Raw genomic sequence first — 64,905 nt, 5'->3', positions numbered from 1 at the left:
TGAACTGGGCCTTGAGGAATGAGTAAGAGTTTGCCAAGTGAAGACCAAAAACCATGTGCAAAGACATGCAAGAGCAGGATGTGTGTGCAGAATTGTGAGTAGGGAGGCAAGAAGGCAACCTGATGAGATTGGAGGCTTAGGTTTGGCCAAACATAAAATGTAGAGATGGCCTGAGCAGGAGTCTGGACCTTTTCTTGTGGGCAATGGGGAGCTACTGAAGGTTAAAGTGGGAGAGTGACCTGCGCTGCTTTGTGTTTTAGAAAGATAATTTTGGTAAGTGTAGAGGAGAGATGGTAGGCAGGGGGTCCAATTATAATGAAAGTCTGGAACATGCCCAGGCTGAGATATCCTGAAGCACCGGCAGGCTGGGACCAGGCCAGGGAGCTTGGAGCAGGCAGGTTTGATTTCGAGCCGCAGTAAGTCTGGATATAAAGAAACTCTAAGTACGAGGCTGTCGACATTCTTCTCATCACCCTCCCGCTGTCCAGTGTGAGTGCAGAGCTGGGCAGAACACCTGGTACTTCGATCCATCCACACTTCCGAAGGGGTGTGACTCCTGGGTCCCCCACGGAGTTGAGGGGTGGGAGGAGTTAGAGCCAGGCCTGGCTGGGAGTTCGGACGTCTAGGTACCGAGGGGCTTCAGCAGGAGGGGCGTGACCAGGAGAACCTGAATAAACAGAAACCCGCCCATTTGAGCGGCCACAGTAGAGGGTCTGTGCGGCAGTGTCCCCTTTGGCCAGCAGAGGGCGCACAGGAGGCGGCCGCACCCGGAGGGGGCTATCTCGCTGGGCCGGCATTGGCCCGGGCGCCCTCTGCTGGGCACCTGTCGGGCAGCCCCGACTCCGGGCTCCCACGGTCGGGTCTCCACAGTCCTGAGTTTCTAGGCTCGGGCCCAGACCCGCTGGGCTGCACCCAGAGTCCCTCAGGGAACGGATCCCGCCCAGGAGAATCGGATTCTGGGTCTAGGACAGCTAGCTCTGGGGACCACCCGTTGCATTCTTGAGACCCCTCTCTAGCATCTCTGACAGTTGGCTCTCCAGCTTTTGCTTGGTCGCCTCAAGGGACGCGGACCCAGCCCCTGCGAGAGACTCAACATGTGTGAATGTGGGTGTGGCTACCCCTGTACACTCAGGTGTCTGCGTGGCTCGGACTCCCATGGCTTACATCTGCATAAAACTGAATGCTTTCCTTTCCATTACTTCAACACCCTGAGAAGTGAACAAGACAGGATACAGCCCCATTTCACAGACGAGGAAGGGGAGGCTTCACACCGAGGTCACACGGTTAGTTACGTGCAAGACTTAAACCCAGGCCTCCACCCCAGCCTCCACCCCAAAGCTATATTTGCTGTCCCTACCTGCGAATCAAGGCGTGGTCGCTGCTCACCCGGTCACCCAGGGAAACGAACCAGAGGAGTGATAGGATTACTCGGCTGGGCTGGCAAGAGCAGGGGGAGCTTCCCGAAGGAGCCTTCCCTAGGGTTTGGGGAGGACATTTCAGGAGCGGACCTGAGCTGGCCGAAGCTAGGGGGCGGGACCGGGGAGGGGCCGCTGGAGCCCCTTTGAGGGTCTATGAGGAGGTCTGCGCCACCCGATTGCTGCCCGAGGCTCCGGGACTCACCCAAACATAATTCACCCCATCTGGTTGGGCAGGGGCACCCTGCAAGCCATGGGCGGGAGCCGGTTGCGGGGCCACCCAGGTGTCCGTCCTGGTGGGCTGTCAAGAGGGAGCTCAGGTCTGACACCTGGTCTGACACCACCCAGCCCTTGGGCCCCGCAGCCGCTTCCTTGGGGGAAGGGCAGCCGACTCCATCTGAACTTCCGACCACTGACCACTGTGTCTAACCCCCAACTCTATCTCCTGCCGCAACCATCCCTAAAGGATTTCCATTGTAAGAGTGTTTCAGGTAACTCGCCTCCAGCTCCCGGGAATGACGTCATCCCCCTCACCCCATGCCTCCAGGTCTGACTCCAATTGGGGAAGTCCTTCCTGGTGTCTGACCACTATTCCTACTGCTGCAGCTTCAGCTAAACCTGACAAGGTCTGCCCTCACAGGAGAAAGTAGTTGCCTTAACTTTCTCTGAGCTAAACAATCTAAATCTCCAGCCCCCTTTCCAGGCTCATACCCATTTCCCCATCCTGACAAGTCTTCCCTTTACGGTCCCGATCTTTCGTTTCTCCAGCCTTGAGACGTCAGGGTAATCCAAGGCTGCTTTCTGATTGGCTAACCCCTGCCTTCTAATTTCCCCTGTCACTTCAGTGCCTCCCCCGCTGTTTCAATATCCAAGTCTCATAGCTGAACCCATACAAGGCCTCAGTTTCTCGGGTTGGGAGTTGCCTCTATGGCACCCTCTTGCTTTGGGGAGGTCCTGCTCCACCCCATCCAAGTCATCTCGTCCCTCTGCCTGCTTCGGAACAGGACATTGCCACATACTTTCATTCGTCTCAAAAGCCTTTATTGAGCACCTACTATATGTGCAGACCAGGTTCCTCGCCTCAGCCCCCAGCCCTCCTGTTGCCCCCTAGGCTTAGAGGAGGGAGCAGGAGATTTAGGAGTGCCAATCTCCCGTCTAGAGCGTGGGGTGAGAGAGCTCAAGGTCGTCCGCGGCTGAGCGAAGCCACCAAGGAGGAGCGGGGGTGGTCGGAGGCCGGCAGGTCTGGGCGCTCTGCGACCGCAGAGAGGAAACCTGGCCAGGTGCCCCCCCCACTCCCTGCACACAAACCTAACGCAGGATTTCCCATTCTTGGCGCAAGGAAGACCCCTTGTGGCCATTGCAGGAAGAGCCGGCAGGGAAGAGGCCAGAGCCAGGAGACGACAAACTCCAGCTTAGACTCCCTTCGAAGTTCTTGCTCGGGGTGGGGAATTATTCCCCGAGGGCCTTGGTGGCTAGCTGTGGCCGGCAACCCTTCATTCATTCCACTCCTGCACCATCAGAACCCAACAATTGGGACTTCGGGAATAGAGTCTTCTCACTAAACCCCAAGGGAAACTAAAACAGTAACTGTAGCAAGTGCGACTGTGGTTAGACTCCAGGAGGGACTTCTCAAGAAGAGGGAGGGAGGCAGGAGGACGAATCGCTATGAAGGAAAGAAAGCAGTCAGGAGTCAGGTCTTCCAAACCACTCATTCCCTGACCGTGGGGAGAGGGAATTCTCTGAGACTGGGGCGAGTGTGGGATCATCACACCCCACCCGGCGGCTCCTTCCCGCTCGCAGTGAAGGAAGGAAGCTGTGACCAAGGCGGGGGCTCAGGGCGTCCGGGTGTCAGGGGCCTTCCGTCTGCTCGCACCTGACGCAGGGTGGGGGCTGAGGGCGTGGGAGCACAAGGTCATTCGGGACATGGAGGGAACCCACGTTGGCCCGATAGACTGTCTCTGTCCTAAAGCGGGACCGCCAGGACAGAGAAAATGTATCCCCCACCCCCACCCGTCTGAACTCCTTCGGGGAGCGGAAGAACAGTGACAATGCTGCGCCCCTTCCCCCACCCTTTGCTCGCGACGTACCGGGGCAGTGTAAATTTGCATATATTTGCATACCCAGCTGCGCACAGCTGCATCCGGCTTCGGGCCATAAAGTCGTGGCGGGCGGCTCCAGGCGAGCGGGCCCCACGCGGGGCGGGCGCTCTCCGCGGGCCTCCGCCGCGGCTGGTCACGGCCCGGGTGCTGGCGGGTTCTCACGCCTCCCCGAGCAGCCGCGGGCGCAGTGCTGCCTCGACCGCCGCCCCCGGCTCGCGCCACCTTCTGGGCATCTGTCTGCCTCGCACAGGCGCGAGCCAAGCCTGAAACCGCAGATCCCGGTTCTTCCTTCTCTCCTGGACTCACTTGGTCAAGGTCTCCCGAATGTGTTCCTCTTTCCCTGACGCCTTGGGCCAGGGGCTTCCGGTCGGGTTTTCCTGCCAGGACTGGTGCATAGCCACCTAGGTGGCAGGCCAGGCTCCCGGGTTACCTTACTAAAAAAACAGATCTGATCGAGGTCAACAGCTTAAAACTCAGGAGTCCCAGGCTTGAGAAATTGGTATCGTTCGCTCTGCCAAGAAAGGCCCTCACATTCTGTCAGCATACCCCTTCCCCCGCCTTATACCCCGCATCGTGGCCAGTCAGCACTTAGTCCCGAAACTTCTCATGACCTCTGTCATTCTGCCTGGCTTTTGCCTGCACCTTGCATCCACCTGGAAAGCCTCTCCGCCCTCTCCTCTGCTTGGCTAACACGTTTTTTGAAAGTCAGCGCTCAGATGTTCTTTCCTTTGGAAAGACCTCCCTACTTCCTCTCACCCCTGGTAATTGATGATGACAGCTATTAGCACTCTCTGAATACACATTTGGTCAGTTGCACTCACCAGACTGTGAGCCCCCTCACTTAAGACCAGGACCATGTCTGTTCTTTGCTGTGCCCCACTTTTGGGCAGAGTCTGAAGTCCAGGAGATGCTCAGAAATACTGAATGAGCTGTGACACACACAGAGATACTCAAGGGTCTGCTGGTCCCAAGCAGCCTTCACATGACACCTGTGAGCCCACAGGAGAGCCCCCACCCCTGGGTCTTCACATAGCTCTCCAACCACCTCCAAGATCCTGAGGGATTATGAGTGGTGAGCTGATGCAGTGAAAAAGCAGAGTCCAGAGGCCTAGGTTCAAATTCTGGCTCTGTGTGACCTTGGGAAAGTAACTTCCTCCCTTCAGAGGCTGTTTCCTCAACTGTAAAATGGGAATAATAATGACTACTTAATAAGAACTTCGTACTGATCGAATGAAATCGTATACATGAAATGCTTACTACATATTTAAAAGTGCTGGATTCTTTGAGATTCCAGGTAGATGACATGAGGTTCCACCTCACTCCCTTGCTCCTGGGAAGGAGAGCACCTCCACTAACAATCCAGGCTAAGAAGCTTAAGGAACTTCACCAGTATGCATTCTGCAAGAACATAGCATATGGGACAGCAAGAATCCATCCCAGAGGATGGGGGTCATACCTGTTTGTGTGAGGAGTAAGGTCCTTCATCCTCGATGCTGTTCCCACAATGGCTACCAGGGGGCAGCACAAACCCCCAAATCACCTGAGGCTGCCTAACTGGGCTAGAGGCAAGGACCCTTCTGGGCTTTCCTCCGGGTATTGAGTCCTGATCTGCACATCCCTCCCCTTTGACCACCATCCTCTCCCTCCCAGGCAGGTCTTGGTGTGCAACACCCCCTCCCCCAGTGCCTCCTCGTGGCTTTGAGCTCCCTTGGCCAACTTATGGCAAATGTCCAGGCCTCCTAATTGTCCAGCCTGCCCTTAATAGTGGTCAATTATGTCCTCAGTGGACATCCCAGGATTGGGAGGGACACAGCTGAAGCTTCTGAGAACAGAACACAGCGAGAAGTTTTGGGGAACAAAGACCTGGGTTCCAGGCCTGGTGCTGCCATTAATCGACTGACACCTTGGGCAGGTCAAAGCCTTCTCCTGGGTTCCTCTCAGAGTTGTAAGATACACATGCATTCATTGTATGGAAAGCTCCACTTTGCTCTGTGCTTGTTTGGTCAAATATTGCTCCCTCTGACTCCACCCAGGCTTCATCCTACCCTTGCTCAGACCAGAACCTCCCTCATACTGGCCCTATTTGTGGTCTGGTCTCAACTTGTATTAGTGACCAAGATCTATCTATCATGCTTAACCCTGACTCCGCTTTGTATACACATACTGAGCCCTCTCTCCATCCCAAATGCTTTCCCCTAGAACCACCACTGACAGTTCTCCATCACCTCCCTCCAGTTACCCCTCTGTCCTCCATGCTTCCCCTCCCAGGCCTGAGGTACCAGAAGGGCCCAAGTGACTTATAAGCCACTTTTTGGAGATCCAAAACTCATAAACCAATACCTTCTAGTGCTTCAAGGGGTATAACATGCAACCTGACTGCTGGGATCAGCCTCACTGCTAAGGGTATCGAGAGGAAGCCAGTCCCATGCAGAAAGCAGAAAGGCAGCAGGGAAGACTGTGGAGCTGAGACTGAGAGGTGGGCAGACAGTCCAAGCAGTGAAGGTCTCACTACCCATTATCGGTGTTCTTGGTGAGTTTCACACTTGTTGGTAATCACCGAGACAGTTCCAACCTCCCTCAATATCATATCATGTCATTTTTTAAATTAGTTTTACTTTCTTGTTCACTGTCCATCTTTTAGAAAGTCTATAATGATGATCCCCCAGCACCACCTATGTCTTGAACTATGAGCTCTGGAAGGCAGGAGTGGCATGTAACTCTGTCAGTAAAGCTCTTTGCATACTATCCCCTGGGAACAGATATTTAACAAAGATTGCTGTCATTGATGAGATGCTATGGCAATGGAGTTAATAATGGTGGCCATGAAGGGAATGTGACCATGGCCAAGTCAACAATGGTGACAGTGAGAATGCTGACCAGTGGTGATAAAGACAGCGCTGATAAAAATGAAAGAAGTGGGGACTATGATGCTGACCATTAATTCATCCCACAAATATTTAATAAGCACCTGCCATGTGCTATACACTGAGCCAGGAATTGAAGATTCACAGGTGAACTAGAAATGGACTCTACCCACAGAAACTCAGTTTATTTTACAATATAGGTGAAGTACAAGAGGCTATGAAGGCACCGAAGAGGTAGTGAGTAATTCTACTTGGAGGAATCCATGAAGGTGTGAGGGAGGAAGAAAGCACTGAGAATGTGCAGGGTGTACTGGGGGGAGGGGCACTGTAATCCAAGGGACCGGGTCCTTGGAGCTTGGAGCATAGTTCTGTGAAATGCAGGGAGGGAAGGGAGCGAAGGGAAGTGGGAGAGAAGGCAGTAAAGGGAGGTCTGGGTCAGACTGTGAAGGGTCTGCCTTTGAGGAGTCTCCAGGATTCTCAGGAGGTGGCAGCAAAGGGCAAGTAGATACAGAGGGAATAGAGAACAGCTGAGGCCCAGAGATACAGGTTTGGGGGACATGAGCCCATAAGCAGTGGTTGAAATAATGAAGTATATAAGCTATTTCAGGAGGAAACAAAGTGGGATAAGAACAAGAGCTGAGAATGAAACACTGAAACCACCACTATTTCAAAGGTATGAGACTGAGATGAAGTGGCCCCAGAAGTAGAAAAGGGCCCTCCAGACCACGGTTCTTGGTAGAATCCATACATAGTACATTGATAAAAAAAATTTTTTTTTTTTTTGAGACAGAGTGTCGCTTTGTTGCCCTGGCTAGAGTGAGTGCCATGGCGTCAGCCTAGCTCACAGCAATCTCAAACTCTTGGGCTTAAGCAATCCTACTGCTTCAGCCTCCCGAGTAGCTGGGACTACAGGCATGCGCCACCATGCCCGGCTAATTTTTTTCTATATATATTTTAGTTGGCCAGATAATTTCTTTCTATTTTTAGTAGAGACAGGGTCTCGCTCTTGCTCAGGCTGGTCTCGAACTCCTGACCTCGAGCGATCCACCCGCCTCGGGCTCCCAGAGTGCTAGGATTATAGGCGTGAGCCACCGCGCCCAGCCTGATAATAATTTTAAGCAATAATTGTTAAGAATATATAGTGCGTAACATAGATGGGCATAGATGCAAAAATTCTCATTAAAATACAGTCAGCCCTCAGTATTAGAGGGTTCCACATCTGTGGATTCAACCAACCATGGATCAAAAACATGCAGAAAAATAAATAAAAAATAAATAAAAAATAACTATACAATAACAAAAAATAATACAAATAAAAAACCAACAGTATAACAACTACATAGCATTTACATTGTATTAGGTATTATAAGTAATCTAGAGATGATTTAAAGTATATGGGAGGATGTACACTTAGGTTCTATGCAAACACTACACCATTTTATTTAAGGGACTTGAGCATCTGAAGATTTTGGTATCCACAGGGGTCCTAGAACCAATTCTCTATGGGTACTGAAGGACAACTGTACTAGCAAACTGAATTCAACAGTACATTAGAAAAATCAATCACCATGATCAAGTGGGACTTATCCCAGAGATGCAAGGGTGGTTCAACATATACAAATCTATAAATGTGATATACCACATTAACAGAATGAAGGACAAAAACCATATGATCATCTCATTAGATGCAGAAAAAGCATTTGATAAAATTCAACACATTTTCATGACAAAAGCTCTCAACAAATTAGGTATACGAGGAATGTATTTCAACATAATAAAGGCCATATATCACAATCCCACAGCTACCATTATATTCAATGGTGAAAATATAAAAGCTTTTCCTGTAAGATCAGGAACAAGACAAGGATGCCCACTCTTGCCACTTGTATTCAGCATAGTACTGGAAATCGGTGCCAGAGCCATTGGGCAAAAGAAAGAAATAAATGATACCCAAATAGGAAAGGAAGTAGTGAAATTGTCACTGTTTACTGACATGATCTTATATACAGAAAACTCTAAAGATGCCACCAAAAAAACTGTCACAAGTAATAAACAAATACAGTAGAGTTGCAGGATACAAAATTGACATGTAAAACATCAGTAGCATTCCTATACACTAACAACAAACTATCCAAAAAAGAAATCAAGAACACAATCCCATCTACACTAACTACCAAAAAAAAAAAAAAAAAGCTTAGGAATAAACTTGAACAGGAGGTGAAAAATTATAAAACATTGATGAAAGAAATTGAGGAAGACACAAATAAATGGACAGATATTCCATGCTCATGGATCGCCAGAATTAATATTGTCAAAACGTCCATACTATTCAAAGCAATCTGTCGATATAATCCCTATCAAAATTCCAATGTCATATTTGAAAAACAATCCAAATATGGAAAATAGAAACAGAAAAACAATCTTAAAATTCATGTGAAACAAACAAACAAAAAAAAACCACCCAAATTGCCAAGGCAATCTTGAGCAAAAAGAACAAAGCTGAACAGAGAAGACCACATGAAGACAGAGGCAGACATTGGAGTTCTGTTACAAGCCAACAGCTAACAGTGGCTGGAAAAGGCAAGGAAGGATCCACCCCTAGAGCCTTCAGAGGGAGGATGGCCCTGCTGACACCTTGATTTTTGACTTCTGACCTCCAGAATCATGAGGGAATAATTTTCTGTCGTTTTAAGCCAAAAACAACAACAAAGTCGGAAGCATCATAGTACCTGACTTCAAACTATATTTCAAAGCTATAGTAATTAAAACAGCATGGTTCAGGCATAAAAATAGACACATCAACCAATGGAACAAAATAGAGAGCCCAAAAATGAACCTACACATTTACAGTCAATTGATTTTCAACAAAGATGTTAAGAACACACAATGGGAGAAGGATAGACTCTTCAAAAAGGGATATTGGGAAAACTGAATAGCCACATGCAGAATGAAATTTGACCTTATATCACACCGTGTACAAAAATCAAGTCAAAATGGATTACAGACTTAAATGTGATACTTGAAACTATAAAAATACTAGAAGAAAACATAGGGGAAAAACTATATGACACTGGTCTGGGCAGTGCTTTTTTGGATTTGACCCCAAAAGCTCAGGTAACAAAAGCAAAAATAGACAAATGGGATTATATCAAACTAAAAAGCTTTTGCACAGAAAGGAGATGACAGAGCAAAGAGACAGCCTATAGAATGGGAGAAAATATTTGCAAACCATACATTTGACAAAGGATTAATATCCAAAATATACAAGGAACTCAACTCAATAGCAAGAAAATAAATAACCTGACTTTTGAAATGAGCAAAGAGCTGGGCAAAGTGACACAATCCTATAGTCCCCTCAGGAGGCTGAGGCAGGAGGATCACTTAAGCCCAGGAGTTCCAGTCCAGCCTGGGCAACATAGTGAGACTCCATCTCTAAAATACAAAAAAATTAATAAATGGGCAAAGACCTGAATAGACATTTCATGAAAATAGACATGCTAATGGCTAAAAGATGTATGAAAAAATGCTCAGTATCACTAATCATTAGGGAAATGCAAATTAGAACTACAATGAGATATCACCCTACAACTGTCAGAATAGCTATTATGAAAAAGATGAGACCAGGCAAGGTAGTTCATGCCTGTAATCCCAGCACTTTGGGAGGCTAAGGCGGGAGGATTGCTTAAGGCCAGGAGTTCAAGACCAGCCCGGGAAACCTAGCAAAACCCCTATCTCTACAAAAAAAATTAAAAATTAGCTGGGCATGGTGGCATGTGCCTGTAGTCCCAGATACTCAGGAGGCTGAGGCAGGAGGATCACTTGAGCCCAGGAGTTCAAGGCTACAGTGAACCATGATTTGTCAGTGCACTCTAGCCTCAGTGACAGAGAGAAACCCTGTCTCTAAAATAGAAAAGAAAAAAAAGAAAAAAATGAAAGACAACAAGTGTTGATGAGGATATGGAGAAAATGGAGCCCTTGTACACTGCTGGTGGAAAAGTAACTTAGTACAGCCATTATGGAAAACAGTATGGAAGTTCCTCAGAAACCTAAAAATAGAACTACCATATGATCCAGGAATCCCATTTCTGGGTATGTAGCCTAAGGATTTGCAATCAGTATGTTGAAGAGATATCTGCACTCCCATGTTCATTGCAGCACTATTCACAATAGCTAAGTCATGGAATTAACTTTAGTGTCCATCAGCAGATGAATGGATAAAGAAAATGTGGTATACATACACAATGGAATAGTATTCAGCCTTTAAAAAGGAAAGTCATCATTTTGACAACATGAATGAATCTGGAGGGCATTTTGCCAAGTGAAATAAGCCAGGCCCAGAAAAACAAATACCACGTGTTCTCACTTATATGTGGAATCTAAAACAATCAAACTTATAGAAGCAGAGAGTAGAATGGTGGATACCAAAATCGAGGGAGGGGGGAATGGGGAGATGTTGGTCAATGGATATGAAGTTTAAGTTAGAATGGATAAATAATAAGTACTTGAAGTGATGGATATGATAATTTGCTTGATTCAGTCATTCCACACTGTATATATCATAACATCATTTTGTACCCCATAAATATATAATTTGTCAATAAAAATTTTTTAAAGAATACTCAATGCTATAGAGCTATTTTTGATGTCACGTGAAAAATATATAAAATGATACACATGCTACGTAAAAACAGAAATTTGTTTTATATGGACAAAATCTGGTCAAGCACACAAATGTAGAAATATGTATTACATTAACATGATAGGATCATAGTTTTTTCAGTTTTTACTTTTACCAAGTTTTTATTACGATTACAAAAAAAGATAAAATATTCTATAAAAAATAATGAAATCATCATTCAACATTTAAGCTGAGTTCCCTCAGGAAACTGATATCCAGAGAAGGGAATTAATTTAGCCACAGCCTGTGGATGACAAAGTCACTTAAATTCTTACCTAATGATTTTGCCCAGTGCCTGGGCTGTTCTGGGCCTGTACACTGGTTAATTCTGGAGCAAGGTCAGCTGTGAGCTTATGTTGCTTCCTAGCGTCTGTCAGGCTACACTTTATCCCGCCACTCTCTCTGTGCTCTTGCGCTTCCAACATGCTGGCTGCTCTTCCAACAGCATGCTGCCCCTGGGGCTCTCTCTGGTCTCCTGCCTTTCCACCTAAGGAGACACATTGCCTGCAAGTTTCTACTTCTGATCTGCGTGGTCGTCCTGGTGCAGATCTAAGAGCAGTTATTCCTTTGCCTCCATTAATGACTTTTTCCTCTCGGCCCAGAGAAGCCCACAAGGCACCATCCAAAACTCCTTCTAAAGCAACTTTCAATCACACTCATAAATGATTTGAGGATTCACCGTCTTGAATTGTCTAGGCCATCGTTCCCTCTCCATTAAAGTGACTCAGTGGAACTTAATATATTCAAATGAACACACATATTAATATATTCAGAGTTATATTCAAATTGATACATTCTTCCAACTCATACAGACAGACCTGCCATTTCCTTGGGGGGAGAAGGGGACTGTTTGTCCCATCTGTTTTTTGGAGACAGTAACAGTTATTCAGTTTTTTGTTTTGTTTTTGTTTTGCAGCAACTATGGCCTAAGAATTTTGTTTGTTTGTTTCTTTCTTTTGGCTAGTTCTGAGATCTCTGGTGGAGACTGGGGTATCCTTACCGGCAGCCACCTATACTGTGAAGCCTTCAACCTCCCTCCCTCTACACACCCTCTTCTCGTTCCCTGGGACCACCTGAAGCAGGATGGGAGATTGAGGGAAGAAAACCTCAGGATTCCAGGTCCTCCAACTCCCCACACTAGAGTGAAAATTGAAGTCATTCAGGACACAGACAAGGCCTTCTGAAATAATCCAAATATTTTTCAGATATTCAGGCAGGTCATCCAGGCCAGGGCGAAGACTAACCCAGAACACATGAGAGTGGATGCTAAATTGACTCACTGCTTGCCTGGAGCTCTCAGAAGTGCAGTTCCAGCCGCTGTGTTTGTCTGGGTGAAGAAGATGCTGTGCCTGGAAGCAGAGGATGCCCAGCCTCAGAGGGCCTTGGCTGCACCATCCATGAGCTTCCCCGTTCCTGGCATCTGTGTTTTGGCACACACATGTCCCCTGTACATCATCTATTTTTTCCAAGTCCCTCATCTTCCATTCTTCCTCATTTTATTCTAGTCTCCTAGTTTTTCACAGGGACAACCTTGCACCTCTCTCTCTTCCACCTCCTCTATCCAAGCTTGTACTTTGGTCTCCAACCACTCCTCTTCTCTGCTTTGAGTGACACAATCATGGGGAGAAGCAAAGTATGGGGATAAGAGATCCAATCTGGGGGAGTGGCGAGAATCAGGAAAATGGTTTCTATCTGCCTTAGGCTAACAACTGGGGCAATGGGAGAGCCCCAGAGAAGAAAGTTTTTACTCCCATGATAAAAGACAGCAACAATTTCAGACAGAAATAAGGATCCAACTGGTTTCGTGGGACACTAAAGATCAGTGATTTCCAGTCTTGTTGCAACACCCCATATGACTCTAATCACATCAAGGAGGGTTATAAAATTCTCAAAAGTGATTATCTTAAATTTTTAACAGAAATATACCACACAGAGAACTGCCTTTGTTTTCACAGGCATGGCAAGGGTCTCTCTCACAAACATGTAATTACAAAGGACCCTGTATGAATTGAAACTATTTTTCAAGGTTAAGAATCCATTTTAGAGCCAGTGCGGTGGGTGGCTCATGCCTGTAATCCTAGCACTTTTGTGATGCCAAGGTGGGAGGACCGCTCAAGTCCAGGAGTTCGAGACCAGCCTGAGTGATAGTGAGACCCTGTCTGTACCAAAAAATAGAAAAATTAGCCGGATGTGGTGGCACACACCTGTAGTCCCAGCTACCTGGGAGGCTGAGGCAGGAGGATCACTTAGCCCAGGAGTTGGAGGCTGCAGTGAGCTATGATGATGCCACTGCACTCTAACCCGGGCAATCTCAAAAAAAAAAAAAAAAAAAAAAATCCCTCTTTTGGGCATCATTGCTGAGAGAAACAGGAGGGCTACGGATGGAGAGATGCACCAATCTTCAAGAAGAGAAAGGTGGCAATTTCCCCCTTCCCCACAGCTCCGAATGAGAAGAGGAAAAACAATCTATACTTTTCTTTCCCTTTCAACCTCTTCCCTCAATCCCCCTTATTAGCTGTGTACTCCTGGAAATATAAAAATAGAAAACAGGGAGAAGAAAAAGAGGAAAGAAGAACTGAAAAAATGAGAAGAGGAAAGGACTGAGAAGATAGAAAGGAAAAAATGGTAACCGAGGAAGAATAATGAACAAGACAAAAGGTCAAGGAGAGAGAAATAAAGAGGGCAGAGAAAACATGGAGAGGAAGCATCCTGAGGCCTGGTCCGGAAGCAAGAGATGTGTGAGCAGCAGGGAGCCCCAGCCCTGCTGGCCCTGGGAGCATCATGGCAGCTCCATGCCCTCTCTCTCCCAGCCCCTAGCACAAACAGGACTAGAACGACAGTAAGGCAGGAACTAGAGCAACAGTGTGTGTGATAGAGGACAAAGGAGCAGTCAGGCCCAGGTCTCTAGGAGCTGAGCTCTCCTGGCTGCTGCCAGGAAAAGCTGAAACATAAACAAGCAGAGGATTATAGTGGGGGAGGGGGGCAGGAGGGAGGGAGCAAGGGGGAGATGGGAGAGCTGCAAAGGGAGAGCTGCGCAGTATTGGAAACAGGAGGAAGGAATGGTCCATCCCATTCCTACGCGGCAAAGGCAAGGGCTCCAGTTCATCACCCTCCTCCCCCTTTCTGCAGATTTCACCCCCCACCCTTGCAGCAGATGTAGAAGCAGAATTTCATAAGCTGCAGCAGCTATGGCCAATACCCCAACTCCCCACCAGCTTTCTTCTCCAGAAGACAGAAGCAGCAGCAAAAAGGGAAAGAAAAAAAAAGGTTGCAATAATAACCCTAAACCTTTTCATCTCAGCAGCCCCTAAATATACCCGCAAGCTCAATTCTTAGCATCTCTTCCTCCCTCCCTGGCTCATAACCAAATGATCAAACAAGGCTTTGCTGAGAGGAGGCACGAGGCTACCGAGCCAACATCACTCTCCCAGTCCGGGAGGGGTATCACATTATACTCAGAAAGAGATGCACCTGTTTCCAAAGGTGGCATGGGGTAGAAAGAGCTCATGGAGAGTCCCAGATTGCTGTAAGAAAGATAACAGTTTGATGGGGCTAAAATTAAATGTCCGAATTGAGGTTGCTTATGGAATTTAAAGGGGATGGAGAGAACATGGGGTGGAGAGGCCAGAAACAAGAAGAGAAAAAGACAAAGAAAAATACACACAATATAGTAGACAAAGGGGAGAAACCATAAAAAATTGCAGCGACACAAATCAAGGCAGAAGCTGAGAGAGGAGGGAGCCGGCACCTGGAAAGCAAGATGTTACAGCTGCAGAGGGGGTGGGGAAAGCTGAGAGCAACAGAGAGGAGAAAGGAAGGCCACGGAGTCAGAAAGGCAAGAATCAGACCTTTCCCTTCATCTGTCTTCTGCTTGTCTGTGACTTTAAACAGGTGAGTTCATGGGCTTTGCTCACACTCAGTCATTACTCTCCCGTCTCTGCCTGAACAACAGTGCCCCACAGTGTCTGTGTGGCATGCCTGCACACGCCAGTTGGCCCCCAGCTGTCACCTTGTCGCCCCCAGCCCCCAACACACACAAGTCTCTCTCAAAAGGCTTGGGTAGCGCCTTGGAGTGTTCACAGGCTGTAATGGGCTCTCCTCTGCACACACTCAAGTTCAACAGCCCTCAAGACTGAGGCTGTCACCCCCGGCTCACGTGTCCTTCCAAAGGGCAGAGGCTGCGTGAGGGCTGCAGCCTCTAGCAGGACAGTTTAGAGATGTGCGCTCAGTGATCCAAGGATCCAAGGGGAGACTCCCACACAGTGATCCTCCATTTTCCCAGGCTGTTAGCACTGCATCGATTTCACTAGCTCTGCAGCCCATTAGTAAAGACAAAAGGAGAGGCAAAATCACCCCGTTCTGGACATCCCCAGCAGACTGAGAGGCAAGGTTCCTGGGAGAAGAGTTACGAGCAATGAGCTCATCTGAATGAGTGTCATGCAGGCATACTCCTCACTGGAGGGAAACAAAAACCAAGACTCAGTTGTTTAGGAGTAGGAGTGCAGGTGTCAAAACCCTGGAGTTGTGCTTTCCAATGGGCCTGAGGCAGAGACAAAGTGGCACAATTTCTAGAGAACTAGAAAGATCGAAAGGGAAGAGGGCAAGCAGTCCCAGTCTTCAGAGGCAGGAAATAAATAATGTCCAGAAGGGTCTGGCTCTGAGTGGACCAAATGGCTCTCCTGTCCCATGTTTATGAGGTCATGGAACATTAAGCCAGCCACCCTACAGATGTCTTCATAAGACTTTACGAGATTAGACTGGGAAGACCCTATAACTCAGCAGCAAGAAAGGAGAACAAGAGGGAATTGCAGATAAGAGACGGTAGAAAAAAGTACATAGCTTCAGAGGAGTCACAGCTCAGTGGGAGGACGTCTGGGTTTGGGGAATCTCTCCATCTTCTTTACTTCTTACTCTCCTGATAGTTTCTGCCTATCTCCATTAGATTCAGGACTGCGTCAGCTTCTTTTACCCAATAAATTCTTGATTATCCACACACTTTCCCCCTCCTAATCCAACTCCAATTCACCCCACACCACGTTCCTGACCCACAAGTATTCAGTCCTCAGAGAAAACACTTTCTTTGGTATTTGTGAAGCAAATCAGAAAGGCAAAATACAAAGTTACATTTACAAACACATATTTTCAAACCTGATTTAGATTGTTTGCTTGATGTGGTGTTCCATAAATTCTAATAACCATGAGTGACTCTTCAAGGGGGCCCTTGGATCCTGAAGGCTAATTCCAAGTTTATTCTTGGAACCATCAGGAGCAGAGCAGAGCATGGAAACCAGGAAGGCTACAAACTGAACCAGCTAAGGAAACAGAGTAGGAGACAGGACACATGTTCTCTTATCCCCTCAGATTTGAGCCACCCTGTGGCTGTTTGTAGAAAGTCAGAGACCAACTATCCTTAGAAAAGAGCCTTTGTTCTCCAAGTTGTTCTTTCAGAAACTGGGATGTGTCACTACTGGCAGACACTCCAGGGCCCAAATTAAAGAAGGGGTGTTAAGACCCAGATCTTTAAACCACCACTCAGGATCCGTATTTGAAAAGCAACCATTTATTAGAACCAATACAAGATTATGAAAAGGGGAAAAGAGGAGGGTGGAAAAGGGGGAGAGAATGAGGTCTGCATCAGATGTCAGTCATGGAAACACATAAATGCCTACTTTTAAACATTTACATTTAAAAGGTGAACATATTTATAGATCACTTATCCTTTAAAAAAAAATCAAAAGCAGACATGTTTGGCTGAAATAAAACCAAGAAACAGAACCAAAACTCCCCCACAAACCTAAAAGTCCATAGAGAATTCAATTTTTCATTTTCATTCAGAAATCTGGCTACAAAGTATGATTTGTGTTGCTGCTCAGGATAGAGAGTGCTGAAAGAAACCCAGCCTCTTGAGTCTCTTAGATCCCATCCCTCGGGAAACGGTGGGAGAGTCAGCGGGCCACGGGTGAGTCAACTCCTGGCTACTTGGCAGTACGTCAGACTGTGCTCTCTCCATCCTCCAGGATTCCACAGAACCGTCTGGTACCGCCAGTGCTGGGTGAACAGTGGGAGCAGAGTCCACAAAACACAGAGAACCAGAATGTGACCGTGAGGGGCCAGGACCTTGTGCTTTTTCATGGATTACAAATTTAGGGCCAAGGAGAGGGAAAGGAGAAAGAGCCCTATTGGGAAAAGGAGCTTGTTGAGCCCCTAAACTGAGATGGAAAGATAAGGCCCTTGAGTACATACCTGGGCAAATAGTGTCCAAAGTTTTCTCAAACCAGAGGGAAAAAAAGTCAAAGTTAAGTTCAGACTGTGGACACAGAGAGATGACAGATGCTGAATATAGTAAATTGGATAAAGCTTTAAGGATAGATGCCCAATTCTGAGTGTTATACATATTTCTAGAAAAAAAAATTTCCAATGTGCTCTTTTTTGGTGGGGGATGAGGAGGTGGTCACATTTATTGAACCAGCTGGTCCCTATGAGGAAGTGGAGTATAGATACCACAAACGGGTGCAGTGACCCAGCTGTCCGGGGATCAGGCTGGGGAGTGATAAGCAACGACATAAATCAAAACCATTGAGGGTTGCTTTGCTCCTGAGACAGTTTTGAGTCTGCTCCAAACCCATGTGGAATAGGACCTTAATTCCCAGCCTACAGAGAGGAACAAGCAGTAGCATCCCTGCCTCATGATTCCCTAATCCAATGCTCTTGGGTCTGAAATAGCCTCTCTTTGTGAATGCAAGACATAGAAAATACCAAGTGCCTTCTCCCATAACGTCCTAAGTAAGTCTGGACTAGTAAGATCCCAACATTCACGAAAACACTGTCAACATCTGAACTAGCAGCTTTGATGAGGGGTGGGGGGGCAGAGAATTTGCCGAGATCACTAAGTAGTTCCAATCTTGGAAACAGCTCAGCGAGGACTAAAGCCTGTGTCAGGCTTAAACTTCGGCTCAAGGAATCCTCCACAGAGGACCCTAACGTATTCTATCCACTTTGATTTACAATGCCTCACAACACCCCTGTGAGGTAGGTCAGTATTATTACCCCCATTTGACAGATGGGGAACTGAGGCATTGAAAGGAGTGACTTGCCCAAGGTCAGCCATTATCAATCAGTTGAGAAGGTTGGCACACATAGTCAGCATCCATTCAATCCTTGTTTCACTTCCTAGAGCATTTTACTTCTCAGAGTGCACTTGGGAGCAAAAGAAAGTTGATAGGTACACTTCACTCTGCAAACGAAATGAACTCACAAGTATTAACGAAGGCCTATTATTTATCTAGCATAATGTAGGGAATCTTGGAGAAACAAACTGCTTCGGGAAGTCATGTGTTAATGGATGTTTTGAAAATAAAATTACATTTTAAACATTAAGGACATGAATTCTTTTATAAAGAAATATTTACTTTATCCCAAGAGGTGAAGAACAAAGTCACACTGGTTTCCCAAAGTTTTGTACTGAGTAACCCAAATTCCTAAAATCCAGAAAGACCACAGTCAAGCAGGAGCAATGAGAACCATCTCCCCAGTGGTGGTCTTGGTAGTGCTTTTGTAGAGCTGCAAGGTTGGTAGGGTAGGAATCCTACCACCGAACACCTTCCTGCTGCTTTGTGTCCCTCCCCACAATACCATCTTTCCAACTTTTCTGCCTCAACTCAATTCAAGAGTTACAGCATCTTTATAAACAGCTCAAGACTAAAACTATAAATGTTGACCCCTGCTTTTCTATGCAGGGAGAGGGGATGAGATAGTTTCTATAATTAGTCATAGAGACTCTTGTAATTTTCTTTCCTCCTACAGGAGACATAACTCTTTAATAAAGAATGGTAGAAGAAAAAAGTTGATGTCTTTTTCCCCCTTTGGATTTACTCTGGATTCTGACAGAAATCATTATGTGTTTTATCCTAAAATTGGGGAGGGGAGCAGAGGTGGGGGGAGACACGAGATGGACAGCAAACCCACAGCCAGCCCTGGTTTAGAATCAAATCCTAAGACTACTAGAAACTAAAAAACACTGACTTGAGCCTTAAGAGTGCTGTGATACGATTAAACTCTATCTTTTCAGGTGTTCTCAAAGAATTTCTAGGCATTAATCTCCTTTCTTCCATAGCCCCTCACAGTATCCAGTGCAATAGGACCCCTATATACAACAGAAATTCAAAGAATGATTTATCAACATACACAGTAAAATGTTCACAAGGGATATTCTAGTTCCAAGAACCATTCCAAGACTTAAATATAAACTTTTTTCCACTGATTCCTGATCATACCAGCCAAGTACAGGTGATGAGAATGTTCCAAACTGATTTTTCAGCAATAAGAGTTCAGGGACAGTCTGTTTGGAATTCCTAAAAAAAATTCCTTAAAAAACGCTGATAAACTGGCCACTTGACCTTAGATCAACCGTTAGGGTCACACCTGCCAATGCCATTGGACATCACAAAAAAAAAGAAAAAAGAGAGAAAGAGAGAGAATGACAAGATAAAAAGTTCACTGCATTCAATTTGGCCTAATTTCTTGATAATAGTTTCCTATTAGATTTTCCGATTAATACTGATGGCTCTTACCTAGGCTGTGATAATTAGGTTTTGATCTATTGTGACATTAATGATCACAATCGGTTGACTTTGAAATTGTGTTAATTAATGGCTCTTTCCTTGTCAGCTTTTGCCTCCAGTGCAGGATTCATCCCCTCCCCACTACCTTGTTTTAACTCCTTCTCTTACTGGTCTCAGAGACAAACAGCATTGGAGGACCACTTTCTTCCCATAAAATAAGACTTTAAACTATTTAAAAACATTTCTCTGACAGAGGAGCAATGAGATGATGATAGGTGAAATGAGAATCAGGATGAAAAAGCAGGAGAACAAGCTATCAATGAATAGGAAAACTTCCACCTTAGAAAACAACCAAAGTCAAGTCTGATGTTAAAGTGGCAACAAGCTGAAGTAACTCTAAAAAGATATGATGAGGTAGATTAAAATTCAGGAAATTCAGCACAAGCAAAAAGAAACTAGAACGTTTTTTTATGAAATTATCTAAAAAACTTCACACTTTAACTTTCCCAAACAATTACTTTAATTCCTGGGAATTTTGACTTCCAAAGCTAGTCAACTTTCAATTATCCAGACAGAAATAAACATCTTTTTCTTATGGTCAGATGGGTCAGAACTGAGAACTTTCTTATGGTCAGACTGTTTCTTAACCAAGCTAGACTTCACTCTAGACCTCCACAGACTGATTAAATCTGAGACTCAGATTTTTTTTTTTTTTTTTTTTGAGACAGAGTCTTGCTTTGTTGCCTAGGCTAGAGTGAGTGCCGTGGTGTCAGCCTAGCTCACAGCAACCTCAAACTCCCGGGCTCAAGCAATCCTACTGCCTCAGCCTCCCAAGTAGCTGGGACTACAGGCATGTGCCACCATGCCTGGCTAATTTTTTCTATATATATATTTTTTAGTTGGCCAGATAGTTTCTTTCTATTTTTAGTAGAGATGGGGTCTCGCTCTTGCTCAGGCTGGTCTCGAACTCCTGACCTCGAGTGATCCACCTGCCTCGGCCTCCCAGAGTGCTTGGATTACAGGCGTGAGCCACCGCGCCTGGCGAGACTCAGATTTAATACACACACGGTAGATGTATTTCTGGGAAAGGTTTCCATATAATCAACACAAGTCCTTGCTTAGAAATCACTCTCTTGCCATGTTAAATAAAACTACACTGCCCAGAGTAGATGCTCAGGTATTAAAAGATGTATTTCAAGCCTTCTTTTTAGCAAATCTCTGGTCATTGGAAAGTATGTCCCTGTGTTAGGCGTAAAGCCAGCCTCATGTTCATTCCTCCAAAAGGGATAAGAAATTGAAAAAGGTGTGAGCAACTCTCACAAAATGTCCATGATGAATAAATGTTACAGAACCCGCAATGTAACATACAACTGAATCTGCAACATAGTTAATGCTTTCCATGAAAAAGAATTAATTCTATCACTAAATACTCTGGCAGAGTCTAAACCAGGAACCAAAATCAGAAGTTCTCAATCCCAACTCACCTGTTCTCTCTCTCAATAATATGTCTAATCTTCACCTATATTTATTTCCTGGAATAAAACAAGCCCTTATGTGTTCTATGGCCAGTTAGCTCAGTTCACCCAAGGTCTTTTCCACATATGAACCAAAAATTATGTCTCCCTTCTACTCCAGGGCCACAAATGATACCAATACCAGCCAGTTGTCTCTGCCCCCAAACCAGAAATTTGTACCAATGTGTAGCATTTATTACACCAAACTATTAACGGTCAGTTCATCCTACACAAGCATGAAAGTTCTTTGAGGGCAGGGATGGCCTCCTTTTGACCTTTGTGTCTCTAGGCCAAAAAATACCTGTTGAATGAAACCATTGTTGACCTGTACTGATATGGCTAGAATTTGGAGAGCTTAATGCAAATTGGGCAGGAGAGGCACCTAATTTAGAGCTTATGCTTTGGGGTATAAGGCTAGCAACATCTCTATTTTTGAAAACATAACTTTTATCACCAGTGAGTGAAGCCAGCATGAAATTGCAAATACATTTGCTCCAGACCTTTCCTCTCTCTGGCTTGCCACAGACATGTTTGGTGGTCTAATGACAAAAGTATACACCTCAACACTATAATTTTTACTCTAAAAGTCTCAATCAAAAAGATGCGGTCATGGTTGCAAAATTAGCTTTTCCTTTAACCAGACTTGGGAGAATGTCCTAATTTCAAATCTAATGAGGTTCTCATATCATTGCAAAGTAGTATTTTAGGCCCTCAAATTTGAACCCTAAGGGTAGAGACAATTGCTCCCCGCCCAAACACACATCCCTCTTATCTCTCACTGTACGTTAGGTGAGCTGGGTTAAATCACAGAACTGTAAAAATCTCAAGATGAAAATCCCAATAACCTTCCCAATGCCCTGTGATTTATTTGGCCTGAATATAGGGAAAATGGACTGTAGGGTAGCTACAGAACAGGAATGAAGAGTTAAGAATAATAACTGCCCAAGCTATGGGAATAGGACCAACCCTTCAGCAACAAAAAGTAGTATGCGCTATGGTTGAGGGACAGCCAAGGACCATTTAGATTTTTGAGTGTTAGAAGTACCACAGGTCCAAATGTTCCCTAGAACAGACAAAAACTGGATTGTTTGAAGGAGAAAAAAAACAATATAGCTCTCTCCAGGTTTAAAACGGGCGCTTCCATCCAGGCTGATTTTTCCAACAGTTGACCTTAACTTAAGGGCCATCTGCCTAGCCCAGGGATCAGAAGAGCTGCTATGCTGTCCTTGCTAGACTCTGGGCAAAGCTGTGCTCAAGTCTGCAGAAAGGGAGATCATTCAGTGCTAATTACTATTAGAAATTCAGCATTAGAAAGATGTTTTGAAACAGAACTAAACACAGGAAAAATAAACTTTGAGCACCAAGACACCCAGCCGTAAGAGTTAGCTCAAGGCTATTAACTCTTTGGAGGGGAGAAAGCTCCACAAAACAGGTTTTTGTTGGAGGCTGCAATTCTCCAAGGGCAAGAACAGCTACCCAGCAGGCACAAATGCTGGAGGCAGGCATCTGATTTCCTTTGTGCTAAGGGCTGAAGTCAGTATTGGCCTCTGGCTCCCTAAATTCCTACAGAACCAGCTGTGGGTAGGAAGGGAGAGAAGAAAAGTTGCTTTGGCAATATTCAGTATAAGACCATGATTCAATAAACTGAGGACAGAAAAAGATGGAATGATGAGTATTAGAGGAGTAATAAGTGATAGATGATACTAGGGCTATTTTGGTAAAAGAAAATCAGATTTCAATAAATGACTTAAATATTACCTATAACCATAGCAACCACGTGTCTCAGGTTTCTCAAAACCAATCCCAGTACCAAATATTGTCATGTTCTTTGTCCCCATGCTAGATGTTTGGTTTTAAAAATATGATCGGTAGCAGTAGCATACCCACTGCTACTAGGAGGCAAACACTGGCTACTTGGATAGGCTGTCATTTTCTCCAGCTGCAAATCAAGAGACCCAGATCACCTCCTCAGGAGCTCTGGCCTATTTTTGCCCTATTCTTGTCTACCCTAATTGATATCCTTGGCTACTTGTATGACAAATCTTTTTCCTGACCATCTTTTCTTTCTTTTAGATGCCCATCAGAGTAAGTACAAACAATTGTCAAGCACTTGATCTAGGCCTTTAATTCCTTTAGAGAGCAAACGAATATAGAGATAAAACTCCCACCTACTTGAGGTATGGGTTATGAGCTCTCCCCCAATCACATTACCATTCAGAAGGATTTTCTCGGCTGACTTAAACCAAAAGCTTCATTGTTCCAGTCTGTCATGTCACTGCAGCAACAGCTGTCTTCTCAACTGCAGTATAATTTTTGACATAATTTATACAAGCACACAGAATTCAATCAGCAGCTGAGCAGGGAAGCAATGTTAACAAATGCTATGAATGGATGTATGATTTGCATATTATTTGGCTCTTCTGTGGACTGGAGCAATCCATCCATTCCCCTCATTACTCTGAATAATCTAGAAATGGTTGAATGCTCCTGGCCAGACAGCTATATGTTTTAAAAATCAAAAGCAACAACAAAAGCAGCCTCAATGGCTGGTGAACTCTAGAATTAAGGCTGTTTCAAGCAATCATTCTTATTTCCTCAGCTTTGGGGCTGGGACAAGGATGCTCAAAACCCTGCTATTTCCTTACTTTTAGTCTTGATTCTCTAGCCCCCCTCAACTACAAGAAGAAAAGGATAAAAAGAAGTAGGGTATTTCTTGAAGGACAAAGGCAAAAGGATATGGTCAGAAAAATCTCTCAATATAATAAGAAAGCAAGAGGAAACCAAAAGGGAAATCTTTTGCTGAGTAGGAAGAGAAGGTTGTATTGACATGCTAATGCCAGGGCCCGTCACTTTTTGAGGTGATATTCTTTCACGAAAATGCATTTTTAAAAATAAGATACAACCAGAAGTTTGAAGGTGGTAAAAGGAAAGAGCATTAATACTTTGGGGACTCTTGGTGGCAAATCCAGGAGTCAAGAAAGCAGGAGACTTATGACTATAACCGCTATGAATATTTAAAATTGATATTGTAGCCAATGGCTCCCCTCCAAAAATTCCCCACTGAAAATAATGGCATAGAAGAGAAACTCGGGTCCACTGAGAAGTGAGGGTCAGGTTTGAAGCCTCTTTGGTAACAGGAATGCTTTGGGAGGCCACAAAAGTTGGCAGGGTTGGAGGGTGCCTAGCACCTTGGCACAAGCAAGCACCAGGCAATCACTCATACCTACATAAATATATAATCTAAATATGAGGGATGGAAGGAAAAAATACATACATACCATATATGATAATAAAGACAACTGTATCCTACCCCTACCCCATCATCCTCATGTACTACAGCTAAAAATCTCCACAGTTAATAATCTTGTCATTTATGACAAACTGACACCACCTTGCAGAAGCAGAGTCAGGGACTGCTAAGAACAAGGCCAAAAGTCCTAGGGCTAAAAGGAGTGCCTTGACAAATTTCAGTGTAAAATTTCAAGTCCTCCAAAGGACGGAATTATTCTGGGAGGATAAGTGAGGATGAACAATGAGAGTGGCCCAGAAGACCACACCAGAAACCGTGTATTCTCCTGGGTAGAGCTGAACGAGGTTGGGAAAGCCCCAACAGGTAGGCAATTGTTATTGGCTTTTTAAAATATGGGCAACATCCTTTCCATCCCAACATGTCAAAACAAAGGCCAGCTGGTCATCAACATGTTCTAAGAACCAAAGCAAGAAACCAAAATTCATCATCATTGTAACAAAATCCTCAAATCTAAAAAGCGATCAACCCTGAAAAGATCAAGACTCTAAGGTGATTAAAAACTTAAAACTCATCTTGAGGTCACAGGGGAGCAGAAGGAAGAGATCAGGGCAAAGCAAAAAAACTGTGGGAATTACACACAGTCTGTAAATGCCTGGTCTTCACAGAGAGACACTTATCATGAATCAGACCATCAGTTATGTTACAAGAGAACCAATACCAACATTTCTCCTGTGGAGCACAGTGATAAGCACATTTTTTATGGATGTGTTTAGGATAGAAGGGGGTGGGTAGAAGGGAGAGGAGGCAGGGGGGTGAATGTATTATGTACAAAGAGAAATGACAGAGACCACCCCCTCCTTTAGCTCTTTGCTGTTTCTTTCTCTTTGTTTTCCGCATCCTCAGGGTATGCATGCCACGTCAGTCTCTCTTCATAAAACGCTATCACAATCTGTGGACATTTCACATTAGCTTCTTTTGCAAGAACCAGGTCGGCTTCATCTGTGTCTTTCCTGGAAAGAAAAAATATGAGACTTAGAAGGAAAGAAAGTAAGAGGGAAAGAATCTGTTCAAACATAGGTTTATGTCATTATATGGATTTAGTTCGCTTATTTCCTCCTAACCTTGATTTCAAGGTGAAAAGGACCCTAACCATTCATTATTTTCAAGGAGAAATTTAAACAAATAAATTAAATTATGAGTGAATATCATTTAACTACTATATCAGACAGAAACAGATGTCTGCAGCTAGAATTTAAATGTAAAACATGGGGGTAGGCTCAGTCAAAAATGCTAAGTAATAAATTATATTAATTCTGCTTTCACAATTTTTTTTTTTTTTTGAGACAGAGTCTCACTTTGTTGCCCGGGCTAGAGTGAGTGCCGTGGCGTCAGCCTAGCTCACAGCAACCTCAAACTCCTGGGCTTAAGCGATCCTACTGCCTCAGCCTCCCGAGTAGCTGGGACTACAGGCATGTGCCACCATGCCCGGCTATTTTTTCCTATATATATTTTTAGTTGGCCAGATAATTTCTTTCTATTTTTAGTAGAGACAGGGTCTCGCTCAGGCTGGTCTCGAACTCCTGACCTCGAGCAATCCACCCGCCTCGGCCTCCCAGAGTGCTAGCATTACAGGCGTGAGCCACCGCGCCCAGCCTGCTTTCACAATTTTTATTTGTGTGTATAAGCATATAAGTGAACCCAATCAAACCTATATTCAGCTCTATTGATTATGTAAAGTTGATCAATCCAGTTTCTGGATCATCTAAGTAAATGGGTCCTAATCCTCCTCACCTTGTGGCCTTTTAAATACTCATTACCCCTTTGGTCAGAACTGTGGAATGGAACAATAAGAAAAAAAATTTAGCTGCAAATTTCAATTATCCAAGTTATTACAGCCTCTACTACCAAGTGTAACAACAACAACAAAAATCTAGCAACATGGCTCCTTAATCATGATTTCAAATCAAGACAAAAAATTTTTAATTAAAATTCTCTTGTGGCCAGGTGCAGTAGCTCACATCTGTAATCCCAGCAATTTGGGGGGCCAAGGTGGGAGGACTGCTTGAGGCCAGGAGTTCGAGACCAGCCTGGGCAATTTATTGAGACCCTGTCTCTACAAAAAAAATTTTTTTAAATTAGCCAGGCATGGTGGTACATGCTGGTAGTCCCAGCTACTCAGGAGGCTGAGGTGGGAGGATCACATGAGCTCTGGCGTTCAAGGCTGCAGGGAGCTATAATTGCACCACTGCACTCCAGCCTCGGCAATACAGTAAGACCCTATCTTAAAAAAAATAAAATCTCTTGCAAAGTGGACAAAGATAACTACCTCTTTTACTAGATATCGAGTAGTTTAGTTTAAGTATTATGGGTGAGAAGAGGAAAGGGAAAATACAAAGTTTAGAGCAGATACTGAAATTTGGACTATGATAGAAAAAGCTAGTTAATATGTGAATGTAAATCATAAGTAAAACATATGGCTGAGTAGGAAAAACCAGTAAATACAGCTCCTTACTCCTGAAAGAGTACAGTGATTCCTCAAATATAGGCTTCTGGGTAATTTAGCAGCAGCATTCTGATCAGATAAAAAATTTAACCATTTGTACAACTTTTAGGGTAATTAGCTTCCTTAGTGGCACTGTAGCACAAACCCTCTGTGTATCATAAACCCAGAACAATTGGAGAGGTGGTGGGGCCACACCATAAATCACTGTCGTTAAGAAACAAATTAAGGGGAAGTACTTCACTTTCGTCTAAGAGCCATTCTCTCTACGGTATAAAGTAGCTTATGCTTTGGCCAGTATTAGCCTTAATGCTTTTGGTTGAGATTATTTTTCTCTTTTAGACATTATTCAGAGGTCTTGGCCCTCAGTGATGGCAGAAACCCTCATTCAATTCCTGTCCCACAGTCACAGGCTCATGGTCTTACAGCAGATGATTCAGAACTGTGTAAACAAATGGCTAGGTCATGTTTACATGTATTCTATCTCTAATTTACCTTCTTCTGATATGTGGGCTATAATAATATAATTTAGCTTAATACCAAAGCTTGAGAATGTCTTAAATCCATTCTGAACCATAATTCCCATTTAATATCAACCGTTGCTATCAGTTAAGGATCTCTGACATTCAAAATTCTTAGTTTGGGAATACTCAGTCTTGCTACCCTATCTTCCACATAAATTCAAGTCACTGACTAAGAAACACAATCGTAAAGTGAGGCCCCATCTCTCTCACCATTTCATTAGGAACATTAAATCGCCACAGGAATCGGTCGCCCCAATGATCTTTTCTGGTTCCAGTCCTCTCTCAAAGCCTCGGGCAATATCATTGCTCTGCTATAAATAGAAGATGAAGAAAGGTTACAGCATGGAGAAAGAGTAAAAAAATCTCCCAGTTTCTCAGCCCAAAAAGCATAATCTAAGTTAATATCACCTGATATGTTTCTGTCACCAATTCAGAAAAATTCTTAGAACTTAATAAAATACAATACTATGTCAGCCAGTGACAGTGATGCCAAGAGTTATTTTTGCAAGAAGATGTAGTTGTCCTTCCTGGAATTCCTTCAAAAGATGAAGAGTGAACCCTAAAACTCTTTAATATCCTGTAAAATATTTTGGAGTCATCATCTAGGAATTCCTCTAATCCCACTCATCTTGAATCTCTGTAATATTGTAAATTGATGACTCTTAAGTTGTAGCTTCTGAAATGACAAACAAATCTATATTTACCCTAACTATACCCTTATTCATTTCATAAACTTCACATATAACACCTCTCTCAATCTTTATTTTTTTTTTACTTTTAGTTTACCTTAATACTAACCAATTATTTTAACACTTCTCACATAGTCACCTATATTTATGAGAGCACAGAAGTAAGAATGATACAAGGCCAATACTATTAAACAGAAAGTTTCAGAGATCACAAACATCATTACCAATGCACTTGTCTAGAGAGGAGGCTCTGGTCTGTGCCTACCTCCTTCTAATGTGGATGAGCTGTTAGCATTAGAAGGCAGAACTGGTCCATGATTAAAAAAAGAAGAAGAAAAGAAAACAATGCTGATAATTCATAAGGGGAGTATTTAAATTTGGTCTAAATGCAATCATGCAATCTAGGCAAGGGGCAGAGGGTCTGATCCAGTGTAATAACACTAGTGAGAGCAAAAAAATAAATAAAATTTTATACAAACCAGATAATGTTTAAAACTTTATCATGGAAGATAATACAAGCTTGTCTAGTAGTAACACAAAGATCTAGAGAGACTGCCCAAATGAATTAAATCTCTGGTGTCTGATTTTCATAATAAAATCTCTTTGATCTGATGTTCACCTTGCTTTCCTCTGAGAGATACAAAGAATTCAGGGTCCAGGTGGTCCCCAAAAATACCAGAACCCACAATAGGAAGGAAATTCCATACATGGATCAAGGGAGATACTGACTTTTAAAAACATAGTCTCTTTTGGGGGTGCTTAAGGGGAAGAGGTTCCCAGATGTGCACACAGCTGCTCACAGCTGGAATGCTGGCACAGGGACCGAGTTGTAAATCATAGCTGGCGGCTGAAAACAGTTTGCCATAGAAGGGGGGGGGCGGGGGATGATGAAGAAAAATGTTCAAGCTGCTGAAAAGGAGCCGAGGCGACGAAAATGCTAAAATCATCACACAGGCAGTAATCTTAAATCAGGCATAATACCGACTAACAAATTTCTTCTGCAGTGGTCTAAAGAAAGAAACGCAATCCCCCTCTGTACCTTTAAAACATACAATCACCTATCTTCCCAGCTGCCTACCTGACAGCAGCCAGTACTGCTGAGAATGCTATCGGGGCCCCAGATGAACATTATGATGTAAGGGACGTGTGGGGGTTATTTTCAAGGTCGGCAGCTTCAGAACCTGGCCTAGGAACAAAACTCTGCACTGGCCAGTGGCTCTAAGCCAGATGATTCAGATTGCTCCTTTTTAAAAGGACAGAAACCCTAGCTTGTGGAAATACACACTTTCACAAATGGCTAGTCAGAGGTCTTACCCTGTTTTTGCTCTCTTCATTTAGCTAGAAAATGAATCAAAAGACAAAAGCTAGAATATGAAAGACTAATAAAAAGGAAACAAACAAAAAAAAGAATCAAGTCCCAGCTCCTTAGAGAAGAGAAAGCATTCTCAAATCCTTTGTCAGTACAGTAGATCACAATGATATACAGACCTCACCAGAATAGGGCAGTTTAAAAAATAAGGTTGTATAAAATAGCATCAGGGAAACAAATAAGGAGACAGACACAAACAGGAGTCCACTTTTACTTGCAACCTCCAATCTTTCACTCTCATTTCAGTTCTTTTTAGAAAGCTGGTCTCCCATTTTCTCTCCTATGGAAACCAGAAATCACTCATGTAAGAGTTTATAAAACACTGGTGCCTGGGTCCAACCCACAGAAATTCTAATTTAACTGGTCTGTGGTGCATCCTCGACTCTGGAGTTTTTTTAAAGCACCTCCCATGTGATTTTAATGTGTAGCTAGGGTTGAGAACTAATGCTCTAGAAAGATGGACATCCAAGTAGAATGAAGATAAATAGGGATGCTAGAAGATTCAAAAGTGGACTTATGCTTTTATTTTATTTAAGTGTATTATACATCCTTCACTACAAAAGGCTTCATAACCTTGAAATAAATGAAAGGAGTGGAAGCTGGGGGGGTGGGGGTGGGGTGGAGGGTGGAGTGTGTGTGTTTGTACGAACGCACAGATGGAAAAGATATAGATGAAAAAAGAGAGAGGCAATAACAGTGCTTAAGCTAGTTACTTGAGAGTGAAAGATCAGAAGGATTAAAGCAACTGCATCAAACCAAAATTTCATAAATACATTTCTCAAGCTGAACAATAAAAAGATTTAAAAGATGAAAATTATTTTCTTATTAGGAATAGGTAGAAATAATAGGATCAAGAGGACATAAATGCCATTGAACTGTATAGTTTAAAATTATTAATTGTATGTTACATGGATTTCACCTCAATTAAAAAAAAAAGAATAAAAGGGAATATAAAGGGTTGTAAATAAGTGCTATCATTGGAACAAAAGAGAAAAGGAAGCGGTAAACATTTCAAAGCCCTTTTCCATCTTAAAAAATTCACCAAAGAGTCTCCCTCTCTAAGATAACTAAGCTTTCTATTTACAGAGAAAGCAAAGAGTGGTTCAATGTTTCATAAACATTTAATTTTGCCACTTTGAAAACAATTCAGTGGCCACAAATTACATTTCTCACTCAGCCAGGAGGGGGCACTGTAGTTAATCAACATACCTCCCCTGAAGCTCTTTTGTTCAACAATTTGCCTTGTAGGTCCATCCTCAGAACAGAAATAACCAAAATAACCCTTTTTTTTGGGGGGGGGGGGGGTGAGGTGGAGAGTTAGGGAGGCGGGAAGGAAAAGAGTAGTTTGTGAGAAAAGAGGAAAGAAAGCTTACCTCTCTCTTTTTTTTGGATTTGATATCATCTGCACTGTTTGAAAAATTGGATTTCCTCTTGTTGCTTTCTGACTTCTCCCTTGGTTTGTTATTTTCACCCTCCTTCATTTTCTTATACTTTTTCATAAACTCAGAAATTAGCTCAGGGCAATCCAAGTTTTTCTCAGGTTCCCAAGTATTGTGCTCCCTGGGCAAGAAGAATGAAGGAAAAAGAAAAAGAATGACTAAAAAAAAAAATCCAATGGCTTATTTTAAAGAGGACCTTGAGGCAAAAAAAAGAGAAAGGACAGAAACCTGATATTTAAAGGAGATAATAAATGTGATCCCAGATGTCTACCCAAGAGAAATGAAAAAATATGTTCACACAAAGACTTGTATACAAAAATTTTTTTTTTTTTTTTTTTTTTTGAGGCAGTCTCACTCTGCCGCCTGGGCCAGAGGGCAGTGGCACTATCATACAGTTCACTATGGTCTTGAACTTCTGGATTCAAGCAATCCTCCTGCCTCAGCCTCCTGAGGAGCTAGGACTACAGATGTGTGCCACAATGCCTGGCTAACTTTTAAATTTTTTGTAGAGACAAGGTCTTACTGTGTTACCCAGGTGGGTCTCGAACTCCTGGCCTCAAGGGATTCTCCTGACTCAGCCAGGACACAATTTTTTTTTTTTTAATTTCTTCTTTTTTCTTTATCACAGTCACAGTCTTGGCACAGGCCATGATTGTTTACAGCAGCATTTTAACAGCCAAAAACAGAAAACAAATTCAAATGTTCATCAAGTAATCAATGAATGGATAAACAAAATATGGTATATCCATACAATGGAATATTATTCAACAAAAAACTAATACATGCTACAACTTGGAAGAACCTCAAAAACATTACACTAAGTGAAAGAAACCAGACACAAGAGACTATACACTGTTTGATTCCATTTATATGAAATGCTCATGAAAGACAAATTTAGAGAAACAGAGAACAGATTAATGATTGCCTGAGGCTGAGGGTGGGAGTTGGAATTGACTACAAATGGGCTCAAGAGAATTTTGAGGGGTTAGAGAAAAGTTCTAAAACTCGAGTGTGGTGATGGTTGCAACAATTTCAATGTATGAATTTTATGGTATGTAAATTATACCTCAATAAAGCTGTTTAAAAACCCAAATTTGAATTCTGCTTTATAAGTGGCAAAATAGTGTGACTTCATACATGTAATGACCTGTGCAACTCCTCAAGAGAGGAAAACCTACTAAATCCTGCACTCCCATTTTACATTACCTTAAATATGTTATTCATATTTTGGAAAAAATGTCAACAAATATTAGAGAATTAGAAATAGTTATTTAGAAAAAAGGCAGTATGTTCCTTCAGCTCCTCATGTAAAAAAATAAATAAATAAGGCAATATGGTCTTAAATTAATAATATAATAAACAATAAGGGCAAATAAAGATGAAGAAGTGGGATTTAGAGTGCATTAATTCAAGTGCTCTGGACACAAGTCTACTGTCACTAGGAAGTCAAAATACATTTTTATATTAATAAACAAACAAAACCCTAAATTAATTGTGTCTCATTAAACTTTGGTATTTACTTTGAAAAAACCAAATAGTTGATATTCTCAAAGTTGGTCTCTGTATTCCTGGCATGGGTTTAAGAGAACCAAAGCCACTGGGCCGGGTGCAGTGGCTCACGCCTGTAATCCTAGCAATCTGGGAGGCCAAGTGCAGGCTGATCATTTGAGCTCAGGAGTTTGAGATCAGCCTGAGCAAGAGTGAGACCCCGTCTCTACTAAAAATAGAAAGAAATTAGCCAGACAACTAAAAATATATAGAAAAAATTAGCCGGGCATGGTGGTACATGCCTGTAGTCCCAGCTACTCAGGAGGCTGAGGCAGCAGGATTGCTTGAGCCCAGGAGTTTGAGGTTGCTGTGAGCTAGGCTGATGCCACAGGACTCTAGCCTGGGCAACAGAGTGAGACTCTGTCTCAAAAAAAAAAAAAAAGAAAAGAAAAGAAAAGAAAACCGAAGCCACCAATTACATCATAAGGTCATGGAATGAAAGCAAGAAATGTACCTACATGGGCAAAACTAGAGCAGGGGTCCTCTTTACCCCTTAGCCAGTGGCAGAGGTTCTTCTGGTTATATAGTTAGGACTAGTTCATATTAAGATATATCTCTTAATATGTCATAAAAGCAGCTTCTACAATCTGTCAGTCAACCTGGGAAAAAAAATTTAAATTTATACACTACCCATCCTAGATATTGTATTGTTTTTTAAATAAGGTATCTTTGGATAAGAATGATGTGAACACATGCCATAATAACCTGATTCAAATAAGAAGCAAAATGATGGAATATTTACTGTTGACTTAAACAACTGTCTGTAAAAGGAGCATAAGAATGAGACAAAATTTATTTCTAAATCATTTGAGCTAACACTAGAAAAGTCTCTCCTTTATATCCCTTCTCTTAGCAGAAAAAGAATTCCTCACACAGTAACTTTCCCCCAAACCCACAGACCATATAGTTTACTATCCCAGAGGAAATTAAGGCACCAAAACCAATAGACATGCCAACACTATAAAACAAGCCAACTAAACTCAGGGGTTGTGGAGAGTCTTTGTTGATAGCAAGGAAAGCCAGTCCCACATTGGGATTATCCCTTTCATACCATTTTGGTACTGCTGATTCTACTTCAACCAATTTTCACCCAGAAGAAGGCATGGTATACTTTTAAAATTGCTTAGGGCCAGAAGTAGTGGTTCACATCTGTTATCCTGGCACTTTGTGAGGCTGAGGTGGGATGATTGCTTGGGGCCAAGAATTCGAGACCAGCCCAGGCAATATCAAGACCCCAGTCTCTACAAAAAAATTAAAAAATTAGCCAGGTGTGGTGGCACACCTGTAGTCCCAGCTACTTGGGAAACTGAGGCCGGAGGATTGTTTGAGCCTAAGAGTTTGAGATTGCTGTGAGCTATGTGATGACACCACTGTGCCTAGCCCGGGCAACAGAACTAGATGCTGTCTTAAAAAAATAAAAATTAAAATTAAGAAATTAAAAAAATAAAAAGAGCCTGGGTTTTAGGGCCGAAGAAATCTGATATTGAATCCTTGTTTCAGCAGCTACAAGTTATGTGATCTTCAGTAAATAACTCCACTAATTTCCTCATCTGTAAACTAAAAATACCTCTAAATGTTTTCCTGAGAATTAAAGAAAGAAAAATAAAATAAAATAAAAAAGAGAGAATTAAAGAGAACAGAAAAGGTAGAATCTGACCAATGCCTAGCCCATGGCAGGTACTCAGTTGTAGAGACAAAGCTGGGGTTGAGGCGGGCATTGTTCCAGTCTTTTATGAAATTCTGGACATTTCTGACAAAGGAAGGACAAATGCTTAATCTGTTTACCCCAAAACCTTATCTTTCCCCTTTTTATCTATGGTAAGGTACTGGTAGCTCAATGACAGAGAGTTTCAAGTACCTTTCAAACACCCAAATATTTCCAGTGGTGATTCAATGGGCCTAATAAACATCCTCAAAATTTTTAGGTGTTACTTTAATTCCTATCTTACAGTGCTCTAGGTGTCTCAAACTCAATGGTTCTCATCTCTAGTGGAAGCTGTGATACCACTGCTCTTTAGAAATATGGAGGGGATTTTCTGATTGTTTTGCTACCTATATTTAGCACTTTGGGTGCTAGAGATGCTGATAAGCATCCTGCAATGCATGAATCATCCCATCTAAAATGCCAATAGTGCTCCAGATGAGAAACCTTGATTCATGTAATGAAATAACCTTTATTATGTTCTGAAGGCTCCTGATGCATACCCTTTATCCAAGACATTGGCAAAACATTAACTCTTTTAGCATACTTAGGTCCTACATCATAGAGCTGTGCTGTCCAGTACGGTAACCACTAGCCACATGTGGCTATTGAGCACTTTAAATGTGGCTAGTCTGATCTGAAATGTGTCATTAATGTAAAAATATATCCCAGATTTTGAAGTCTTAGCACACAAAAAAAATCTCATTAATAAGTTTTGTTATTGATTAATGTGGAAATAGTATATATATTTTTTTAGTTTCTTCTTCTTCTTTTTTTTTTTTTTTGGTTTTTCACCATATATGACCTGAAGATATATATATACTTTTACAGACGAGATCTTGTTCTGTTGCCCACGCTGGAGTGCAGTGGTGTGATCACAGATCACTGCAGCCTTAAAATCCTAGGCTCAAGTGATCCTCCTACCTCAGCATCCCAAGCAGCTGGGACTTAGGAGCACGGCACCACGCTCAGCTGTGAAATAATATTTTTGATATACTGGGTTAAATAAAATATATTATTAAAATCAATTCCACTTTCCTTTAATGTGGCCACTAGAAAATTTAATATAATATCATTATATTTCTATTGGACAGCACTGCTCTAAGGAGCCTTTACCAGTTCCTATCAGTTCACTGGGGTTCTGAGAAATCCATTCTTCATTATCAGGCATCCTGGGAAGAAAATTAATCAGAAATTGAGGCAGAATGCCTGAAGATTACACAGCCTCACATATTTCACCTGCAAGCTACCTCATCTACCCTTCAATATGTGCCTCATCCTATTTATTCTAAAGGAAAGAATCATCTACTTTAGCATTTCAGCATAAAGCCAGTTACTGCCTAACAGAGATTCGAGTCAACATTTCATTATCATTCTTAAAACTCATTAAAGGGATAGATACATGGATAGATTACATTAAAATGTTAATTATAGAAACTAGGTGGTTATGTATCTGAGTATTCACTCTGAATTTTTTCATCGCAGATGTCGGAAATCTTAAAAAATAAAATGTTGGAAAAAAAATGTGGCCTCAGATTTAAGTCTCTCATTAAGATGGGCGCTTTGTCCTGGGATAATTCTGAGATCCAGTTTTGGAGAACTATGGGCTACGTATGCGATCATCTTCCTTTTTTTTTTTTTTTTTTTGCTTACATGTATACATTTTAGCTTAGTTGTATCCAAATAGTAACAATAACAATTTATACTTACACTGAGCTTATGTGTCAGGCTCTGTACATCTAGCCAACAACCCTATGATAAGTACTATTTCTTTTATCTATTTTACTGAGGAGAAAAAAATATTAAAGAAATTAGCCAGTCATTTAGCTTGTACCACAAGCGGTGGAGCAAGAATCTAGACCCAGGCAATCTGGCTCCCCAGTCTGTGCTCCTAAACAATTCATTGTACTGCCTCTCAAAAGCAGTATCATTAGGACACCAGCTCCAGGACGGAGAGAATTTGTTTAGTTTACTGCTGCATCTTCTTACTCTTAGGAAAGGCATGCAGGAGGGGGAAGAAAAACGCAAAGATGATGGTGGTTCACAGGGAAGTAAACTGAAGGTGTCTACCTCTGCAGGGTTCTAAAGTCTGAAAAAGGCACTTACTCAGAAAAGCCTTTCCACTTCAGTAGATATTCCACTTGCCCCTTAACTACGCGCCTGTCTAACACCTTCTCCACAACGTACTCCTCCTCATCCTCTGAAGAAGAACTGTCGGCTGTCCGCTTGGTTTTCTTTCCCATGTCGCACACGGTTCCACCTGAAGGACTAAGGCCACCGGGTTCCTGGCAAAGGGGAAGGACAAATTGGTTAGAATCCAGGTGACGAGTTAAAAACTCTACTTCTTCTTGATGGGAGGAAGGGGGTACAACACAAAGTTGCCATGTGCCCTTCTTTTGGGTCTTGAGTCATTCATTGTACAGATGAGTCCTAAGAATTTAAATTAAAAATGGGTGAATCTTCACTTCCTGAACTACAACTCTCTTTGGCTAAAGAGACCAAAATTATTAGATGGCATAATTATCTAACTCCCCTAATTCCAGATTCCAAAAGACAAGTAGTGTGGTATGTTATTCCTGGCTACTTCTGTAACTGTTGACAAGCCAGGAACTCAAACAGAAATGTAAAACGTGGAAAACTTTCAGTTACATGAACCATGATAATATTAAAACCTTTCCCTCCGAGATGAATGCAGTTCTTTATAAAAATGAAAAAAGAAAAGCCACCAAGGCCAGGCGTGGTAGTTCACACCTGTCATCCTAGCACTCTGGGAGGCTGAGGTAGGAGGATCGCTTGAGGTTAGAAGTTCCAGACCAGCCTAAGCAAAAGCGAGACCCCATCTCTACTAAAAAAATAGAAAAAATTAGCCGGGTGTGGTGGCGCACACCTATAGTCTCAGCTACTTTGGAGGCTGAGACAGGAGGATCGCTTGAGCCCAGAAGTTCAAGGTTGTGGTGAGCTATCTATGATCACGCCACTGTACTCTAGCCCAGGGTGACAGAGCAAGACTCTGTCTCAAAAACAAAGAAAGAAAGAAAAGAAAAGAAAGGCCACCAAAATATAACTTCTCTCTGCTCTGAGTATCTTGACTAGTCTCTTAGCAGCACAAAAAATCCTGCTCAGGCATCTTTCACATTTTCAGTGACTCGGTACATTTCCCTTCAACAAATTGAGTTTGTCCCTTCAGAGCATCCATCAGCTAACAAAAGTAAGAATGACATCTCAAACACACTAAGCCTCCTTTTTAGCAAGCTAATTTGGGGATGGGAAGGAGGCAGGGAGTAGAAAAAAATTTTTAGTCCTAAAATTCAAAATTAATCACTGGATTGTTCAGTAATTCCCAAGGTGCAATGAACACAAATAGTTAAGGAGGTACCTCTCCTCTCAACTGAAATTGACTCTGGGCCAAAGGAAGAGGAGGAGGAAAAAGAAGTCTGGCCCCAGACTCAGCATCAACATGAAGCCTTCTCAAAACACAGAGGAACCATTCATAGGCCCAAGAAAGCTGAAGCAAGGCAACACAAATGGAAATTGAGTTAAGCACAGAAATATGCACACCAGGGGGTACTCAACAGAGAATCTAGTTTTTTAAATTCCCACGTTGTTACCATAATCATTTTTAAGAATTCTTCCTTAACCATGTTAAATGGTGCCTACAGTCTGGATTACAGAGTAGCAGGAATTGTTTTCTTAGCTGGAACTCCATTTTTATTTTGCTGTAATTTTTAAAGGTGTTTTCCAGCACTCTCTAAATATATAATATTTCCATCCTGACCAGAAAACCACTGCTGGGAATAGGAAGGGCCACTATTAATTTCAGAATTATGTTCAAGTAGTATAAAAAGTTACATTTATCAACTCACTTCAAATCAGCAAAACTTAAAAAAAAAATTATTACAAAAATATATAGTTGGAAGCCATATCTCCAGAACTTATGCAATAAGTCTGCCTACCTAAAACTCTACCTGTACCCATTACTGCCCTATAATAAAACTAAGTTTTCATTAAAATACTTTATTTGGAAGAGTAGTGGGAGAATGTAGATAGGGGGTTTTTAAATAATTTTTCCAGGAATTTAGAAGAGCCCTAAGCTTCAAGAAAATATATCTGATTTGGTTTATTTAAAATAAAAACAGCCTTCAACCTCAGAGACAGGAAATGTCATATTCCAGGGAGAGTACCCCACCCCCACTCCCACTCACCTTGGAATTTCCGGGAGCTGAGCAGTTTAGGTCAGAGCACTGGGGTTAAAACCAGCCCCATATTAGATGCATGCAGTTAAGCATTGTGGCTATGGCCTCCTCTGCCTCACCAGGAAAAACAAGGATTTACATGTGTTCTTCAGTTTGAGGGAGGGAAAAGGAAAATCTCCCTTTATACCTTTCATGCAGAAGAGGAGCCCTGAAGGTAGAAGATGAATGGGGGTTCCCTCCTGTACCTACCGGATCGCCCCAGTTCTTTCTTTCCCTCTGGGCTAACAGAAGGGGCCTCCCCTCCCAGGTCTGGGGCTTGGCGGGCTGGCAGCTCCCCTGCCCCCACCCAGCTGCCTGGGCGCCAGTGCGCAGCTGTCCCAGTCCGTTGCCATGGCAACTGGCAGCAGTACTACACTAAGGGGGAGAGGCAAATGGAAAAGTTAAAAGGCTCAACTTTCCTTTTCAGTGAAGACTGGGTGGAGAAGTTGAAAGGTACCTCCCTTGGCCTCAAGGCTAAGGCAGTCAGAGCTCAAGGGAATTAGTTCTTGGGTTTTAAATCCAAAATTTATATTTATTCCTCTAAGAGCACTGTGAATTAATCAATAGCATTTTAAGATCATCTAACAAGATTACAGCTCAACTGGAGGGGGAGGGGAAAGGCCAGGTCCTTCTACAACAGGATTGGCACAAACCACACATCCCTAAATCCAGCCCACCAGAAGCACTTTGGACAAGGCCTTTTCTACCATCTGTCATTGAACGGTTAATTAAAATTGCTTCAGGGGAAAAATAACAGGAAAGGGGGGAGGGGAAGTATTTTAAAGATACTATACAGCTTTCTTTCTTTGGGAGGATTACTAGATACAGAAATAGAATCCAGAGACTTGAAGCACTAGCAAAAAAACCTTTCAACTGAAATTATAGGTGGAAAAAAGTTTAGTCACTAAGAAGTTTTTAAAAAGGAGAGGAGAGCAGTTCGGCCACAACCTAATGGTTGTTAAATTAAAACCACTTCTCAGTTGCTCTTATAATGTTATGAAACAGATCTCTTAATAACTATTCATTGCCTAATACATTATTAATACACAACTCCCTACATCAATAATCCCTAATACTTGAGAAAAGAACTGGGATAAAGAAAAAACATACTGATAAACTTGAAATTCTACAAATTTTCCTTTCTCCTGGCTCTAAAGAACATTTTTACAGAGCATCAAAATGCTACTCTGCTTTACAAATATGGGAACATTAGAGCCAGAGGTTGCTGCCATAGAAGAGTAAAGAAAAGGGACAATCAAAAGCAAGGAACTCAAAGCAGAGATTGACGACTATCGTGGCTGTCAAACAGAAGAAACCATAGGCTATGAGAGGAAAGGAAAATTTTTTTAATTACAGGGAATTTCCTCAATTTTAAATGGACCCATCAGGAACCCTGGGTAAAAACTGCCTTTTTTAAACTCTTTTTTTCAAACTTTTCATAATTAAGGGATATGAAAACAATGCCAAATAAATTAAAACAGCGTTCTGATTCTGTGATTAACTTGCCATGTGTTATCTCAAGTAAATAAATTTTAGAACCCTGGCATCATTAAAATGGGCCAAATAAATCCCCACTGCCTACCTCCTAGGGAAAGAGTAAGTTTATGTTGAAACTAAAGAGCTCTTAAGTCCCCCGAAGAGAACCTTCTGTAAAAATATGTCAAGGCCGAATACAACAGCAGAAAGAAGTATGTGACCTTCCAAATTCCTAAGCCAGTAAACCCTATCACATGCAATAACTCCTGCAGCTTAACATGTTAGTAAATGGCAAAAAAAGGAGGAACAGTGTCTTTGTTAAGAGACACCGGAAAACTAACAAACCTTGAAGGAACAGGGTAGGTATGTTCTTTCTCAAGGGTAAAACACTTATTCTTACTCCTTAAAACTCAGGAAAACGTTGAAGATGGCAGAATGAAAAGACTAATACTAATTCTGTGAAGGGATAACAGACAGGAAAGAGTGACAGCAACACTAACATTTTGGTGAAACCTTTCAGAAAAAAAAAATGAATTTAACAAGGAAAGGGACAAAAATATTCTGGTTCCTCTCTTCCCCCTAAAACATTGGGAAATAAAGATTCAGATCAATTCCCTCCTTCCCACCCTTAAGAACTGCCTAAGGGGCATACGGGCTGAGGTCCCTTTCTATTTGGGAAATGGGTTCTTTAACAGCTGACAAATCGAATTGGGCCTGATGCCAGGAGTCAGAGTCCAACCATAATATTCTTTAAAGAATGGCATGCAATTGTCTTGTAAATCTCCTAGACAGTCACAGATCAGAAGCTGGCAAGGATGACGACATAGTTCTGATGGAATGTGTCTTATCTTAACCTTGAAGTTACAGATCTGCTCAGGAGCAGCAGTAAGAAATGAGAAATGCACTCAGACATCGGAGGGGACATAATTCTCTTTTAGACAGTGCGACCCAGTGTATTAGGGTCAAATGAAACACAAAGCCAGACGGACAATTTAAGAGCTAGAGCCTGGACCAGATAAAGCATGAAGACTGGTGGTTCATGCAGAGCTTGGGAGGAGGGAGTGTTCCAGTATGAGAAATGAGACATGGCTGGCAGGATGATGGAGTGATTAAGGTAGAATCCCGATACCATGACAGAGGAAGAGAGGATGAGCTTCTGAGCGCAACCTTATCCTTGTGGAAATCTCCACGGGAAGGGGTAAGCAGCTTCTCAAGTTTCTAGAGTCTTTCAGGCATAACAGCTCTCAGCTCTCTCCTGAATATAGACAGGAACTCTCTGGTAAAGGTATCAACAACTACTGGTAGATTATAGCAACAAAAGACCATAAGGTCATGTTTTAGAAGGCTGAAGTCAGTGAGATAAAACCCAACATCAAGAATTTGAAACAAGGCCAGGCACGGTGGCTCACGCCTGTAATCCTAGCACTCTGGGAGGCTGAGGTGGGAGGATCACTTGAGCTCTGGAGTTTGAGACCAGCCTGAGCAACAGTGAGACCCCCGTCTCTACTAAAAATAGTAAAACTTAGCCAGGTGTGGTGGTTCACGCCTGTAGTCCCAGCTACTAGGGAGGCTGGGGTTAAGACGATCGCTTGAGCCCAGGAGTTTGAGGTTGCTCTGAGCTAGGCTTAGGCCACAGCACTCTAGTCCAGGTGACAGAGTGAGAGTTTGTTTTCAAAAAAACAAACAAAAATAACCATAAGGTCATGAGAAAAGAGCTGGCCCCAACAGCCTTTCACATCAACAATGCACGGCAAATTCACCTTATAGGCTTCTGAATGCGGGGAGGGGTGGGACCACTCAAACTCTAGGGATCTGGTGAGAAGTCAGCCTTGGAAAAACATCAAAGAACTTTGCGGTCAAGCACAGTCAGAACTCACATTCCAAGCTGCTGACAGGGGACTCTTTTAACAGATGAATCTTCCAAAAAAGATGGGGGAAGAGGTGAGGAGGTGAAGCAGAAAGAAGTGTGTGTGTGTGTGTGTGTGTGTGTGTGTGTGTGTGTGTGTGTGTGTGTGTGTGTTGGGGGGGGCGGATTCCATACATCATGCCAGTACGAGAAAATGTTTAAAAACTGTCAGTCCCCAGCAATTACAGAGAGGGCATTACAAGAAAGCTGGGGTGATGCAGAACAACAGATACCAAGGTTAACTCTTGGCATTAACCAATTGATCCTGGAACAACCTACACAGGGTCCCTGGTATCTGTCTGCTCTGTCCAGGTTCTGCTCTAGTCCCTCCAGTCACTATTCTTCAGTGCCAGCTGTCCTGGTGGCTTTTCTTCGATCTTGGTGTAGCACAATTTATTTTCATCAACACTGATAACCAAAAGCACATATAACATAATTCTAGATATTTTCTAAGCTTTCTTTTTATTGTTTAAAAAGAATAAAAGCCAATTGGTAAGGTGCCTCATTGAACTAACCACCAAATTATTTGGAGGTAGTAATCAGATCAAATGTCAAGATGCATAATCAATGAACTCTTTCTTCATTTTAGAGTTTCAGTATAGATTCTGTAAGTCCACTAAGAAGGCAAAATCCTCCAGAAAATAAGCCAGGTTTGAAGAGCAGGGAAAAGAGAGGGCATGTGCAAAGCTCCCAATCACATGGATTAATTAAATATGCCATTGATGAGAGGTTTCAGTTGGCCCAGGATTGAAAATTCCTACTTCTCCCTTGAGACCCTTGGGGAAAGACGGTGGCTTAGGTGAAGATTAAATTGTCAGCTATAGCACTGTCTTCAAGGCGTCCTCTATAAAGCCTTATTGCAGCAAATAAAACAGATGAAAACAAACTAAATTTACAGAACCATTTTAATCTGCTCTATGTTCTTTGCTCTTTATGGATCTTAAAGTACTGATGGTCTTAGGTATGTAACACAAACAGCATAAAACTAAAATACCCTCTATAAAGATGTTTTCTTGCAGTGGATTTATGATTTCCAAAGTATTGGCCATGTGGCATTTTAACAAAAACACAGCATAGAGATGCACATTACAGCTGTCCTGGCTGTCTCAGGTTTTGTTAAATGGGCTGATAACTATCACTCCACCTCCACCAAAAGCCCATGAGCACCCAATTCAAGAGGAGTTAAAAGCTTTTTAAATGTCTATTTAAGAGACTGGATTAGGAAAGAGTTGAGGAGAAAGATTAACTGTGGTCGTTAACACTCCTATCATTAACAAGGCACATATAGACAACACAAACTTTATTAATAGAAGGGAGTGTGGAGAGAAGAAATGCTCTCCTGTTGGCTAGCACAGCTCCAGTTCATGATCCTTTAAAAATCAGGAGAAGGCATTGCTTCAATCAGCTACAGAACTATTCTGGGGCAAAGTATGTTTGTTGATTATCCAAGTCTCCTGCTACAGTAAGCAAGGGAGTAAAGGACCTTTTGTTCTTTTTGATAAAAACACGTAAGTGGAGATAAAGGCTGCCCTATAAATTCCATGTGGCTGTACATCTTCCAAGCTCTGACCACCACTTTATTATAAATGAATGTGGATTACAAGACTTAATTCTCAGAAATGCTTGAAGTTATCAGTCTGGTACACTGGTATATCTTGCAAGAACACAAATTCTTGATATCTCATAATTTTACATGGGATTTTTTTCTCCCCTTTTATTAAAATTTATTGGATTTCTCCTCTCAAGTGTCAGTTTTCTTTAAATTGAGTTAGGGCACACCTAAACTCCCCACTGGGCAAGAGGTTAAATATCTAATTGTTCCAAGATTTATGAGAAAGTAGAACTTGGCACCACTATGGGAAAATATCTTCCAGATGGTGCTTTCCAACAATTCTATCCTTGGAATGTACTGAACTCATCTCAAGGCACCACACTCTCAGGTGGGTGTTAATCTCACACCCACTCCTCTCTTAATTAAATGTGATGAAGCATGAACTTGTAGACCTTGTCACCTTTCACAAAGAACCTGGCAATTTCATCATAAATAAATCTTAAGAAAAATGGGTAACAGCAACGTTTAAATAGATTATCATGAATCTTAGATTTATATATACCACTTTGGTGGATCATGCTCACAAAATATAGAAGGGTTAAAAGAGAACTGAAATGCTCACCCCCAAATAAAATTGTGGTCATAAAGCATTTTTCAAACATCAGCCATAAAAATAAGACCCAGCCCTTACCCTGGCATCATATAGCTTGCACAGATTTTTAGATATCAGCAACTTAAGGGTTACAAAGTCTCCTTCAGGTTATTTCAACAAATTACTGTTTTTTTTTTTTGAAAGTGTCTGGCTCTGTTGCCCAGACTGTAGTGCAGTGGCATTAGCAAAGCTCATGGCAACCTCAAACTCTTACGCTCAAGCAATCCTCCTGCCTCAGCCTCTCGAGTAGCTGGAACTATAGGCACACACCAACATGTCTGGCTAATTTTTTAAATTTTTTGTAGAGACGAGGCTGGTCTTGAACTCCAGGGCTCAAGCGATCCTCCACTTCCCAAAGTCCTAGGATTACAGGCGTGAACCACTGTGTCTGGCCACAAATCACCTATTTTACAGAAGAGACTGTGCTAAATCAGACAATTTAGGTTCTCATAGTCTCAGTTTAGAGCAGACATTCAAGAGATATAAAAATTAATTTAGGCCGGGCGCGGTGGCTCACGCCTGTAATCCTAGCACTCTGGGAGGCTGAGGCGGGTGGATCGCTCAAGGTCAGGAGTTCGAGACCAGCCTGAGCGAGACCCCGTCTCTACTAAAAATAGAAATAAACTATCTGGACAACTAAAAATATATATAGAAAAAATTAGCCGGCCATGGTGGCACATGCCTGTAGTCCCAGCTACTCGGGAGGCTGAGGCAGTAGGATCGCTTAAGCCCAGGAGTTTGAGGTTGCTGTCAGCGAGGCTGACGCCACGGCACTCACTCTAGCCCGGGCAACAAAGTGACACTTTGTCTCAAAAAAAAAAAAAAAAAAAAAAAAAAAAAAATTAATTTGCATAACCATAAACTAAAATTGCTAAAATATCTCTAATTTAATTGTTAAGATATTAGAATTTAAATCAATATACTAAAATCTGGCTAATAAATGCTGACAAAAAATAAATTTTTATATAATTGGAATAAGAAATATTCAGACTATAAAACTACAGGGAGTAAAACAGAGCATTCCTTCAACATATGGCATAATTTTGTGCTTTGCCATCACCTTGGTATATTTGCAACATGAATTTTACTGAAGTCATAGTCTACAATTTAGATAAATAAAATCAAGCCAGTATTGAACTTTTCTCATCCCATACAAGGGTATCCTTGGCAGCTCCTGGGCCATCTATTATGATCCTGACCAATTTCTCTCTGTGGCAATTTAAAAGCTGTAAAAAAATACATAATGGGTGATGACAGGAGAAACAAACCCATACCAGAAGTTATTGAACCTTGCAGGTCTTTGCAAGTGTCTCTATTGACATTTAAGTGTGAGTTACTATGCCACAATATCATAAAAGTGTACTCTACACTTCAGATATATTGATAGTTAAATGCAAAGAAAGGGCACCATCAGAAAAATGGCTAAAGCTATGGCCAATATCAGGCCACCCAGCTCATCAACTGACTGTTTTGACATGTTACTTAAGCCAAGTAAGATTTTTCTGATTCTTTTTGTCCAGTTTCCAACTACATTCCCAATTCAAACCTTATGCCAAAGGATAATATAGTAATTCCGATCCTTGTTATAAATTATTTGGTTGGTTACAGGATATTTATTGAAGGTCTAATAAACGTCAAACATTGCATGGGCACAGTCTATTCCAGGTTTTAATGTAAGGGCTGAGAATTTTAAAAGTTTCTCTGTCTTGGCCAGGCGCGGTGGCTCACGCCTGTAATCCTAGCACTCTGGGAGGCCGAGGCAGGTGGATCGCTCAAGGTCAGGAGTTCGAGACCAGCCTGAGCAAGAGCGAGACCCTGTCTCTACTAAAAATAGAAAGAAATTATCTGGCCAACTAAAACATATATAGAAAAAATTAGCCGGGCATGGTGGTGCATGCCTGTAGTCCCAGCTACCCGGGAGGTTGAGGCAGTAGGATCACTTAATCCCAGGAGTTTGAGGTTGCTGTGAGCTAGGCTGACGCCACGGCACTCACTCTAGCCCGGGCAACAGAGCGAGACTCTGTCTCAAAAAAAAAAAAGTTTCTCTGTCTTTAAGTCAGCACAATTCTCCAGAGATGGTTACAAGAAAAGCTACTAAAAAGGCAATTTGTTAACAGCGGAAAGATCAGGACCAGAAATAAGTAGGTGTGGGTTCTATCCCAACTAGATCACTAAAAGATCAAACTGGATAGTTCACTGAACCTTAAGGGTGTTAGCTATTTGCCCTACTTATACATCTGTCTGTAGGAAAAACAAGAGAACGCTTTGAAAAATATAAAGCAAATATAAGTTAAATGTCTGATAGTGGGTGAAGGTAAAAATAACTAATGCTTTGATAAGTGTTCCCACTTCTATTTTCTGGAATTTTGTGTGGAATTGATATTATTTCTTCCTGAAAGCTTTCATAAAATTCTCCAGTGAAGCCATCTGAACCTGGAGTTTTCTTTGTGGTATAGTTTTTATAATAACTACAAATCCCTTTTCCTTAATAGATAACAGGGCTAGTGAGTTTCTGTAATTTCTTCAGTAAGCTTTGGTAGTTTGTCTTGCAAGGAAGTGATTAATTTCATCTAAGACATTGTATTGGCATAGTTTTTCATAATATTCCCTTATTATTTTAATATCTATAGGATCAGTAGTGATATCCCCTATTTCCTAATACTGGTAATCTGCCTTTTTCCCCCTAATTTATCAATTTTATTAATCCCAAAGAATCAACTTTCAGTTTCATTGACTTTCTCTGTTGTTTTATTGTTTCTCTATTCCATTAATTACTGCTTTCTTTTTAATGGAAGTTGATTGTGTAATGGTGTAATTACTGCTTTCATCTTTACTGTTTTCTTTCTTCTGCTTATTTTTGGATTTCATGTGCTCCTTTTTCTAGGTTCTTAGGTGGAAACCTAAATCATTGACTTTAGACCTGCTTTTGTAGGTGAAGTGCTTAAAGCTACAAATTTCCCTCTAAGAATTTCCTGAACTGCATCCCAGTTTTTTGTTTTGTTTTTCTTTTTAGAGATAGGGTCCTGCTCTGTCATCCAGGCTGGAGTGCAGTGGTGCCATCATAGCTCACTGCAGCTTCAAACTCCTGGGCTCAAGTGATCCTCTCACCTCAGCCCCAGGTGGCTGGGACTATAGGCGTGCCACTGTACTTGGCTAATTTGTCTTCTTTTTTTAAAGAGATAAGTGCCCTGTTATGTTACTGGGCTGCTCTCTAACTCCTGGCCTTATGCAATCCTCCCAGTACCTGGGATTACAGGCGTGGTACCCCAAGTCCCCCAAGTTTTCTGATATGTCATCTTCTCATTTTCATTCAGTTCAAAATATTTCCTAATTTCCTTTGTAATTTCCTCTTTGATCTCTGTGGGTTACTTAGAAGTGTGTTGTGTAGCTTCCAAATATTTGCATATTTTTCCAGATGTCTGTTACTGATTTTTAACTTAATTACACTAAGGCCAGAAAATACAGACTTTATATGATTGAATCCTTTTGAATCTGAGACTTGTTTTATGACCCAGAAGATAGTCTGTCTGGGTAAATGTTAAAGGTGCACTTGAAAAGCATGTGTCTTCTGCTGTTGCTATGTGTACTATTCTACAAGTGTCAATTATATCAGGTTATTTCATAATGCTGTTCAAGTTTTCTATTTCCTTACTGATTTTCTGTCTACTTGTCTTATCAATTAATAAAAGGTCCTGAAATTCACAGATACAATTGCAGATGTCTATTATTTCATTTTCTTTTTTCCTTTGTGTATTCTGAAGCTTTATTATTAGCTGTATAAACATTTAGTTATGTCCTCTTGATGAACTGATTCCTTTATTATATAACCTGGTGTTAGTTATTTGCCTTACTTATCTCATAAGTCTATTATGAAAAAAGAACAAGAAAATACTTTGGAAAATATATAGGAAGCAGACAGTAAAAATGTTTGGTAATAGAGGAAGTAAAAAAATTTTAATGAATTTTCTTTATTATCTGTAAGTTTTATCTATGCTTGTCTCCAACTACTCATATAAATGAGGTTTGCCTATGTTTTATCAGATCTTTACACATAATTTATTATTGTGAAATACTGAACAAATTAGCAGTATATTACCCTTCACAACTCCATGAGGTGAGTTGTACTGATTTAGGGATGAGGAACAAGGCACAAGGAGTTCAAGGATTTGCCTCAGAAACCAAACTTAAGATTTCCCAGCCTGTTAGTTGACCTCTTCAGCACAGGGCATTTTTTTCCGACATAATTATGCCCGCTGGCTCAGATATGAACTTGCTTTATTCTAAGAAACGTAGATTACAATCAGAGAAATACTTGAATTCAATTTGGTTCCTCCTCTCCATGGAAGAAATAAATAATGAGTGTGTTATAAAACTTGATCTTGAAACAGTCCTCTCAAGTACATCATCTCAAGCTCATGCCTTCTAGTGTCCTTCCTAGCAATGAAGCACAATGGAAGAGACACTTGGTAAATCTGAAGATTAAGATTCAGACGTGAAAATTTTTACTCTCTCCATAACCTAGTTTAAGGTAGAAAAATCTGTCAGTGTTTAATTTTGATGAATACTATTATTTAAAGGAAATCCAGACTACATGGTCCACAGCCTCATTAGGAGAGTAAAAATGGCCCAGTTAGTCCATTACACTCTTTGTAGAAAATCTTTTCTTCAAAAAGGTTTAAGCACAGTTAACAAGCAGTTTTGTTACCCTATGTTAATATCCCAAGGAGCTGACAATTAACCAACAACTCAGTCTTCTATCCTTCAAGTCCTAGGCAAGAACACCACAGGACTATACTGGCCCAAAATGTTAGAATTTGGAATGTTTAATTTGCACGTGAAATTATTCACTTAAAAAACAAACTCCTATTGCTGAGAAAATAAAAAATAAATAAATAAATAAAAATAAATAAAAATTAAAAAAACAAAAAACAAAAAACTCCAAGATGACTTAGGAGTCATTTCATGAAAGTTTGAGGTCAAGAAGGCTGTGAGCTATCACTTATCCAACTCATTCCATATAAGATGAAGAAACTAAGGACCAAAGATGGCAAATGACCCACCCAAGGGTATATCACTAGTTACTGAATTGCAGGAGTAGGTTGAGAATACAGGTTACTGAGCCTTTTATTTTTCATTTGCCTTTTTCATTTTTCAAAACAACCTTTTCTTTTTTGAATGAGGTCAAATTTATTTGGAAAGGGATTAAGGAATCAAGGTGTAATGGTCTGAATGGTGGCCCCCAAAAAGAGATTCATATCTTAATCCTTGAACCTGTGAATATTACCTTATATAGCAAAAGATGTGACTAAAAGATATGAAGGAAGGAATTTATCCTGGTTCATCCAACTGAGTCTTTATTTATTTATTTAATTTTTTTTTTTTTTTTGAGACAGAGTCTCACTCTGTTGCCCAGGCTAGAGTGCCGTGGCGTCAGCCTAGCTCACAGCAACCTCAAACTCCTGGGCTCAAGCGATCCTACTGCCTCAGCCTCAGCCTCCTGAGTAGCTGGGACCACCATGCCCGGCTAATTTTTTCTATATATTTTTAATTGTCCAGCTAGTTTCTTTCTATTTTTAGTAGAGATGGGGTCTCACTCTTGCTCAGGCTGGTCTCCAACTCCTGAGCTCAAACAATCCACCCACCTCGGCCTCCCAGAGTGTTAGGATTACAGGTTTGAGCCACTGCGCCCGACCCAAGTTGAGTCTTAAATGCAATCACATGTATCCTTATGAGAGAAGCAGATGAACTTTTGAGACAAATACACAAAGGTGAAGACAATATGAAATCAGAGCAAAGAAAGATGAGCTATAAGCCTAGGAATGCTGACCACCATCAAGGAACAGACTCCCCCCTAGAGCCTCCAGAAGGGGCTCAACAACTTGATTGCAGACTTCTGGCCTCTAGAATTGTGAAATGAATAAATTCCTCTTGTTTTAATCCAAGTCTGTGGTAATTTATTATAGCAGCCATGAGAAACTAATGCACACGGGAAATAAAAATTTAAAAATCATAAACTTGGCTGGGAGCGGTGGCTCACGCCTGTAATCCTAGCACTCTGGGAGACTGAGGCAGGAAGACTGCCTGAGGTCAGGAGTTCGAGACCAGCCCGAGCAAGAGTGAGACCCTGTCTCTACTAAAAATAGAAAAAATTAGCCAGGCATGGTGGCATGTTCTTGTAGTCCCAGCTATTTGGGAGGCTGAGGCAGAGGGATCACTTGAGCCCAGGAGTTTGAGGTTGCCGTGAATGAGGCTGACACCAGGGCACTCTAGCCTAGGCAACAGAGCGAGACTCTGTCTGAAAGATAAAAAATAAAAAATCATAAACTAGACACATGTAAAACCATTTATTGATCCAAAAAGAATTGTGCTTCAAGTAATGCCTAAAAATGCCCAAAAAATGCCTAAAATGTTTAATCCCTCACTTCAAAGGGTAAAGTGAGGCAACCACAGGATACGATTTGCCCAAAAATAAACTGGCAGACCTGAGAAGACAAACTCAGAAAGGTCTAATATTTACATAGCTGCTAACAAGAACAGTGTAGGTTTTTCTGCAAACACGCTAGCTGGTAGAGCTCCTGGACAGACTAAACATAGGCAGCAGTTGTCACTGTGGGTGTTCTTCCAGCACAAGTGTAAAGTTGTCATCAGAAATAAATATGTGGCTTCGAGTCGCTTGCAGAAATCCAACAAATCTGCATCTTGGACTCTGTACAAGCTAACTCCTCTCAGGATGACCGGGACTCCTTCCTGTCAGTACAATGATCAGTTAAAGTCATCCTCTGTAAGTATGGAAGTAAAATCAAAGTTTATATCAGGCGAAAAAGATGATGATTACCCAGAGTCCAAGCTCATGAATAACGATATGTAAATAGCTATACTGAGTCAAGTTGTAACCTGCACTATAATTTATTACTTTTGAAATCAATAACCATAACAGCTTTAGGCTTCATGTAAGGTGAATGGAAATAAAAATAAACCAGGTGAAATGACAAAATAAAAGCTAGAAATGCTTTACTATGGGAAACTATTAAATAGGCTATTCCAATAAGATATGGAAATCATGCTAAGTGGTTACATAAATACCTAAATAAAAGTAAAAAAGACTCATTAGCCTTCTTCAGAAATCTTTGTACCCTGGATACCAAACCTTTTTCTCTTTTCTCAAGTATTGGTAAGGGCTCTGAGAATCTCCAGAACTTTCCTAGCCATATAAAAATCCAGTTACTTCAGATGTATGCTCTTTCTTTTTCTTTCCCCAATCATCATCCTGATCACCTAGTACCCAGATAGAAGCTTTCTACTTAGTTTTCACACAGACTAGTGAAGATATGTTATTTTCCCTTTTTGAGAACAACCCTTTTAGAACTGGTTGCAACAGTATGTCTTTAAGTACCAAGCACAAGTGCTTTAAGTTTCGTGACTGGGGCTCAACACTTTGTATTATTAACAGAGGGATATAATTTAACCAAACCAAGTTCTCTAAAGGCAAAAAAATATTTCTAAAGTTAGGACTTTCAATGTGATCTCAGAATTTCAACGAAAAATTACACACTAAAAGTTCCCCATCAGAAAAATGTTCATCACACCTACCACTGTATTGTAAGAGACTTCACAGTAAAACAAGCAATTTTTCCTTGCACACCAAAGTAGGAAGTCTCAGTTCAGGTCCTATAACCTTTCAAAGTAAAATGCATCAGTAAAAACAGGAAGAAAAGGTCACCAATTAATCTGTTTACACAGACGCTCTTTGACTTAAGATGGGGTTATGTCCTGATAAACCCATCATAAATTGAAAATACTGTATTTTAAAGTGCATTTAAGCCAGGCGCGGTGCCTCACGCCTGTAATCCTAGCACTCTGGGAGACTGAGGCAGGAGGATCACATGAGGTCAAGAGTTTGAGACTAGTCTGAGCAAGAGTGAGACCTTGTCTCTACTAAAAATAGAAAAATTAGCGGTGTGGTGGTGCATGGCCGTAGTCCCAGCTACTCAGGAGGCTGAAGCAGGAGGATCGCTTGAGCACAAGAGTTTGAGGTTGCTGTGAGTTTAGCCCAGGCGACAGAGTGGGACTCTCTTAACAACAAAAAATAAAGTGTATTTAATACACCTAACCTACTGACATCATACCTTAGCCTAGACTACCTTAAACATGTTCACAACAGTTAAATTAGCCTACAGTTGGGCAAAATCATCTAACACAAAGCCTATTAATAAAGTGTTGAATATCTCATGTAGTTTATTGAATACTGTATTCAAAGTGAGAACAGAATGGTTGTATGGGGTACTCAAAGTACAGTTTCTACTAAATGTGTATTCCTGTTGCACCATTTTAAGGTTGAAAAATCCTAAATGGAGCCATTATAAGTTGAGGACCATCTGTACAAGTACATGGGGCTGGAAATGGGAGGAATTCACTAGGAGTAACCTAAGGTGGCATGATTGCTTTGTTACCTATTCTTCAGATCAGTGTTATTCTCCCCACCCCAGCGCCACCCAAAACTACAGGCCTTTAAACAGCTGTGAAACCAGTTCAGTCCAAATCGACTTTTTTAAGAAAATGAAATAGCATGCTGTAGATGAGACAATATCAGAGTGCTTTGCACATTTGTTTAGTGAAACTTGTTTCAAGGGATGTACAGGGTCAGTGTAAAATGTTAATATATTTCTTACTGAGGGTCAAAGTCAAAAATGTTTGAGACACTGATTCAAAAGAATCTCAGGAAAGGAAAGAGGCTTAATTCAAGTGAAAAATGTAAGCAGAATCTGGGGCAAAGTCTACTTTCTTCAAAAACACAATTGCCATTATTTTAGGAAACAAAGCAAACACAAGATGCAACCAATTGTATGTTTAAATTGCAAGAAATGGTAAAAAACCTTAATGAAAATTTCCTTTTATCCAGTGGAATAATGATCCATTCTATATCTGAAGAGATAAACATTAGGATTTAGTAATCCATTTACCACCCATGTTCTCCCACCTTTACACCTAACGCCATCATCATATACTACAGCCTAGAACTCCTGGGCTCAAGCAATCCTCCTGCCTCGGCCTCCTGAGTAGCTGGGACTACAGCCTCATGTTACTGAGCCCAGCAAACTCTAGCATTTTAGATTAAGGGTATTCAACTACGGGAGATTTCAACACCCCTCCTCCCTCTTTTTGCAATGTCTGGAGACATTTTGATTGTCACAAATAGGGGTGTGGGGAGAAGTGAGATGCTACTGGCATCTAGTGGGTCAAGGCCAGGGATGCTGCCAAACATTTTACAATGCACAGATGCACAGGATATGCACCCACCCTCTCAATGAAGAATTATGTGGCTCAAAACATCAATAGTGCTGAGGTTGAGAAACTCTGCTGTAGATCAAGATTGTATTCCTTTCAAACCTAAATAAATCCAAGACAGATAGCCTTAACTCACATCCCTTTAGTTCTTAGAAGCTCAGCAACTGCATTATTAGCATATCTACAAACAGGTTTATAACCAAGTATAAAATATAGGTTTGTCCTTTTGCAAGTGCCAGAGAACATGGAAATCTCTCCTCTGTTCATTATAAGCGTCACTAAAATTATTTGTCTTTGGTATAAAGTCAGAAAGGTCTCTAATCCTAAATGTACTTCATAAACAGTTGATTTTCTGACAGTATTTAAGTATTTTCCCTTGACCCTAAATAAATCTGTGAACAATAAAGCAGTAAGACTGATACAGCCAATATGTAATGAAAATTTGTATCTTTTCCAAAGATCCTGGAATAAGTAGAGTGGGCATTGCCAACATGAGACAGACTGCATGTAAATTACACTTTGACAGAAACCTAATCAAAGGGCAAAAAATAATCCAGGTGATGTATGTATGAGTCTTCTGTCCTCAAAACCCTAAATATCACTCTTTTTAAGCTGCTTCCTTTTTAGCCAAAGTCAGACATCCTCAAACGAACAGCAGAAAGAGGGGCTTAGGAAATCTTTGATGGTGTAAATATATATGCGTGGTTAAATTTCCCGGTAAAAACTAAAAGCATTGGAAACATGAATAATGAAAAAGAGAAAAGAGGTGGTGAGAAGTATGTGATTATGACTGGAAACACAAAAACAACAGAGTTCATTTTTATTTAATTTTAATTACAATTTATTATCCCGGCAAAGATTTAAACAATAGAGAACCAACTTGCCTCGATCCCACTGTGTCCCTATAACTACCACATTTTGATGTGTAGATTTCCAAAACTTTACCTATGGACCTATAAATATACCTGTCCGTGGGAGTGTGCATTATTATGATGGAGATTTTCCTCAGACGCCTTTCCACGACTCTACATAGACTTATCTTATTCCTTTTAAGTCCGCCTTCCTAAAGAAGCAAGTTTTCAAAATCAAAAAACCTCCCCCGTTCCCCAAAATCTAAACTGGTGGACTGTGGGACGTACCGAAGTGGGGGGGAAAATGCCCAATTCGAGGCATACAGGAGCAAACGTACGCTTTCCCTAACAAGGAGGTGTACGGGATGAAGGCCTAAAAGCTTCGTTAGAAGTCATTGTGGATAAAATATCCACCTTCCCACGCCATCACGGGATTAAATCCCCTTCCTCACAACCCCAAGCCTAAGACTTCCCTGGTTTGTAGAGCCGATTGGACTACGTGTCCGAGCGCCTTGCTTAGGCTGTCCGCCTGTCCGCCTACCGGCTCCAGATTTGGTCCATCCATTTAACCGCCCGACCCCCGCATTCCCCATTGGAGTCAAACCGCTGCCTCTTGGAGAAGCCCAACCTACCGCGCGCTCGGTGCTCACTGGCTCAGTGAGACGCTGCTCAGGAGGGGAAACCCCGCCTCCCGCATTCCGATGGCCCAAGGGCCGATCAGTCGGCAGCTCAAGGCAGACACAATTGGCCTACACACTCGCCAGTCACACTCGTCGGCCGCACAGCTCCAAAGTACCTACAGGGATAAGACATCCCGCCCCCTGCTCTACTATTGGTTGGCCCGACCCACCGCTGCCCCTTCACTTTCCCCCACCCCGCAGTCCATTCATTTCACACAATAACGGGCCCAATTGGAGTCAGTTCAAGCCCTCGCATGGGTAGATAAGACTGTGTGCCACTTACCCGGGATCGAGAATGATCACTCACGCTACCTTCTGCCCTATTCCTCTATGGTGAGACGGCACCACAAGCCACCTCTGCCGCCGCCTTCTGCGCAACGCCAACCGCCCGCCAAAACGGATCCTTCCCTGCGCCTGCGCAACCAATCCTGGGCCCAGACCCTTTCTCCGCCCATTAGGCATGCGCAAAGCAGAGCCCAACTCCCGCCACGACGCAGGCGCCGTAGGTTTACCGCCCTCTCCCGCCCGCCATTTCACGTGTTTCCAAGAGGCAGGCGGAACTTCTTAATGCGCCTGCGTAAATTCTCCATTTTACTACACATGCGCTCAACAGGCGGTTGTTGCAAAAAAATTGTCACAGGCTATCTACTTTTTAACGCATAGTATTAATAATGTTTTGTCAAGCGAGTTAAATGTAGTATTTGGAAGTGTAGTATTAAAAAGACGTTTAAACACCCTAGATAGATTCAAGTATCAATGATTATTCGGCTACCCAATCAAACTGGTTAAGGATAAAATTACTCAAGAACCAATGGACTTCAAGGGGTGGAGACTACGTAGACTGCCCAAACGCATGACGTTACACAGCAGTGTGGGCCACGGGCCAATAGTAGGGGTAAGAGATTTCAATTATCCAATCAGAGTTAGGTAGGGGCGGAGTCTACCAATGCCGAAGGCTAGGAGGCGGGATAAAAAAGAGAGGCCGAAGGTAGGCTGGCAGATACGTTCGTTAGCTTGCTCCTTTCTGCCTGTGGACGCCGCCGAGGAAGCATCGTTTAAGTGTCTCTTCCCACTGCCGTCATGTCTAAGTCAGAGGTGAGTCACAAGCCCTTTGCAATTTGAATTTCTTCCTTGCCCCAGCCTCAATTCGGTAGGATGCGCCTTGGTTTCGTTGCTTGCATCAGCCCATTCGACGGTTCTTCGGTCGCTGCCAGGGCCTACCCCTCCCAAAGTTCAAGTCGCCATTTTGTCCTCTCCGTCGCCATGAGGCCGCCGTCCGCCAACCACTGGTTATCACACCTGGCTCGTTACTCGTTGCAAAATTCTGTGGCACATACGGTGTACTTTTTGCCTTGTCTCGGTGAGCGAGTTACTTAAAGAGCTATTAATCCCTTTTTGGCGATGCACCCCTCCCGGCCAGGCCTTTTGTTGCGCGTGCGTCAGAGGGAGAGTAGGGACGCATGCGCTTGCGGCTTTCCGGCACTCCCAGCCCCCAGCGTACCACCTCCCCTAAGGGGGGGAAGCACGTGTTTTGTTGCGACCTGGACGAACAATAAGTGCTGCGAATGCTAGCGTCTAGTTTTGCTACTCCTTAATGGAAACTGTATCGTACTAAAGCCCCGTTTAATGTATTTTCCCGTTTTAGTCCCCTAAAGAACCCGAACAGCTGCGGAAGCTATTCATCGGAGGGTTGAGCTTTGAAACGACCGATGAGAGTCTGAGGAGCCATTTTGAGCAATGGGGAACGCTCACGGACTGTGTGGTAAGATTTGGAAGGGACAAGAGGCAATAGAATTAGTCAATTCCCTTGGTTTACCTTTGTGCAGTTACTATCTGAATATTAATAAAGGTTAATGGGATCATAGTTAGAAGTAAACTGCCAGAGGAACTTGTTTTCTGATTTAAAAAGCTGCGTTTTAAACCTAGGGTAGTGGGACACTGTAGGGCTTTGTATGAAGAACTGATGTTAAGTTTACTCTTACTCAAAAAGTTAGTGTCAGTAATTTCTGGGGTCAGGATATGTACTAAGTGAATTAACACTTTTCTCAGGTAATGAGAGATCCAAATACCAAGCGCTCCAGGGGCTTTGGGTTTGTCACATATGCCACAGTGGAGGAGGTGGATGCGGCAATGAATGCACGGCCACACAAGGTGGATGGAAGAGTTGTGGAACCAAAGAGAGCTGTCTCTAGAGAAGTGAGTGTTTTCTGTTTGTTTGTTTGTTTGTTTGTTTTTTCCTATGCCTCTTCCCATACTCATTTGGAGATGTGCTGCTAGTGGACTCAGACTTGGAGTACTTTAAACTTAAAAACTTGATTGGGGGGTTTTGCTAATCTAAGAAGCATAAATGGTTTTCCTCCTGTTAGGATTCTCAAAGACCAGGTGCCCACTTAACTGTGAAAAAGATCTTTGTTGGTGGCATTAAAGAAGATACTGAAGAACATCACCTAAGAGACTATTTTGAACAGTATGGGAAGATTGAAGTGATTGAAATCATGACTGACAGAGGCAGTGGCAAGAAGAGGGGCTTTGCTTTTGTAACCTTTGATGACCATGATTCTGTGGATAAGATTGTCAGTAAGTATCAGATCACTGGCATTTACTAAGGGTTCCAAAATCCCTGGGGTATTCTAAACCCTAAGATTATGTTCTGTTTATCTTGAAAATTTTTTTAGTTCAGAAATACCATACTGTGAATGGCCACAACTGTGAAGTAAGGAAAGCCCTGTCGAAGCAAGAGATGGCCAGTGCTTCATCCAGCCAAAGAGGTATATTTGTTGTTTAATTAAACCTTAAAGGTAACCTCGAGTTATTCCAATATGTATGGTTTAACACTTAAACTTAATCTCTTAAGGTCGAAGTGGTTCTGGAAACTTTGGTGGCGGTCGTGGAGGTGGTTTTGGTGGGAATGACAACTTTGGCCGTGGAGGAAATTTCAGTGGTCGAGGTATGTGTGGTTAGCTAAGATGTACTAAAAATTAATAGAAAGCTTGTAATTTGATTTCCCTGTATGACTTGTCGTTTTTATATTTTGCAATAGTATGTACCCCTGGCCTGTAATTTCACAGTTATGTTTTATCTAAATGTAGTTTTTTCTAACCAGAAGTTAAGATCTTTAATATGCAAATCTTTTTTATTTACAGTAGGGTGGGGTGTTTCCAAGACGTAAATGCAGTTCATGTGTACTTCTAATCTAAAACTTTGTTTCCTTCCAGGTGGCTTTGGTGGCAGCCGTGGTGGTGGTGGATATGGTGGCAGTGGGGATGGGTACAATGGATTTGGTAATGATGGTAAGTTCTTTTAAGGAGTACATGGGTAAAAATATCTGGCAATCTCTATCTTTAGAGTAGGCTAGTAGAGACTAAAACTCTAGTGCATGACAAGTTCAACTTGGCCCATAACACGCATGCTGTGAGCAGGCCTTTAGCCATTGAACAAATTTTTATTGTTAAATACTTTTGTCTTATTGAGAAGAATTGTATCCTTATAGGTGGTTATGGAGGAGGCGGCCCTGGTTACTCTGGTGGAAGCAGAGGCTATGGAAGTGGTGGACAGGGTTATGGAAACCAGGGCAGTGGCTATGGCGGGAGTGGCAGCTATGACAGCTATAACAACGGAGGAGGCGGAGGCGGCTTTGGCGGTGGTAGTGGTAGGTATCCAGTGATCCAAGTACTTGGTGTGATAGCTAGATTAGCCTTTTAGAATTTGTGCCTATGTTGGGGTTTGAAGCTCTTAAAGCATTGTGTGGTACACTGCATGGTATATTAAAAATAGGCTTGCTATGCTACCTCCTCCTAGCTTTAAGCTGGGGCCGCCTCACTCCCAAATAAGTAGATGGATAAGTGGATAGTAATTTGTTTTGAGTTAGGTTAGCATCATGGCAGGATTTAGTATCTTAACTCCTTTGGGACCTTAGACATTTAGTTTATACATCCAAGGAACTTATGTTTGCAGTGGCCCTGAATCCATAAAGGCCTTAAAAGACTGGAGAGTATGCTCATAAATGCCACCATGAAAAACTCTTACTGTCACAGCAAGTTAGATCATCGCACTGCATGCCTTCCCCAGAGAATGAACTACAAAGATTTGGAGCCACCAGAGTTGGGGAAGAAGGCAGGCAGATAATACAACCTTCTTTTATTCAAAACACTAAACAGAATTAAGACCTGTCATCTTCCTCAAGTAACAGACAAAGGCTCTCTTTCCGTTCCTAGGAAGCAATTTTGGAGGTGGTGGAAGCTACAATGATTTTGGCAATTACAACAATCAGTCTTCAAATTTTGGACCCATGAAGGGAGGAAATTTTGGAGGCAGAAGCTCTGGCCCCTATGGTGGTGGAGGCCAATATTTTGCCAAACCACGAAACCAAGGTATAGTGTGTATGTAATATTGGATAATGTCAGAGGACTGAATGTATCTATACTCCTGGAAGGCAATGGATTAGCTCTTTAAGGTGGTATATGTGTGAGCAGTAAAAAGCTGGGAATTTATGATAGGTACCTGTAGTCCAGCTACTTGGGAGGCTGTTGCAGGAGGATTCCTTAAGCCCAGGAATCAAGTCCAGCCTGGGCAATAAAGCAAGACCCCCCCCCATCTCTAAAATTGAAATCTTAAAGCTGACGATTGAAAACCTTCAAAGGGGCTAATTTGCAATTAAATTGGAAAAATAATGTGATCTCTTTACAACACCTCCATTGTCAGTTCTATTGGGGCCATTTTAAAATAGTCAAATTCTTCCATTTAAGCTTTTGAACATTATTCATTATCTTAAATATAAAAGCATTACTATTGGCACTTCCAAACCTTAAAAGAAAAATTTTGTTATCAGGTGGCTATGGTGGTTCCAGTAGCAGCAGTAGCTATGGCAGTGGCAGAAGGTTTTAATTATTCCCAGGTAAGTAAGCACCTTTTTGTGTGACATGATTTCTTAAATTGCTGATGAACCCAGTAACCCTAATGTAGCTGAGCAGTGCAACATAGTTAACATTGTAATTGCAGTAAAATTGTGGATGTTAAGTTAATATTCAGATCAGCAAAATTTGTGGGAACAAAACTTGCTGTTGGATTGTAGCCATGAGTCTTAATATGTTTAGATTAACAACTTTATTCCATATTGTTCAACAGGAAACAAAGCTTAGCAGGAGAGGAGAGCCAGAGAAGTGACAGGGAAGCTACAGGTTACAACAGATTTGTGAACTCAGCCAAGCACAGTGGTGGCAGGGCCTAGCTGCTACAAAGAAGACATGTTTTAGACAATACTCATGTGTATGGGCAAAAAAACTCGAGGACTGTATTTGTGACTAATTGTATAACAGGTTATTTTAGTTTCTGTTCTGTGGAAAGTGTAAAGCATTCCAACAAAGGGTTTTAATGTAGATTTTTTTTTTTTGCACCCATGCTGTTGATTGCTAAATGTAATAGTCTGATCATGACGCTGAATAAATGTGTCTTTTTTTTTTTTTTAATGTGCTGTGTAAAGTTAGTCTACTCTGAAGCCATTTTGGTAAACTTCCCCAAAAGTGTGAAGATAGAATTCCTTCAGGGTGATGCCAGGTTCTATTTGAAATTCATTTACAACCTGCTTGGGTGGAGAAGCCATTGTCTTCAGAAACCTTGGTGTAGTTGAACTGACGGTTACTGTTGTGACCTAAAGTTCACCATTAAAAGGGGTCATCCAAGGAAAATCATGGAATTATTGGTTATAAAGATGATTGTTGGCATATCCTATGCAATATACCTAAATTGAATGATGGTACCAGATAAAATTATAGATGGGAATGAAGCTTGTGTATCAACCATTATTATGTGTAATCAATAAACGATTTAATTCTCTTGAATGAAATGACAACTGTATGGATTTGGGACTGGCAGAGATTTGGACTTTTCCCCTACCCACTACCCCTGATAATGTTGAGTGCTTCTACCACAGTTCAAGTTCAAAGCTCTGCCAGATAATAGAAACCAGCTGCTGGCTAATGCCACCCCATAAATCCACAGATTAGAAGTGTTTGGGAGACCTTTTTAAAATGACTAGTACCAGTAAGAATTTTAATGAACATAAAAATAGGCTTACATTAAAGGAAAACTGCAGTTTTACTGGATTCTGGTTGGGTGGGTCTTCAGAAGTGTATAGGTTAACCACAGTAGTTAAATTAAAAATTGGAACTATAGAAGTAGAAGGAGTCACAATTTTTTCCACATAATTTTGTGTTAACTGCAGTTTTCCTTTATATGGCACAAGATTACATGACCATCCTATAGTGTTAATTGTATAGAAAATGATTTCTAAACCTTTAACAGTTAATATCCAATAATTGTCATTTGTACATAGGTTATTTTGAGCCTTACCTTTACCCTCATAATTTCAGTGCCATTGTACCTAGTAGCATAGAGATTTGTTTACCAATAGGAATTGTATATTCCATCCCATGGGTGTGTTACTCGGAAGTTTGGGGAGGAGGGTGGTTGGAGGAGGGTGGGAGGTGGTGGTGGGTGGGAAAGCATGGATGATAGTTCCATGATATTGGCTGAGTTTGCAATAGCAGGTGGAACCTTAACTATTGAGGGAGTTTGCAGATACCTCAGGATTCGTGACAATGCCTTTAAAGATCCAGGAGAGATGTTCAGCTACTAGGAACTGCTAGCAAGTATAGCGCGAATGGCTCCGAGCTCAGACACTCTACAGCTGAGAGTAGACACTTGTGGTATGTGGAGTACAGATAAGCCAGGGACAGGCCACGACACGCTCCTTGAAAGCTAGGAGGGAGTGAAGTTTCAGTGATCATCGCAAGGAAGGAGGCAGACAAGAGTAAGGCACACCTGACTCTTAGGACTAGCAGTCAGAACCAGGAGGAAAGGTTTTATTGCTATGCTTGTAGGTAAGAACAGATTTTACTTACATCCATATAGTTACCTAAAATCCAGTTTTGTTACATTTTCCTTAATAAATTGAGCCAAAACTAGTCCAGTTAAGCTGAACTTGGTTTTTCTGGAGATGAATTGTTTTAAATTGACACCCTACTTTTGGTGGCTCCCAATTGAAGGAAGTGAGCACATTAAATACTAATATCATAATATATTTTTGCCCTTTAATTTTATTTATCTTCCTTTGACCCATTTCCTTAAAACAATGGCTCAAAGTAATGCATTAGAATCTTTTCCCCAAATGGTGGGAGGATGGGTGGAACATTAATGGGAGGTGGGAGGTTTAGCTTGAGATGGGACTTGGTCTCAGAAAAGAGCTAGTTCTAAAGGTTCTTTACTTTTCTAGGGAGGAGTCTGCTACAACTGTCTTATCAACTCTGTTTAAAAAAAAAAAATTAAAAAACCAGAAACTCATCTGTCCGAGTTCATGGCTAAAAAGGTAAGCTTTTATAAGGTAATGATTAGCAAGAGTGCTCTGCATTCCCAAAGTAAAAAAAAGACAAGGCATCTCAAACCAAAATGATGAGTTACAAAAACAATTAGGCTGGGCACAGTGTACATCATTGTAGAATCTGGCACCTCTTGCTTATGTAAATACTACGTAACCTCTTTTTCCTTTTCCAGGAACATCCTTGTGAGGACAACCTTTATCTGAGCCACTGTACTTCATTCTCGCTGCCATGCAGTTGACATTAGCTGCTTGCAGCTCTAATTAATCATTCTATTTCGTGAATGGGTTTTTTAATAAATAACTTGCATTTTAACTTAGTTCTGCTTGTTTTGTCTTTGTGGTATCTATGGTAAATAGCTTCATACTTCATATACTGTGTCATTTCAGATTTGGGGATCAGAAATGTTGGGTGTCTGACATACCAGTTATCTGATAAACTAGAATTTTTAGCAGCCTCTTTTTAATCCCTTACTAGTGCTTCCTCAATCCTTAAATTTGTAAGGCAGAAGGCATTATGTGTGGGTATCACTGCTTAGAAAACATGGAAAAACAAATACGTTCAACTGCGTGTTGAAATTCAGGTTAGGGAGGATTGGTGGTTGAAGTCTAACACTGTGTTTTATTTACTATGTTCAAATTTATCCCATTCAGTGTTACGGTTGAATGAAAATAGAAACAAGCTCTCACTGCGGGAGTAACTCTTGGCCCAGTAGAAGTAAGCTGTTTACTATCGCTCCACTTGAGCATGTCCTTTTTCTAGCTCCCCTGGCAAGGGAAAGTCAAGTTGTACAAGCTAATATTGCCATTGAGCTCAGTAGGTCTCCTCTGGGAGCTATACTCACCATCTGTTGCGGAGTTGTGGAGGGGCACAATGGATCTCATCTTTGGCGAACAAGTATTTATTGGCTAGCTGTCTGGTACTTGAGTAGAAATCTCAAGCCAGGAATTGCCACATTTTATGAGCTTGGAAAAAATGAAAAATCATGTCTGTTAGGTGAACCAGTAAAATCAAGTTCCTTTTTAGTTATACATCATAATATTTAAGGTAGTCAGATTTCTGAACAGCTAGCCAAGGGCCCTCCCTACCTTTTACAACTTGAAATGTGGGGAAATTTTCATTTTTTAAAAAACTAATGATCAGGTTTTTTGAGAATATAAAGTCGTCTGGAGTGTTTTCAAATCTAGAATAGGAAGATTCAAGTTGCTTTAATTCCCTAAACTTAAGCTAGAGACCACATTGTTCAGAATCTATAGGCATGAAGGTTCCACACCTTTAATCTGTTTTTATGTCTCAACATTTGTGGTGTCTATATCAGAACTTGGAAATAAGGTTTCCATGTCGTAGTGGAGCTAGTGAAATAAATGGGTAGAAGTAAAATGCTCCAAAGAGGTAAACTATAATTTTGGTGGCTCAGAAAATTAGGAACCACCCAGCTGGAAGCAAGGAGATAGTATGGTGTTAGGTGGTTTTGTTTTCAGAGACAGGGTCTCTTTGGCTGGAGTACAGTGGCATGATCATATCTCACAGAGTCCTCATACTGGGCTCAGGTGATGCTTCCCTTCAGCCTCCTGAGTAGCTGGAACTATATAGGTGAGCACTACCATGCCCAACCAATTTTAAAATTTTTTGTGGGTGGGATTTTGTCATGTTGCCCAGGCTGGTCTTGAACTCCTGGCCTCAGGTGATCTTCCCCCTTCCCAAAGTGCTGGGATTACAGGTGTTGTGAGCCACCACACTCAACCTGTCTGGGAGGTTTGACTGGCCTCTTTTATGTGGCTAAGGAACTCTGTTTCAAGAAGAAAAAAGAATGAGAAAAGGAATGCTCCCAAACAAGAATTGGATAGTGTTTGTCTCATATACTCAGAAAAAGAAAGTTTCACAGGAATGCATGTTTTACACCACTGTGGAGCAGGGGATTTTTTTTGGGTTTTTTTTGAGACAGAGTCTCACTCTGTTGCCCAGGCTAGAGTGCCCTGGCAGCCTAGCTCACAGCAACTTCAAACTCCTGAGCTCAAGTGATCCTACTGCCTCAGCCTCCCAAGTAGCTGGGACTACAGGCAGGCACCACCATGCCTGGCTAATTTTTTTTTATATATATTTTTAGTTGTCCAGCTAATTTCTATTTTTTTAGTAGAGATGGGGTCTCGCTCTTGCTCAGGCTGGGTGGAGCAGGTTTTATCAAGGCTTGGGCATGAAATCCTCAGAAACTCTGGTGTCTAGTCAAACTCATTCCAGTCAAGAACAGCTTGCTCAGTTTGAGCAAGCCCAGACACATTAGCACCCAGGCTGAGAAGCAGGAGATTGATTAATTCACATTGTATGCCTGTATCAAACATCGCAGGTACCCTATGAAGATATACAACTATTATGTACCCATAATAATTAAAATTTTTTTAAAAAAAGAGGTAAGCAGGAGGGAAAGAATAGAAAAAAGCCCTATGGGTGTTCTGGCCTTTTTTGTGTTCCAAGGATTAACAGGAGAGACCTCAGGGAACTTGTGTAGAAGGTCTAGCCAGTTTTGGCAGCTCTCCAAGCTCTATAAATAGGGTTTAGGAGGTGTGAGATTCCTCAGATCATGCATGGCCTATCACTCTGAAAAGGGATGAAGATGGGAGATGTCAGGTGTCCATTGTTGCTCAAACCCAAGTTTTGTGTGTACCTTTCATGCAGAGCTCTGAGGGGGAAACAAAGAAGCTTGGCAGTATTCCCTGCCTACTCCCAACAGGCAGTGATCACTGAGGAG

At 41.9% G+C, this 64,905-nt stretch overlaps 2 protein-coding genes across 7 annotated transcripts; one reads left to right on the top strand and one right to left on the bottom strand.

Moving 5' to 3' along the window:
• Positions 1–25,104: 25,104 nt before the first annotated feature.
• Positions 25,105–55,207, bottom strand: CBX5 (chromobox 5). Of its 4 annotated transcripts, none has more exons than XM_045553807.1 (5): positions 55,070–55,207; positions 36,259–36,437; positions 30,837–31,023; positions 27,616–27,713; positions 25,105–25,391 (listed from the first exon to the last, which is right to left on the bottom strand). In XM_045553807.1, the coding sequence occupies exons 2-5, from the start codon at positions 36,393–36,395 to the stop codon at positions 25,241–25,243; spliced, it is 573 nt and encodes a 190-aa protein (XP_045409763.1). In that variant the 5' UTR covers positions 36,396–36,437; positions 55,070–55,207; the 3' UTR covers positions 25,105–25,240. The 4 variants fall into 4 exon arrangements, with proteins under 4 accessions (XP_045409763.1, XP_045409760.1, XP_045409761.1 ...); XM_045553804.1 differs by having other exon boundaries at positions 27,616–27,716; positions 55,070–55,196; XM_045553805.1 differs by lacking the exon at positions 55,070–55,207 and adding an exon at positions 38,595–38,685 and having other exon boundaries at positions 27,616–27,716.
• A 546-nt stretch (positions 55,208–55,753) lies between these two features.
• HNRNPA1 (heterogeneous nuclear ribonucleoprotein A1) lies at positions 55,754–62,478 on the top strand. Of its 3 annotated transcripts, XR_006735794.1 has the most exons (12): positions 55,754–55,881; positions 56,432–56,548; positions 56,836–56,982; positions 57,153–57,363; positions 57,462–57,554; positions 57,641–57,733; positions 58,002–58,076; positions 58,277–58,435; positions 59,001–59,156; positions 59,615–59,680; positions 62,057–62,149; positions 62,335–62,478. XR_006735794.1 is itself a non-coding variant. In XM_045553801.1 (11 exons), the coding sequence occupies exons 1-10, from the start codon at positions 55,867–55,869 to the stop codon at positions 59,668–59,670; spliced, it is 1,122 nt and encodes a 373-aa protein (XP_045409757.1). In that variant the 5' UTR covers positions 55,754–55,866; the 3' UTR covers positions 59,671–59,680; positions 59,911–60,623. The 3 variants fall into 3 exon arrangements, 2 of the variants coding, with proteins under 2 accessions (XP_045409757.1, XP_045409759.1); XM_045553801.1 differs by lacking the exons at positions 62,057–62,149; positions 62,335–62,478 and adding an exon at positions 59,911–60,623; XM_045553803.1 differs by lacking the exons at positions 58,277–58,435; positions 62,057–62,149; positions 62,335–62,478 and adding an exon at positions 59,911–60,623.
• Positions 62,479–64,905: the final 2,427 nt, after the last annotated feature.

The sequence above is a fragment of the Lemur catta genome, chromosome 6, assembly GCF_020740605.2.
Source record: "Lemur catta isolate mLemCat1 chromosome 6, mLemCat1.pri, whole genome shotgun sequence".
NCBI classification, from domain to species: Eukaryota; Metazoa; Chordata; class Mammalia; order Primates; family Lemuridae; genus Lemur; species Lemur catta.
The sequence above is the reverse complement of the archived record's forward strand: the minus strand, read 5'-3'. Positions and strand labels throughout refer to the sequence as shown.

Excerpts from the sequence above, each read along its gene's own strand:
- CBX5 (XM_045553804.1), bottom strand. The coding sequence starts at position 36,395 with ATGGGAAAGAAAACCAAGCGGACAGCCGACAGTTCTTCTTCAGAGGAT. Across the intron at positions 31,024-36,258 it reads AAGTGGAAAGGCTTTTCTGA|GGAGCACAATACTTGGGAAC; the intron begins GTAAGTGCCTTT and ends CTTCTTGCCCAG. Across the intron at positions 27,717-30,836 it reads AATCCAAAAAAAAGAGAGAG|CAGAGCAATGATATTGCCCG; the intron begins GTAAGCTTTCTT and ends TTCTATTTATAG.
- HNRNPA1 (XM_045553801.1), top strand. Across the intron at positions 57,555-57,640 it reads TGCTTCATCCAGCCAAAGAG|GTCGAAGTGGTTCTGGAAAC; the intron begins GTATATTTGTTG and ends TAATCTCTTAAG. Across the intron at positions 59,157-59,614 it reads TGCCAAACCACGAAACCAAG|GTGGCTATGGTGGTTCCAGT; the intron begins GTATAGTGTGTA and ends TTTTGTTATCAG.